The following is a 72,089-nucleotide window of genomic DNA, read 5'->3' on the forward strand; positions in this document are numbered from 1 at the left end:
CCAACAAGAAAAATCTTTTTTTGCCAAAGGTTTAAACTTCTATGTCGTCCTTTAAGCCACCTTAGCTCAGTCATTAGCCTGTAATGCCATTTTTTGATTTAGCCATAATATTTTACAGTAGTATTATTTTAAAACAATTTTTAACCACTGTTTTATGTTCTTTGTGTGCTACAGCAGCTTTTAGAGATGTCAGTCCAATGGCATCAAAATGTTTACAAACCAAACAGATGAACTGAAACCAATCCGTGTGATAATTCTTTTTTGAATGCTTGTTTTAAATAGTTTCAACTGCATTTCCTGTTGTCATAAGCAAGGTATTAGTTAATGTGTAAAGCTGTGCTAAAGTTCAAAGTTTTATTTCATTTAGGCCTTAATAAACCACTTTTTTCTTTTATCCAAGTGTCTTCCTTAAAGTGTAATGAGTTAGTAAATGTCAGAGTAAACAGAATCAGGGAATATCTCAGTCAGCAGCTTTTAAATCATCAACCAATTTGAAAATTTAGAAGGCATCCTATTTGAATGTGTAAATTTCAGCTACTGCACACGTATTGGGGCTGTTCCAAAATCCGTCAAGCAGCCGTTGCTCTGGTTGCAAAGAATGGTAATTAATCTTCTATTATTCCTATACTATCTAAATATCTAAAATATAAATCTAAAAAATATGGTAAAAAATCTTTAATACAATAATTTAAAAAAAAATCTTTCCTATCAAAAATTCCAATGAACAAACCCCTGTCTTACGAAATTTTCAAATTTTTGAGTTTGGGGATGAAATCAGGGTTGTTACTTCTATAAGAAACAGAGGTAAAAAAAAGATAATATTCTTTCCTCTCTGAAATTTCCAAATTCTTAGAGTACTTTTTGTGATTTTTCTGCATTTTACATCATATTTTAGAGTACACACAAATATACTTATTAATGAAATTGCTCCCCAGTCAGTAGACCTATAGACCAAACAAGTCCCAGCTTGATCTGTATCAAATGCAAATATATAAAAGATGTTCTGTGAACAGCTAGTCCAGATATCATTCATTGAGAGGAATGAACTTAATACAGGTTTCTTCTCTGTCTGCTGAATATCTCTTTTTTTTTTTTTTTTACTTCCTTGCTTTATCTACCTAGAATATTTTCTTTAAACTTGACATATACCTCTTCCTCCATGTGTTTAGGAACCTACCTCCACCCTTCCAATTCCCATTCATTCCCAAACACTTACCTTCCTGAGGCACATATCCCTTGTTTCTACATCCATACTTCTCCAGCAAAACTTGCAGGAATTCCAGTCCTTCCCTTCGGTATTGCAGCAACTGCAGGGAAAACTTCATTTGGAATTTGGGGAAAATAAAAAAAGTAAGAAAAGAAATGTCTTAGGATCCTCACTGAAAATAATTTAAACCAAAAAATGTCCAGTACTTTTACAACATATTTTCTGTTCCAGAAATCCCAGCTTTTATTTCAAAGAATATTTTCCATTTAAATCAACATTGCATTTTAAAAAATGAATGGGTTTGTTCCCAAATAATTAAATTAAATGAAGTTCACTATTTGTCACTCCTCACACCCTCATAAATGGCAAATTTAGCAACAAGCAAGCCTCAAAGAACAATCTTTCTGGCTTGTACCCTTTTTCTAGATCACATATTGGCATGACCTACATGTTAAACTTGTCAGTTACCACCCACATCAGACAATCCATCAACTTCTCAACACAGTTTCTCCCTGTGTCTCAAATGAGAAAAAGAACTGAGTATAGATTCCTTACTTTGGGTTTTTCCCAAAAGAATATTATCTCCATCAACTTTTTTATACATTTACCCTACCATTGTTTTGAGACATCAAGTGTCCCAAAACTGTTTTATTCCTGTGAGATACTGTTTACTTTTTTTCTTTTTTTTTTTTTTATTTTATTTTTAATTTAAGTAGTCCAAGTAAACCTATTTTTATTTAGGCTTGATGAAAGACTTTTCCTTACTTTGAATCATACTTTTCAATATAAACTCCTTAGTTTTCTTAGAAGTTTTGGACAGCATCTGACCACGCACATCTTCTCATCAGTTTTGCTTATCTTTCAGCCCTGTCATTTTCTTAATCCCTTGTTCTGCACCAGGTCTAACTTTAATTCATGTTTTTGGTTTTCCCTGACCACAGTACCTATCTCTGTTCCCCACACTTGGCTCCATCCTTGCGTTAATCATTGAGCCTAACCATCCACAACCTAGTTTTGTTTCCTCAAAGCTTTAGTTCCACCTCCAACAAAGTGAGAAAAAGACTGTTATCTCTGTCTTTTCTAAGGGAATGTGCACAGAGTTAGAATTCGGTATGGGTTCAGGTACACAGTGAACTCTTAAACTTTTAATTAAGAACTATAACATTTTCATTTTTTTAATTCCTCATTAATTTTTCCTTTAGGTTCTTACCCCAACTACTTACTGTGATGATAACCAAATCATAAAAACAGTAATACATCTTTCCACATTCTCCTCAAAGCCAGGGAACAGTAACAGGAATGATTCTTTTTGTGATAACATTTGCTGGTACAGGTGGTGTTCACAGTGACACCAGTTTAGCCAACAGATGTTTTGGTTTGCTCAACTTTCAGCAAATGAGGAAAGCAAAGAAAATAAATTATCAAATTTAGGATCCTAACATTTATATTTGGACAGGTTTCTTGTTTGTTATCTTGGTTATTAACTCTAATGAACATTAACGATAATAAACATTGAACTTAAATAAATTTAAATAAAGATTTCCGAGATATCCTGACTTAGAGGATTAGAATTAACACTAGGAATGAACAAAGTCAGTGAGATTACTGTTTATTCAAAATTGATCAAATTATTTGACAGACCAGAAGTTTCTGGTGAGGGATGATTACATGAACAGCTCAGTCATAGGGCTATAGTTTACAATGAGACTTCAAGGTCTACTTTGGAGAAATTACACTGAAAAGCAGTAAGTGCCTATGGAAAGCAGCAAGTCTTGCAATAGCACCTTAGCATTTCTAGGAAGCATTTCTCCTATACTTCAGAATCATTTAGGGTGGAAAAGGCACTTTTCCAACCATTAACTCAGCACAGCCAAGTCCACCACTAAACCATGTCCTTAAGCACCACATCTGCACGTCTTTTAAGTATGTGCAGGGATTATGACTCCACCACTTCCCTGGGCAGCCTGTTCCAACACTTGTGTGATAGGTTGACCTTGGCTGGACACCAGGTGCCTACCAAGCTGCTCTATCACTCCCCTCCTCAACAGGAAACAGAGTGTGTGAAAGTCAGACGGGAAAAAAAAAGTGGGTCAAGGTAAAAGCAGTTTAATAAAACAAAAGCAAAGGTCATGCATGGAAGCAGAGGAAAACAAAAGATTTATTCTCTCTTTCTCATCAACAGCAATGTCCAGGTACTTCCCAGGGAGCAGGGCTTCATTACACATGGTTGCTCCAGAAGACAAATGTTGTAATAATTAACAGCACCATCCACATGCGCACAATTTCTGTTACCTTTTATTGATGAGCAGACATCATATGGTATGGAATATCTCTTTGGACAGCTTGGGTCAGCTGTCCTGGCTATGTTGTCTCCTAAGTTCTTGACCATCCTCAGCCTACTGGTGAGGTGGGAATGCTGGAGAAACAGCATTGATGCTATGGGAATGCTCCTCAGCAGTAATCAAAACCACTGGTGTGTTATCAATGTCTTATTAGCTACCAGTATAAGACAGGTACCTTTCAGGTAGTTGTAGAGAGTGATAAGGTCTCCTTTTCTCCAGGCTAAATGACAACCCCAATACACTAAGCCACAACCAAGACTTCTGTAGTCCTTTCACCATCATCATTGCCCTTCTTTGGAAACCTTCTCAGTCAGCTTCTTTACCTTCCTTCTTCTTTCAAGGTGCTGGCTGTCTCAGCCTCTGATGGCCAGTGTCCTCCTGGGATCTGTGAGATGCTCATAGCATCCTTGGCAAAAGGTCCTGGACAGCCACAGTTGCTGGGACAGGAATTTGAGTGTGCACTGTACATCTCAATGTCACCCAAAACCGTCATGAGGGTCTTTGCCCAAAACTGTTCATGTTAAAGAGAAATATAGCCACTAGCCTGGTTAAACCTGGGGATTGCAAAGAGGTTTTTTTTAACAGAGAAGGAGTCAGCTTGAAAGTGCGAAGAAGTGCAAATATTCGTAGCAGTGTAGAGCAACTTGGAGTGGAAATGGCAGCAGTTAGTGCCAGGATTGCCATTGCCAGAAATTGTCCCAAGCTATCAGAACCACTGCCAAGGTCAGGCAGAGCAGCCTCTCCATCGTATGCCATGAGCAGCCTGTGGAGTGGATGACAATATGATGTGCAATGTCCAGGGAACTGAAACATATATAGAGGTATGATCCCAGCTGCATGGGGGCTAGCACTTGAAGGAAGCAGCATAGATGGACTTAAAGCCTCCCATAGGAGGGATGTGCTGCTTGGAAGGGTGGTACTTGTCACTCACATTTTCCCCTCTGGAGTAGGGGTGCATTAGACTTGGGGCAGTGGATATGGATGCAATTACAGTTTTCTAGGATCAGCAATAGAAAGCTGTTTAGAAATGTGCAGATGTATGCTAACATTTAGTAAGTGACTAGCGCTGTGATTTATCTGTTGAGTTGCTGATATAGATCCTAAATGAATAGATCACTAATTGCCACTTAATTACATGATGATAAAAAATCAAATCACTTTTATTCCTGATTTGGATCAACCTAGGCAAACTCAGTCTGCAAAACATTCCAAAAGAAATAATTCTTTTTTTAATGATCTGCATAGAAGCAAGTTACCAGAACTAAAGAAAGGACTTTTTTGCATCGTCTGGTCACTGATTGCCAAGTACTTGTTAAATGCCTTTCACAGGAACAAAAAACCCAATTCCATCAAACCTCCAAAATCAGTTTTAAAACTACCAAAACCAAGATAGTCCTTGTTGCTCCAAGTTACAGCCATATAGGAAGTTGCAAAATGAGTAAGATGGACAAAGAAAAAAGTAATCCAAAACTCTGGTGAAAGGAACAAAGAATAGAAAGTGTATGTGGGGAAGATTTCCTTTATTTAAGTACTGCTATAGATGTTTTATGTTTTTTTTAAAAAATTTCTTAATTAATAGTTTTCTATAACAACTGTATAATTTCCTATTAATTGGCAGGGGAGGGAGGGCATGAGAAATACTTCACATCCATGAAAAGTCCCTCACATAAATCTTGAAAACTATGTTATTCCCAGACTACCTACAAATGAACAAAATAAATACAATTACACCATTACTAGATGCTACTGAAAACTCATCCAAAGACTGTATTAATTAATTATTAATAATTTTTTCTGAATTACTCAGCTAACTGAGCTGAGGTATTCTTCGGTCAATGTTTGCTGTGAGAATTCTCAAGGAGTTGAGAAAAAGTAAAAAAAAAAAAAAAAAAGAATTAGTATCCTGTATGGTAAACACAGCTCATAAGTACTTTCAATTAGAAAACCCAGGAAATTATTTTTCCACACTGCATTCTTCTGTCACATGGATCCTGTATTACATAACCAACAAACACAATATTTTGCAAAAATTATATGAGGTTATGGACTAGTGGTAAAAAAGTCAGAGCAGGTTGGGGGTTTTGTCTCTGTTTTCTTCTTTTTTTTTTCCCTGCATTTAATCTTGTAATTTGTCAAAAACAATTTAGAGTAAGGAATTAGGCCACTGGTAGTGGCTACTGCTTTCTGTGTCTAGCCAGTGATATCTGCATGCCATTTAAATAGCCTCAATCATTGACAAAGAGATACAGGTGAAGGTGTTTGTATTTTGTTGACAGTGCATATTTGAAAGCTAGTTCACCTTTCAGACAGGAGGGGTAGAATTACTTTCAGTTCAAGAGTGCAAGAAATAGGAAAGGTACATAGATACAGCAAAACATTTTGAAGAAAGTTTTGCCATCACTATCTAAAGATAAGAAACATATATTATGGTTTGTTTGAGGGTATCAATCTTCTCAGAGTTTTATTTTTTCTAAATCACAGGCATATTTTTTTTGCTTCTACAATGATTTGCACCCCAATTTAAGTTATTTAGATGTCAAGGGATCTGTCACAAATACATAGTTGCTACTTAGATGTTTAAATTAGCTAAATTGAGCCTGAAGTTAATTGCACTTGTAAATTGCTTGCCCACTAAAGGCCAGTTTGTCAACCCAGGTACACATAATATTTGCACGTACATCACTTCCAACATTCACAATTCTTCCTAATACCTCCCTACAATACATGCCTCCTTCCCCATTATAGCTTCTATATGAGTACTAGAGGTCATGCTCACCGACGTTAATTATACATCTATCCTTTAGTCCTTTAAAAACTCAATCCCATGTCACCTTGTCCATTATTTTGCCCACACTCACGTTAGACCACCTGCTATATGATTATCCAAATGATCCTGTTCATTCCTTTTTATAGGAAGCTAAAACTGGTCTTAGCTTTCTTGAGATCTCTTGGTGCTCTAATATCTACTGAAAATTAATATACACTGTTTTCAAGATAGACAATATATTTCAAACTAATTATTTTACCAATTTTTAGTGAATAATTTAGTTTTTGATATAAAATTTCCCAAAGCAAAAACATTATAGTTCAAATCTGCCCTTTTATACCACTATATCATAACAACAAACACAACATATTGTGAAATCCAAAGTAGGATGCCATAATTTTTAAATACTCAGCTATTACACTGGGGAGGAAATGTTTAAAATAGTACACGGTAAATTTGTGTGCAAAACAATTTTTATTATTTCTTGTCAAAAGGAAGTCTTGAAAAATAATTTCCAATCTATGTATGAATAAATTTCAGAAAAAGATCATCCTTCTGGGAAAATGGTTTCATCTGATTCAGATATATTTCTATAATTATAAATTTCTAAGAAATCCATGACTAAACTATGAAATTCAGTTACAGGCTGCCACAATTTCTGTTAAGAGAAGGTGGATCTTTTTCCATTAAAATGTCTTTTTTTACATCTGTTCTAGGGTCTTGTGGTGACAGTCACCATATTGTTAAATACACAGTGAGTATCTAAAGCTGTTGATTTTAAAAACTGTGTCAAATCTATTAGAAAGTGTCCCAAGATACTAAGTTTTCACCATAAAAAATTAAATTGATGCAGTTGAAGACAGATGACAGGCTGGTGATCTAAGAGTTTGGGGGATTTTTCTGGTTCCTTAGCTTTCCTCTCTTTAATTGGTTATCCCAAGGCATGGAAAGACAGAATGACCCAATTTCAAAAAATGAGTTGTAATCACTAGGGATTTTTTTTTTATTATTTTGTAAGAGATATTTCAGGATATAGTCTGAAATCCTGATGGAAATAACAGTGAATAACTCATCAGACTTCAGGAGGGTGAATCTGAAACAGTTTCTCAGACAAAGACAAATCAGGTATGTGAAAACTTGCACTGAGCTGACATACCTTCTAGGTAAAATTTCTCTTATCACTGTGAAGTTTCAATTCTGAACTTCATATACTTGATGTAAGAGTTTGGAGGGGGGTGAGACATAAAATGGGGCTGAGGTTCCTGGTATCTTTAAGATTAGGAAAGAGGTTGTAAAGACATCTTGTTCAGATACTGATAACACAAAAATATTATACTATTTCCCACTACAGATTTGATCCTGAAGAAACTCTCAGATGGAAAGCAGTGATACTGCTACTGTCAAAGGAGAAAGTAGAAATCTATAGCAAAGCTCATCTTGATATAGCTAGATAAACAAACTGAAAAGATGAACATAAACCCTTTCTTTTGTATGTATTTCTCTCCAGGATTTCAACTTTAAAAAATGAAATCTTTCACAGTAGAAGAAATCTCAGATGTTACATCACTATTTCTTTTTTAGTCTTAAGAGTTACTATCATATTACCTAATAATGTTTATACTTTTTTTCCCCCAGCATCTAATTCCAAAAGAAAACAAGAAGGAATTTTGTTTTAGTTTAAATGTATCGCTCAGTCATCTTTGTATTTTATGAGAAGCGATACTTTGGTATATTTGGTACTTGAACGTAATATAAGCTTTAGAAGGATTCTGAACACCTCACTCAGTTCCTTGGGAACTAGATTCCTTCCAGATGAAACCGAACTGCAAGATGCAATTCAACCAGTTTTGCTATCCATCTGTATATGTTGCTATTCCCAGGTCTTGGAGCTATGCTTTCAATATTTACTCAGTAATATATTGTATTGAAATGAGAAAGTATATTCACCTGAGCAGGCTGAAATGAATGATACTTCTAAACAACGTAAATTATTTCAGTATTTTATTTGGTTGTGTTATTTAGTAAATTTTTTAGTTATATTGCTAATGTATAATCATTAACCACCTGCTAATAGTTCTACAGATCTCAAAATCTCAAGTAAATAAAGATGGTTCTATGGGAGATTTCCCATAGTTTAGTTGCCAGGCTAGAATATGACTGTGCTGTCTCTGCTTCCTGAACAGACAACTTTTGGGCCTAAACTAGAGTTGGTCTCCCTATGGTTTCTTTATAGCCTCTAGGAGGAAAATTGAGACTTTTTACTGCATCCTGCTCTGAATACCTTTCTGTGGGCTTCTTCCTTTATCGACACACAGAGCCCAGGGAAAGTAGCTCCCTAAGCATGTCAGGTATGCAAAGTGAACCCTCCTCAGATGGCCATCCTGGTGCTGGAAAGTCATCACTCACACAGGTAGTGAAAGGGCAGTGAAGACATGTGAGAACATAGATCACACAATCATGCTGAAAACCAATTCCTGATAATCCTAATTCCTAATATCAACAGGAATATCCAGACTTGAGGTTGGCAAGGGCTCAGCCCAGCTTGTCCCAACCAGGACTGAGATCAGGGATGTCTCCAAGCAGCAAGTCAGAGCAACAGGACTTTTCACATGGACAAATGCTGCCAGAACATATCCTAAACTGAGAAGCTGAAATGCAATGGTTGAACTGAATAGAGAGTATCACACAAGGAAAATACCTGTCATGGGCTACTTACCATCTCTAAATGGAAGAGGCTTTTTCATTACTTTGTAGCTTTTCTTCACTGTAAAAAGTTCTATGTTACACTACACTTGCCCAGTATGACTGAGACCAACGTCATCTGTCTTGAGCCGCCAAAGTCAGAACTCCGGCTGTACATGGTTTCCCTGAACAGACCATGATAAGAGATAGGCCCCTGAAGAAGACTATCTGGCCAGTAAAATATATCTTAGTTGTCTGGAGATTTCTGCCGAGCTTTCTCTATTGATGCGATCAGGCACCAGTGTTAACTGTTCCTGACAAATCCGGTAGGTATGACAAATCCAGTAGTAGACAGACAAATCCAGAAATAGATTTGCTATTATAATAAACATATCAGGGTCATTGTAGAGAACTAGAAATTTGTCTGAGGTACAGAAAGTTTTCTTCTGCTTATCTGCAATATTGCTGAACTGCCAATTGCCTCTCCAGATGAAATGGAATTGAATGACTAAGCCTGTTAAATTGCAATGCTGTCTTTAAGGTCTGTAAGACTTTTCTACACATGGCAGCTCTGTGTTCCCCTAACCATGTTTCTTAGCATCTGTGATCCAAATACAATAAATCACACAAGCACTTAAACCTTTATCTAGTACTATATAAGCAATTGGACAAACAACCCTGTCTTTTTCCAAACATGAAAATCTTTTCAAATTCCTTCCTTCCTGTCTACAAAAAGGACCTGATCCAAATAAACAGAATAGCTGTGGCTTATGTTTGTGAATTGTCTCATCATTTTTGCTTCATACTGTTCTAGTCTATGAATATTGGCACATAATTACATATCATTGCATTGTTGCTACCCTTTTTCTTATGCATCTGTGCATTTTGAAGTGAAAGTTTCATGTTCCATTTATTTTTCTATTTGCTTCTTTCAATATTTTTAGATCGCTGTGAGTTTTTGAAAAGCTGCTCGGAGCTCACTGATTTTTTACTAAACAGCTGATTCAGCAATTAATGTTGCTTCCACACTGTTTAAGCTTTTGTGTTGAAACACTTACAACTGAAATAACAAGAAGTTAAGTCAAACTTGGCAGCTCCATTCAAAGTAATATTGGTTTTCCTTCTTATTTCTTTTCTTCTTTTCTTTTCTTTTCTTTTCTTTTCTTTTCTTTTCTTTTCTTTTCTTTTCTTTTCTTTTCTTTTCTTTTCTTTTCTTTTTTTCTTTTCTCTTTTCTTTTCTTTTCTTTTCTTTTCTTTTCTTTTCTTTTCTTTTCTTTTTTTCTTTTGTTTCTTTTCTCTTTCCTTTTCTTTCTTTTCTCTTTTCTTTTCTTTTCTTTTCTTTTCTTTTCTTTTCTTTTCTTTTCTTTTCTTTTCATTTATTTTCTTTTCTTTTCTCTTTTCATTTATTTTATTTTTTCTTTTCTCTTCTTTTCCTTTAGTTTTTTTTTTCTTTTCTCTTAGTCCCAAAATGACATCTTAACATGTTTGGATTAAAATTATTCAGATATATTATAGAACAAAGGTGTAAGTGGTTGAAACCTGGAGGTCCCAGATAGAATAAATACGTGTCTTATTTATTGTCCATTTATTAGAAAAATTCCAAAGCTTTCTTCTGTATATTCTGCATAATAATTTATAATTACTTGCAACTATATCTCAAAAATGTGAATTGGAGAAAGTTCATCCAGCACCTAAAATAATCCCTGCATAGTTATTCCTTTGTCAATACGAGTTGAAGTTCACTATCTTCTTTTTTCTAAGCTTGGTAGGATATTGCAGCTTTACTAGTCCTGTAAAACGGAGGTGAAGCCTCCTCTGCGCTTCCCTTGCATCCAGATATCAGTTTCTAGTACTTTAGAATACAGTAAGATCTGCTCAAGCCAGAACAAAAGTTTACATGAAGAGATAATATTCCTTAGAGCTGCTTGTGGTACTGAAATACTGTTAGGCTGTAATGGTATAATGTACATATCGATAAAGGGCACAGTGGCATTATGCCAGTCTCTGATAAACTCCCATCTGTTTGAATCCTCCCAAGATGGGATGGGGGAAAAAGAGAAACAGGTTGATGAAATCACAGAATCACAGAATATGCTAAGCTCGAAGGGACCCACAAGGATCATCGAGTTCAACCCTTAGCCCTGCACAGGACCATCCCTAAGAGTCACATCACGCCCGAGAATATTGGTCCAAACACTTGAACTCTGTCAGGCTTGGTGCTGTGACCACTTCCCTGGGGAGCCTGTTTCAGTGCCCAAACACCCTCTAGGTGAAGAGCCTTTTTCTAATATCCAACCTAAACCTCCCTTGACACAACTTCAGGCCATTCCCTCAGGTCCTGTCACTGGTCACCACAGTGAAGAGATAAGTGCCTGCCCCTCCTCTTCCCCTCAAGAGGAAGTAACTGCAATGAGGTCTCCCCTCAGTCTCCTCTTCTCCAGGCTGAACAGACCAAGTGACCTCAGCCACTCCTCATATGGCTTCCACTCAAGGCCCTTCATCATCTTCGTTGCACTCGTTTGGACACTTTCTAATAGTGTAATATCTTTCTTATATTGCAGTGACCAAAACTGCACACAATATTCCAGGTGAGAGTGATACCACAGCTCCAAAACCTTCCTTCCCATGTGCCCGGTTCCAGTAAAAGGGTAGGATTTTACACAACATATATATCATTTGGTTAAGGTAAAAATGTAATCCCAAGTTGTATTAAAGTACTCCAAATACCACTGTAAGTAGGGAAAAAAATAAAACCAGAAACTTGGCAATCATCTGGAAGATGGCAACAAAATATATGTTGCTACACAAGCTCTGAAAAAGGCCTGAAGGCACGCAGAGTCTGCGGTCAAAGTTAGGCTGTTAAAATACCTATAACACTTCAGTGAATGGTGCAGTACAGAGAAGGTGAAAATGGAAAAAATCTTAATGCATACTGGATCAAAGGAAAATACTGTACACAAAAACTAATATTTTCTAATAAAGTTGAAAATTATTAGTGTTAACAGTGTTTTTTATTCTCATGACAATCTCAAACAAATGGTAATTTATGGCATTTGTTCCCACTGCTGGACATATTACGAGAACGGCAAGGTTTTGTTTTCTTTTACTCCTTCTTCACTACTTTGAATGTAGCATTTGAATGACTGTTTCTATTTATATCTGGTAAGTACTGTTTCACACAGAGCTTTTTCCCCCCTTGCTTTGTTATTCACCCACATCAAACTAAAAATACAATAAAGGTGTGCTGTTCTTCTAAAACACATTTTGATGCTGGGCTAACTCCCATTGCCATTTTCTCTTTAACACAAGTAATTATACTCTTCAACTGCCCTTTGACTCTCTGTGGACCAGCAGCAGTCCTGAATGGAAATGAAATTAATTCTGTTCACTGAAGTGGAGTCTCTTAACCATGGCAAGGCAGCTTGTTTCCATAGGTTTATATTGTTAACTGTAAGCAGCTGGATCTAATTTTCCTTTCTATGTTGTTCCTGCTAGCCCTGATATCTTGTCTTCACAAATGACATGTTCAGTGTGAAGAGTGAGTCCAAATCTTCATACAGAACTGACTGTGACCCCACAAGGAAACTGGCAGATTTTGCATGTACAAATTCTAAAATCTTTTGAATCAACATATGTAAATGATAAAACCAGGGCCTGGGGCACAAGTTTTAGCAAAGTACTGAAGCACATGTTTCTTTAAGCATATTACTGTAACTAGCTACTTTCTTTTCAGAGTGTTTTACTGAAGAATGCAATTCATTAAACTACTTGTGAATGCCTGAAGATGGGAATTATTTGCAACAAATAGTACTAGCTAAGTATAGATTAAAAAAACCCAACAAAACAGAAAAACAAACCCAAAACCAAACACCAAAACAAAGCCCAAAAGATGTTTGTAATTTGACAAATAGAAATATTATATTATCCAAGCTAGATCCACTGATGTAATCTGATACCATACAAATATGGTTATATGGGTTTAATGTATGTTAGTTCTCTGCCTTCACAAAAGGACAAGGATGAATTCTCCTGTCTGTTTATCCCTGATCATTATTTCAGGTTTTCTGATTGAAAAGCGGAATTGAACCCCTAAATATATTTAAAACACCATTAATACAAAGGTATTTTGAAATGAATCTGCTATATTTTGCATTCATTCATTCAATATTTGTTGTTGAGGGTTAAAATGGCTCAAAAGGATAAGCCTCAAGTTCCAAACCCTTCTCCAGTGAATATTACTTATTTTAGATACACAAATACAGTTTTTCAATAGAAAATGTAATATACAAGCTGGCCATGATAGTCAGTGTGTAAGGCACTCTTATAAGACATATCTGACCTTAACTTATATACTTGCCAAAGACTGGAGAAAGCACTTAATTTAGTCTTCCTCATGTATGTTCTGTGCCAAATAACATGCCAACTTCTGCATTTGACTGCTTTTTTCTTTTTTTTTTTTTTTTTAATCAGATTCTATTTTTTTCTGGAAGCAAAGTTAGAGGTGATACTATCACTAGATATAATAGTCAGAAATTCCGGAAATAGGATATTTCTGCCTAATCTTTCAGTATTGTCTAAAATCATAAAATATTTTTAGACTCAGAATAAGGCCAGTCATTTTCACATTTTTTCATGCCTAGCTGCACTTTGGGATTTAGAGAGGAACAGAAAACATAAATCCCAGTTTAAAGCATGAGTGATTGCTCTCATAGTATTTCAAATCCAGATAGAAGTAGAAGGTACTGGAGATACCCCTGGGGAAGCCTGTTCTCTGGAGAATTCAGTCAAGATTTGAACTTGTACCAGTTGGATATCTGCAGTTGTTTTAGAATTACCTGAAAGGTATCAAACCTATTCAGGTCCCTTATCTAATACACAACTTCAGTAATAACCTTCTGATTTCTCTAGATATACTCTGTGGGACTCAAAAGAATTAGAACTTACTCTGCTGGAGTTTTTACTGTATATGTTCATAAGTATGATGTACATTAAGGTGGAAGGGCCATCATGCAGATTATGACAGCTTAGTACGTTATATAACTCACTTATGTTTGGAGAGGTGGTCCTCAGATCCAGTTATAATCAGACTTCTGTTTTATTGCAGAATAATTAATGAAACAGAGAGACAAAAAAAAATTACATGTCCAATAAATTAATCATTTTAAAGAAAGCTTTCTTATTGGAAGCCTTCTTTATAAAAAGCCAACTTTCAGTACAGCTCATTTAAGCCAAGGACAGTGAAAAGCAAGTAGCACTCAATCCAGGAATTCAAGCTTCAAAGGGTTATCCTGTACTGGTTCACTGACAGAAAATTATCCAAGCAAAGGTCAGGCACTCATTAAACCTTATCTGTAGCCAAAGTTATATGTTATGGTTTATTGCCTTAAGTACCAATTAATAAAGAATTAAAGAAATGAAAAACCAGTGATTCATACCTTTGCCAGGAGAACACTCACACTTCAGCATAATGTTAAAATATTAACAGTCATTTTAGTCATGTACTATTTTATTAGCCACTTAACTCTGTAGGTTTTATCAAAAGATATATGACATTCATTTTTAACAAAATGCTGAGGAGATTCGGGGAACATTTACTCAAAATCTAATAAAGTAGATTTGCGAGATATTTTCAAATAGAAGCCTTAAACACAGGCATCAATTATTAATGAAGAAAAAATTCTTAATAATAAGGGTCTGGCTATAAAGAAGTGTTGAAATATCACTGTGATATCAAGGGCAATTGTCTTCTGTGAAAGCTGTAACAGAAAACATGATGTGCTGTAGCAGTGTACAAGAGCACCAGTGCCTTTTCCTCACAAGAGGACTTCTAGCAGCCTTATTTTTATCATCACAGGCATATAGTAATTTGCCTTGGTCTAGACATTTATTTTCAGTGTTCAGAGAGTTAAATGCTCCACACTCTTTCCCCTACAACTGCCTTCAAAATACTCTTATTTCTTATTATTTTCAGCAGCAGCATATGCTCCAAACCACCTAAGGCTCTGAACTGATGCCCTTTAGCATGCTAAACTGAAAATATGTTCACACCTGCAGATGCCAACAAGGTTGCATCTGTCACAGAGTGCTTTCCATTGTCCTTGTTATCTGCCACATTAAGAGCTGGAAAACACAAGCCACTAGTGATTCTGAATGAAAAAGAAGTGGCAAAACTAATGTCCAACCAGAGAGAGATACTTGAGAGTGTAGATAATCTCCTAGGTCAAATAACAATAACAATAAGTGCCTGTCCTCAGTGAAAACAGAATAAATCTGTGTAGAAAAATAAATTCTGATAACTGAGTCTTTAAGCCTGAATATGTGTAACCTTGACTTCTTAATCTGGTAACAGGGTGCTTATGCCACTTAAAATTTTTCTACTCTGTCTACAAAAAAGTGAGTTTTCCATTCACTGTAGTGGTAGCTGAGCTCATCATGGAAAAGCTTATCTCCATGATTTCAACTGTTTTGAATGCCTAAAATATAGTCAACCACTGCTGCTTCTCTATTCTCCTCCTCTGTGGAGACACACAACACTTTGCAAAATATTCTGCACATTTCCTTGGGCATTCAGGTATTTTTTGCTTCATCTGCTTTATCTCCCTAGCCATGATCTAAGGAGATTTGAATCACAAACTCTTTGAAATTTCTTACATTTTTTCCTTGCTTGTTCTATACAGGAATTCTTCTACAGGACAAAATTACACTAAATCCTGACAAATCAAATGGTGCAGATCCAAAGAACTCAACATGTGAGTTTTCAACCATCTTTAACTCAGGTTCTTGAATTTTATTTAGATTGAACTCATTGTTCTGCATAGTGTCGTTGCACTGGAGAAAGCATATTTTTAAATAACAAAAATAATAACGCATTACATAATTCAAACTCAGAACACTGTCTTGCTCATAAGATCTCTGAAGATGTTTCAAATTATTATGATTCTTCTTTACCTGAGACACACAAATCGTTTTCTCACTCAGTGTGACTTTTTTTATGAGTATTCTGTAGATAGAATAGATTTGTAGGAAATCTGGAATCACCTATCCAGGTAAGTAATGATGAACTTTGGCTGACCTGATATAGGGTTTACAATAATATATAAGCACTCTATTACAGTTGTTTGCTTCGTGTTGCCTGAGAGGCAGAGGTGTGACACAACTTTTTGCCACTAAGTTTAATTACAAAATAGAAAACATACCATCTTCTCACATGCAGCACCACAGTGTTTAAAAGCCAAGTGACCTGTTTTACATGACCAAATACCGGCGCACTGGAGCACAATCTGCATTGTGCCGGAGTGCCACTTGTGTTGCAGAAAGGAGAATGAGGGGGAGCATTGATGGATTTATACACTAACCTTGTGTTTATCTGGTAAAAAGATTCACAGGGCTGAGGACCAGATGTGACAGTTCTACAAGCTCATATGACCTGTAAAAAAGACCACTGGAATCCCTACATCAATCCTGTACTAAGCCCTAAGATCTCTTGCTGAACTAGAAAGCTTTATTTCAAGGGCTATGCAAATTTGATTTGGAGCTTGGTGACAAGGACCTCTGCATAGCTGACAAATAACTGCCCCTCAGTGTTAGAAAAGCCCACCCTATTTCCTGTTGTCCAGCTTCAGTTGCTGAGTCTTGCTTGCTGCTAGAGGTCATTGACAGCAGCTTTATAAATAATATGTCTGTAACCTCAACTGCTCTGCACTCAGCACCATCAGAATCTTATTTGGGGGGTAATAACTGGAATAAACCTTCTATTTTCAATAATTCTTGCATGCTGGAGTTCATCTCTTAACACAGAGATGAAGTGGTTCCATGTCTGCTTTCCTGAGAAGAAAAAGGCATAGAGATATGATGTACTTTTTCAGGAACTGGGTACAGTCAGTTCCTTAAGAAAGCCTTCAGCTTTTTTTATCAAACTAGAAACATTTACTGGTCTCTTGTGGTTTGTATTTTTATAGATTTCAAACAATGGAAAACAAATGTGCCTCTAAAGAGAGAAACTAATTGTTATAAATTAACCTTTGAAGTATGTTTAAATATTTCTCTTTTAATTTGTGCAATAAGGGAACAATGTAAAAGATATAGCAGGGTGCCTGCCACTTCTGTCCTCTGTAGGAGGAAAATACATAGTAGCATATGCCAAGCCTTATTCTCTTCCAAATGCTAATATGAACGGATGTCGAATCAAATCTCTCATAGAAATAGAAATGCAGCTGCAGGTATTAGGTTTGTCAAAACTCTTCTGCTACTGATCTTGCTGGTTTTATGATTAATTTATTTCCACAAAATAATTAAATTTTCAACCCAAAGTATAATACGGAAATATGCATATATGTGTATACATGCATGTCTGTGTGCAGACATCCTTTAATCCCTTTATTACAGCGTTTCAATATTTTGCCAAAAGTATCCCTGTGAAAATAAAAATCAAAAAATATAGAAAAAAGAAATGCATATTATTTTTAATATTTTTAAATAAGTCTCTGGTTTTTTTCTGTATATACATGCATTCTCAAGGAATGAGGAAAAAAAAAGTATAACTTGGTGTCTGCAACAGATCTTTCTTTGCATTTCTGATTGTATGCCATTTGGTTTTCTATAGTGTAATTTTCAGGAAAGTGCTTACCAGATTGGTTTAGGTTTTGGTTTTTTATTCTCTTTCCCTTCTGGCTTCTAGTTACTGAAGTCCTAGGCTTTATTTCATGTTTGTTTATAGAAACCTACCCAATAACTACTTTTTCCCTCAGACTATTCTGTTGATGTAAAAAGGAATGCATTTTATCTGTTTTGCAAAACACAAACCTGTGAAGCTGAAACCATTGAATACACATCCATTTACCTTCTGGACTTCTCTGATTAAATCCCAAAGGAGGAGTTAGAAAGTGCTGTATGGTTTCAGAGTTCCTCTCTGAAGACAAAGGCATTCCTGACCAACAATTCAAACCTGCATATTTAGCACCAGGCATGTGCAGCAGCAACAACTGGATTTTTGTTCTTATTCCTCATTTGTATATAATTCCCTGCACATTCAGAGGATTACACACTGTTTATGCATCATGCAATCTCTCTGAGTCCTGTTTCTTTACAGTACTTACTCCTGCTGCTAAAAGGAAAATAGTCTCTAACAATCCTCTTTTCGTGCCAAAGCTGCTGCTACTGAATGAACACATCCTGCCTGCAGTACTCTGATTGATCCCTGCGATCCCTGTATCCAACAGGAGTTCAAAAGAATTCTGCTGCTCAAAGGACTAAAATTGGTATTCCTTTAAGATTCACTGGCAAACTAAAGCTCCTTCATGTAACAGCAGATACTGTTCTGCCTTTCAACTCCACAGCACACCAAAGTGACATCGAACAAGTTCAAACTTTGGATGGCCTTGACATCACACTACACCTTAAGACTAGCATTTCCTAGCTCAGAATCCTCAGAATCTCATGAGCAACAGCTAATGTCACTGAACTTAGCCACAGCTTGCAGCTCTGCTCTGAAGCAGGACCCGTACACTTGGGACACATTCAAAATAATAAATTCTAAATAATCTGGCACACAGTACCTCTTTGCACAGTTACTGTTAAGGCCACCTTTGCAGCTTGTCAACCCCCATTGCCTTTAAAAGCTCAGTTTTGCTACTACAAAGTACAATTCATACAGCCACATAACCTCTTGCAGTGCTTGGCAGGCTAAAAAGATAGGCTTTAATAGATTGCTTTGAAGAGTGGAGAATGGAAAGGTTTTCCTGTAACAAAGACCTTTGTAGGTGATATATGAAGCCTGGGATTACAACTAACCTTAAGAAAAATAGGCGTTTAGACTACTGAGACATCATTTTTATAGCTTACTTTATAAAAGAATCCTATGCTCCATCCACACACACAAATGTTTCACCTTCTCTTTTAATTGTGTCTCTTCTGGGGAGATAAAAGTCTACAAAATGTATTATTTTTCCATGATGGTCCAATGTACTTCAAGACTGCAAATATTGAATACCGGTGAGTTTAAACATATCTGTTACTAAGATCTTTTGACCCTGTATTGGCCATGTTGCTTGTTTTAGGAAACAATCTTATACAGGGTATCATAGCTGAAACCTACTGTTATTCTTCTCTTTTATTTCAAAGAGAGTGATACAACACTAACTGAACAACTGACATATAATATATGCATGCGTGTCCATATATAACATATTGAACTGTAACCAGCACAAACACAGACCTCACCAGTAGATTGGTTATTCAGTGAATTTTGAACCTTCAGAAGCCCAAGCAGATTTCAAAGATTATTAGTGGCATAAAGTTTTCTCCACAGAGAACATTTCATTGTCAAGCAGAAGGCACACCTTGGGATGTTCAGGCAAGGCCAGTTTAGAGCAGAAATGGAAAACTGCTAAGGAAAGTGTCATCTTCTTATTCACAGAAAAATAAACCACGATGCCTATCTTTCCATGATTACACTCTAGGTAATACCACAAAGCTCATTACTTTCTTCCATCATTTACTGTGTAGTCACAGATGCTCCCATATTCCATACAGCTTGAATGTGATAATATTATATCACGTTCTTATTACGCATAGGGAAGCTGATAAACATAACGTCCCTTGAGGTATATATTTACATAGTTTCTAATTAAACAGTATATGTTACTCAATGGATTTTTTACAAGTCTGTTATTTTTAAAAAACTTTCAGATTCATAACTTATGTCTTCAAATTCTTCCACAACACTATTGAATAATTTTGTTAGATTGATTGATTGATTGATCCCTAGTGATTTTTACCAAAAAATTAATTTCTGTCTCTTTTGGGGAAATGTTTTCATCCAGTCACTAATTCTCAGCAAGACATACTGGGCCAAGGTCCTTAATGTCTTCAGATTTATAATAGTAGGGAAAAAAAACCAAAGTCTAATTTCTGTATGACCTGCCACTGTCATATCGAGTATTTATATTCATTTAGGGAAAGAGTCAAAATTTGCCTTCAATCAGGTTGAGGATACCCCTATTTACGAGACTGTTAAAATAACTAATCGGTAATGATTCATAATAATAGTCTCCTCATTTATTAGAAGACAAAGTAATGGAAAAGGGGGTCAGAAGTATTATATTCCCTTTTCCAAGGGAAACATTGAGGCACATAGAAGATAAAAGAACTATTTAAGGCATAATGTATTAAGGCACCAGTGGCACAGCTGGGAGTAAATTGGAAGTTTCAGAATTTATCTACTAGCCATGCAAGTCCTGTGTACTGGGGAACTCATGCATTAAGGAACTGTAGGCTGGAGTCTTGAATCCGCCTGTGGTAGTCTAGTCTAGGCCTTCCTTGGTGACCAGTCTGTAACCAAGGAAGTGCCCAGATTTACCCGGTATTCCCTACGATTTTTACGTAAGCCGGGATATAAGAAGAAAGGAGGAAAGGCCTTCGGCCCTCTTTCCTTCCGGTGGCTTTGGAGGTGTGGGTTTCCCCGCTGTTGAGTCTGCCAGGCTGTAGAAAGAAGTCTTCTTCCTTTCTCAGAGCTATTAATTAGCAGAAGTCTCTCCATTATTCATTGGTCCTATTAAAATAAAAATTATAAAAACAGATTGGTGGGTCTGGTACACCTGCCCTGGTTCAAAACTTTTCATTAGTGATTATGTAAAAAACTAGACATGGCCAGAGACAAAAGGCAGAATAAGTCACTATTTCTGCCTAAGACGCTTCCACAGCGTTCAGTCTCATTACCGATGAGTCAAATACCCTAACTTCAGGTCTTTGGTAAAAAAAAAGAATTGGGTTCACTGAATCCATTGTGCAACTGCTGCCTGTGCCAAGCCTTTGCTTCTAATGTTTTGATTTTTATTTTATAATTAAACTTTTAAAATCAAATCTCTAGTCAAAAGCTTATTTGTACATCCCTATAACATTTTTTTTTCACATTTTCAATCTTCTTCATGAAAATTACTTTAGACAAACACAGGGAGTTTGTGTAGGATATCTAGCTTCCCTGATGATTTCTAAGCTTAGACTTTATAAATAACAATAATAGTTTACTATCTGCAATTTGTTGCCCCAATCACGCTGGAAATATCTGTTACGGGTATAGTAGAACTCTGCAAAAGGAGTAGTCCCTCACTGCATGTGAAGCATAAGGAGTCAAGTAATACACAAAATGGTACATTGTGGCAACATAAACCTGATGCTGAAGAAAATTTATTTTTCCACTTTATCAAATAGGTTATAGAGTATTTTATAGCACATCATAAAACTGTATTCCAGCAAAAGACAGTTACCCCACCCTTCAAGACTGGTATAAAAGACTTCAGTTCCATCTTCATAAATTACTTCTCTATCATGAAAGCCCTGTACGTCAACTCAGTAAAAGTATCTTTGGTCTTCCAAACTTGAGGAGGAAAAAATTGTTGAAAAATAAAAGATCACCTTTTTAAAAAATATCTTCTGCTTCTGATTTCAAAAGAAGCTGCAGAGCAGAAATGATCACGGGTAGATGCACTTCAGGCTCCTCATTTCATAACCGCAGGTAAGAAAAAGCCTGGAGATGCTGAATAGGTCAGAAAAAACACGCGTGTCTCTCAAGCCTAACTTGCACTTACAGGTCTTGAAGGATCGCCACCCTGCAACGCGCTGCGCTCCTGCTTTCCTTCCCAGTTCACATCTTGGAAAGAGACTGACAAATTCTGTTTGGGAATGGGCCAATTTCGGGATAGCTGAACCCGTTCCTCTGCCCTTTCTGCTTTAGATGGGAACTGCAGCAGCAAAGCTGTGCCCGACGGCGGCCCTCGGGAGATGCCTGGGCACATTCGGTTCGCATTTCCCCAAACAGCCCAGCAGGCTGCCGGCAGCCAGGCTACGGGGATGGGGGAAGTCGGGCACCTCGTCCCTGAGGCGGGGCCCGCGTCACCGCTGCCCTCCTCACCTCCCCTCTGCCCCCAAACCCACCGGCCCAGGGCGCAGCGCCAGGATGCCGCCCGGCTTCCCGGCCCGCCGCCCTCCGTCTCCCAGCGGCGCCGGCGGGATTGCTCCGAAATGCTGCCATCGCGCGGGGGAAGGGGGCAGAGCGAAGGAAGCGCGGCCAGGCCACCCCAGCTCCCCCGGCGCTCTGAGGCCCGCGGGCAAGGCCCCGCCGCCCTCCCCCGCCGCCCGGTCGTGACACGGGACACGGGGGGGGCGCTACAGCCGGGCGTGCGCTTCCAGCAGATCTCGTTTAAAGATTAATAGACCCCAGCACGCGAGGTTGTCGCAGCCTAATATTGATCATGTTATCCGTTAGTGAGTTCCCAAATGCTCCACCGTGATCTCCCTTCCGGGGAGCCGACAGCAGTGCTGGGCCACCAGCCCCCTGGTCTGACACCAGCTGCACCTTCAGGGTCAGTGCTGAAGCTGAGCAGGAGAAGAGGATCTTGATTTTAGATAGGCTCATTTCTAAATGGAACCTGAAGGCCCTTCGGCCTTTCATACATAAATTTAATGCATGAAACACAGGAATAGGGATATGTAGCTGGGCTGACTGGGAGCATTGGGTAAGGCATTGAACTGGGTCTGTCATTATAAACGAACTATAGGGAGTGGTCTTTCTGTGGATATGGAAAGTATGTTCATCCTTGTGAGCAGAGAATAAGAAACGGCTCCCATCAGAATGTCCAGGTTCATGCTCATGTCACCTATACCAAATTATGGTACCTCAGCTCATGGTACCTCCTCACTTCAAGCAAGATGAGAAATGTACTTGAAAAAGGGAGCTGAAATCCTTTCTTTCCATTTTTGCTTCTCCCATACCAAAAGGCTTACATTTCAAGCTTTGTAGGGGCTAGACCGATTTTGCCACTTGCTATGAAGTTATTTCCTTTAGTCATTACTTCCTTTCCCTGTCTGCTAAACAGATCTAATGAAATGTACCTCATTTGTCAAAAGCTCTTAGTGTTACTTCAGTAATTGTAAAAAATATGGGTAGGACACGATTTGAGTCATAACACCTAACTGAGAAAGCAATATGACCTCCCCAGAATCAAAGCAAGCTCTAATTGAATGAAAGATGAAGGTTGTGTCATGACTATGCCAAACAGCTAACACAATTAGTCATTCCTTTTTTAATGCTTTGAAAATGAAAAGCACTTCTATTGCTCAGCATTGTTACAATAAGTGTTTTTCAAACACACGGAAAATAAGATTGGGAAAAGGATCTCCAAAATATTCAATCTTACATTTTCATTCATAAACAATATAGAATAATGCTGAAAGCAACTAAAATCATCTTTAATTTATATACTTTTCCTTGTCCAAGTGGAGTTCTGTACTTTGTGATGAAATACTATTACAGCAAATATAGTTCCAAGAAAAATGTGAACCACTGCTAAATATTTTCAGATCAAATTTCCAGGTAACAGATCACTTTGGAATAGTTCAGTGGGTCACATTAGCAAACATGTAGCACAGGTACCTGTCTAACATTCCTATTCCTTAAATGATTTGCCGGTAAGCCTCTAATAGCGTCTGCTTTATCCTCTTTCATTTTCTCAAATCAAATACATTCATCAAAAAGCTGGAAGAGAACAGCCAAGTGTGAAGCACAAGTCTTGCATAGGGTTAGTTGAACCACTTCAGTAAGCAAAACAAAATCTCCCTTTACCCATTCCCACAAAATATTCAGCCAATTTTCTAACAGAAGCCATTTGAGGCTCTGATAAACCTAATTCTGCAGGTCAGATCCTGTGATTGTTTAAACAGACTGGTCTCTTCAATGCAATTTCAACTACACACCCCAGAATTGAGTCTAAGCCCTGTAGTTACATTCACCTAATCAGGAAACAAAACCAAGGATACTTCAGCATGAAAAATGAATGAAAACAGCCTCAGATTTTCAGTATCAACAACACCCATACAAACAGCTAGAAAATGGTGATTTTACTCTTTTTTTTGTTTATTTCACAAGGGGGAAAAAATCATATGTTGAATAAGGAGAGGGGGGAAAAAAAGCCAATTAAAAAAAAAAAAAGGAAAAATAAGAAAGGGGGACTCCTGATGGATAATTTGTGAAAACAAATATGTTGAATTCAATGGAAACATACTGAAACACTCTCTATCCTCTCTCAGGTCTGACCAGCTAGAAATGAAGTCCATTGTGACCCACCTTTTCTAGCACTGGAGCGTAATTTTACTCTCCTGAATGATCAGTGTGTGGGTTGTTTTACATTATATCCTTTTGCATGGCATAACCAGCAGTGAATGACGTTGGTAGACACTGCAAGTCCCAACAGCCACCAAGGAAGGTTAACTCAGGGAAATACTGTAAAGGACTTGAGAATTGTTTTTTAATGGCTCCTGATCTGAGGGGAAAAAAACACCAATCCCCCATAAAGACTTTTTTGCCCCAAATAATAGCCTCTTTGCCTTTAAGGGAACAAGAGCATTTATGTTTTGGGTTCTTGTATCAGATTATGCTCTAATAAAAGAGGAACAGTTTTTAAGTCCTTTCTTTGAACTAGTGTCTTGTAAGACTGAGCTACTCACTTCTAGATTTGGGGGTGGGCAAGAAGGGGAATAGGAGACAGAGAAAAAAATCAGAATTGCTACTCTGTCCATGGAGGAAACAAAGTGTGACTTCCTCCTCCTTGTTTTTTAACAGAGAGGAATTTTTTGGCGAATAGTTCTTTATTCACCAAGCTGTTGGGCTGGCATCTCTGGCATTACTGTCACTCCAGTCAGTCTAGCAGAACATTGATTTCTGTACAGGGAGCTGACTAGGAAAAAAAAAGCCAATATTCTGTTAGACAAAGAAGAGCAGCAGTGGAGGAGCTGCAGCAAGCTTAGCACCCAATGGATTTGATCATGTGTGTGTATTAAGGGAGGGGCAGCTATTCTGTGGCTTTCCTTTGAAAGCATAAAGAAACTCACATCTAGAGAAAAGGAAGAACGTGGAATAAGCACCAAAATGTTAATAAAGGAGATATTAGAGGGAAACAAAGAGCAAATAGTGGAGGAAGGAAGGAAATGGAAAAGATGAGGAAGAGACTTTGCGATGTGTCAGTAGAAAAGAAATAACACATTTTAAAAAACATTAAAACTAAGGTAGAGTTGGTTGGCAAATGTGTCTGTAAGTAAGGACTTTTAAAATTCAGGATATATATCTTCCCACTTGGAAAGAAGTGCTCAAGGCAATTTTTTTATTTTTTTTTTGCATTTCTCAGTATTAGCAAATCAAACAACATCATGAAAATATATGTATTTCTAACACTTATATCAGAGACACACAGGTGGGGTTTAATTTAAAAGAGTTCACTGTAAATAACTTCCAGTTTCAGGATTTTCTCACATTACTAACTTCTATCCCTGATTTACACATACATTTGATTTCTATAATACAGAAAAAGAGGACTGAAAACAATTTTTCTCAAGAGTTACAGGACTTCTCTTTAGCAGATTTAGGTTACCCACACCCATCAGTTCATACTTTTGCATTTGCTCATCGGAGTTAAATGGGTCCTGCAGCAGAACTTACTCTCAATAAGTCAGCACAAGAATTTGTCCCTGCTTGGAAGGAAGCTGCTCCATCTCATGCAGGTTGGCTGTAAGGAGAGCTCTCCACCAGCTGTAAGTTTTTAGGACAAAGTGAATTCATTTGCATGTGCTTAAAGCTTTGCGGGCTGTACAGCAATGTCAGTGCTCCTTGCACTTATCAAATTTACGTTCAAAATAAGGAAATTTTTTTGAAAGGGCATCACAGTGTGAATTCTTTCCAAGTATTGTTGCTATTAAGAAACATAAAGTAGAAATATGGTATGTGACAATTGGCAAAGCACAAAACAAGAAAATAAATATTTCTCTAAATAATACATATGTGATCATGGCAACAGGAAGAACAAACTAGGTATACAGATACGTATATAGATATACTTCTTACTTTAAGTAGTTATGTTAACAATGGATCTAGAAGATATATTTAATGTAGAACTACAAGTAAAAGAATGCATGGTTAGGAGTGTATTCCAAGTCCAAATAACAACATATTGGCCGTTCAGCTCTGCAGGATTTCTCTGGTGCAACACCTGCCATATACTCTGAAATGTCTAAAGGGAGCTGTTATAATCCAACTTGAATCCATCAGATTGCCTAAATATCTGACAGAGACAATGATATAAACTGCAGCTTCTTATCCATGTTGTTAATGGAGATTGTAGGAAAGGCTCCTTGTATTTGTTGTTTTCTGCAAAAATGCTCATGCTTGCTGTAGTGGATTTGTGCAAACTCTCTTCCTCAGTCACTTTGCCAGCCAAGAGGATAAGGGCAACCACATTGATCTCACCTACTCCCATGCACCCACATAGTGTCTGACACTGGCCAATAGCAGGTGCCCAGGAAAGTTGTTTAGAACAGTTTTGACACTTAATCAGAAAGGAGAGATATGTGACTCAGGTTCATCTTGAACCAAAATGTCAGTTTGCATGCATAACTAAATAAAATCAAATACTTCATGCAACAAACAAAACCTTCCAAGTCTGCAGGATACTACTTATGATGAGTACTAGTTGGAATATCTTCTGGGAAATTGGGCTCTCCTGGAAGGGCGATCTGAGTTGAGATCAGTAGTCAAACCCCAAGCAGAACTGTCACGGTTTCCTTGCTGGTTAAGAGGAAACCATTAATTGTATAAATGCAGGGTTGTGGATACTGTGAGAGGTGTGACACCTAAACGCACGCCAAAAAAAAAAGAAGAAAAGGCAAAGAAAAAAAAGGGCTGTGAAAACAGAGAAAAATGAAGGTTCCTTAGTGATATTTTCATACTGATATTTTTAGATTTGAGAGTTCATCTGTTTCCAGTCTTGTCAAGACTCATACAGTAAGTTGTGGGAATTTGGAATTTGTTTTTATCACACCACTCAATCATAAAACTTTGTCTAATCTATTGGAGGCACAGTACCAAAATCTTCCTTCATATAGCTGGCTAGCCTCGTAGATGTGGCCTGTTAACCAGGCTTGCTAGTGAATAAAGTCAGGAAAAATACATACTTAGTTAAATTGAAAATCCAACTAGTTTTTAAAAAGAAAATGCAGAGGTTTTTTTCCTTTTGCTAGTCCTAACCACACTGTTTTATACTAGTTAAAAATGCACTTTCATTTTCTATTTATTTTTGTTCCTCTATTTTTAGAGATTCCAAAATCTCAAGCACTTTTTCACTCACAAGGTCAATTGATGTCATCTGGAACATCAGCTGCTCAACAAACAGACCATATACTTCACAGTCTAACTGAAGATGTAGGTGTCTACTATTGGAAATATCAAACATAAGAATCTTCTTCAGTGCCCTTGCTGCCAAATCCTGCATCATATGCAAATTCTCAGCAATTTACAGCTTCAATACTCAAAAACTGGAGCAATTTAGATGTAGAACTGTATGCGTTATAGAGAAATAAATCAAGTCTGATAAATGCCAAGAGATCTCTGCTTCCATTGAAACAGCCAGGGATCACAGGAAAAAGAATAGAAACAAAAGAAATGATCCATGCATAGGTAGCATGTCACAGATTGTCCTATAGCACATTCAGCTTTGACTCATCCATGATTCATAGAGAATAAAAAAAAAAAATAGTAAACATGGGTTGTATTGAGCAACCTCAGAAATTCCAGAATTCCAGTCCATTTCCTGAAGAGATGTCTCTCACAGTATCTTCAGTTAACCTCTGAATTATAAATGTTAGCAGGCCCCAATGAACCAGAACACAGGAGTGAAACATCTTGTTACACTAGATCTGAAATCCTTATGGGATGGATGCTGAAAGTTGCTGCAGGGAAAAGAATTTTGGACATCACCAAATTTCTCTGAAAAAGGAAACAACGGAGATGGTGGAGAATGTTAAGAAAGGACATGAAATGAGACTCTGAAGAGAAATAGCTCTCTGGATGACCCAGATTTGAGCTTTAATGAACTTCACAGATTATTTAAGGTAGAGGAGAATAAAATGCTTGTTAAAATACAAAAGAATTGATTTTATAGCTATTTCTATTTATCCATTAAACCACCATCTTTCTTTAAAAATTCTGAGACCGCAAACATTCAAATGATTGACTTCATTCTAGAAACATACCAACAATAACGTTTAGTGCATGATTGCACCATCTAATTGTACTGATTATAGATCCAGTAAGAGGGTTTTTTATGTTAATTTGGGAGATTTTGGGGTTTTTTTAATATTCTTTTATATATAATTCCATCTGTAACTTCTGCAAAGATTGGTCGAAGCTGAAGTAGCTTTAGTTCTGTAATGCTTTTGCACTAACTGATGTATTGCACCATCTACTTAATGTCTGGGTATGTGGCCAACAGCTTGAAGTGTAGTTACTATAATAGGAACCAATATTCCCCTCAGATCAGCTGGCAGGTGATCTCAGCCTTGTTTCAGACTTTCCAGATATAATTATAGCAAGTTTGCTAAGAATGAATACATGTCAGTTTAGTTTAATTCAGACATTTTAAGTCCTTAAATCTTGGAATGCATTTTGCTCAGCATGCTTTCTCTACCCCATTGTCCTGTTTAAACTGTTAAAGCCCTTGGCCACTCTTATAGCATAAATCAACATGCCAGAAGGCTATTCAAATCAATTAAACCTGTTGTTGAAATTCTGTGTAACCTTTAGAGTGGTGAAGTCCTTTGTTTATGGATTTTTATAAGGAAAAACACATAAATATTAAAACTTTGTGTCACACCATGTTCCTAGGAGAAGAGAAAAACAATTCACATGCTCTTAAATATAATTTTATTTAGGGGAGACAAAAGAAATTGTCTTGACCTGATAATTACACTGCTTCTATTCAAATGAATCCCAGTGTTTACTGTGTTAATCTTTCTGTCTTCCTATAAGTAATCCTTCAGCTCTGCTCTTCTGAAAATTTTGTTGTGGTTCTTATCCTTTTTCTTGTTGAAACTATTGGTGTAACTTCCCCTGATTCTTTCTTGGTATCCATAGATATCCAGTAACATGATATCTGAGGGTATAACCAAAGATAGTGTTAACAGCCTTAGAAAACTCAAGGTCTTAAAAACTTGCTGTTTGACCACTGTACTTCTTTGAGGGGCACTATGGGAATAAGCTATAAATTTGGCTTCTAGCAGATGCTCCTAGTGAGAAATAAGTACTAACTACTGCTATCTTTACAATTTAAAAGGCATTTTATTGGGCTTCCTGTCAAAGATATTTTTCGTATGTCTTGGATGTATGGCTTTGAATTAGTTACAAGAATATCTGTGTGGAATCCAAATCAGCTGTGATTTGAGAATACAAAATTAACTTAAGAATATGAGTTTTGAGACAAATAGCTAGGCTAGGTAAGTGGAGCAGGTAAATATAGTACAGATGAAATAAAAATACCTGGTTACAAAGCTTTTCAGGACAAAATTTTAGCTGACTTTAACATTGATACAGCTTTCTGTGGAAGAAGGAAACGTTTTGTAAACTCAAAGTGAATATTTATCAGTGAAAAAAACCCATGCCTTTTTTTCTTAAAACCTCTCTTGCTTTAGAAAACTTGAACTTCATTGTGGTGTCACCTGACACCATAAAATGGGACCTGGGAGCTGACAGGATTATGCCATTGATAGCTCCTTAGTGTACAGTCACTTTTCATTTTCAAAATATGGCACAAAAAGAAGATTGGCACACATTTTAATTTTCAAGAAAAGAATTAATAAATACCACTTGCTTTAAAATTTTCTTTTGTGACAAAGGGAAAGTAATATTTAGAAGCACAGTCTAGCTTCATTTTATTCTTTAGAAGAAGTAAATCTCACTGGAAACTTGAACTGTTTAAGAAAATATGACAGTTCCAACCTGCTGATACTAATCCAGTATTCTGAATACTAGCAATCAGTTGATTGAGAAAGAACTGTACATAAAATCTGAATTATTATTTATGCTTACAATAAGATCCCTTTCTTTTTCTGCCCACCTCTTTGTTTGTCTCCACAGAAAAGCTCTAATCAACTCTGCAAGCAGTTTTTCAACACCAGCATATGCACTTCCCACCCTCATTCTTTGAAGCTTCTACTGGAAACTTCCCTGTCCCTCCCTCATTTCACACTTCTGCAGAAAAAAAACAAAAAGAGATGATTGGGTGGACTGACTTTTTTTATTGGGAAGAGAATAATTTCCAAGACAAAGAGCTGTGGGGCATTTCAAGACATTTCACTGCAGTGCTGTCAGCACTTCAAAACTAAGAAAGGAAGATGAGTTGACATTGGACAGCTTTAGGCTACTATAGTGTCCTCAAGAGGGATAAGCTAGAGAAGGTATTGTTGTAGTCTGTTGTCTGAGCACTAGAAGAATGGCTGGATTGGAACAGGACGTGTCACAGCTGGGCTTGATTCTAGAAAGGACTAGACCGAGTGTCTCAGACTACAAATACCATAAGTTAGCGACATGTTTGAGCAGGAGTCATATCAGCAAAGAGTTGTTTCACACATTGCAGGGCACAGAGTGCTCTAAAATAGACTTGCCACTATTAACCACAAGAGTTACTCCATTGGAAACTGCAGTATTGAGTTCTTGCTGAGCAATGTGTATGTACAGATTGCAATACTTTCTGTTTTGCTGAGGTTATTGAAAGCCTTGTGTCAGCCCTAAGCCCATTACCCTGTGATACATGCCCACTGTATAACTAGTTAGTAACATGGACTAAACCTATGTAGGAGGAAAATGCAAATCACTGTGCTCTTCAAATCACATGTACAGTTTATGGCATATTAATGTCTCTTCAAAGGCACATATAACCCATGGAAACTGGTCCCTGTGGCTGTTCCTAACTGACCCATGGAAAGAATTAAAATGCTTGCAGTGTGTGAACAGTAGTCAGACTGCATGGCAACATGAGATCCAGCATGCATTTGTTTCACTGTATTATTCCCAGCTGTGGATGGAGAACTAAACTTGTCAACACAGGTTCTAAATTCAGTTTTTTAGAGAGAAAATATCCTCCATGTGCAGACCAACAGACCAGCCAAAACAGGTCATTAGCCATCAACTCATACCTTTGCAGAGACTGTACTTGAGTTTTCTTGAAAAACATGAGTTTTCTTGAAAAGTAGTCAAAGTGGCTAAGTCAGTGATGCAGGCACACATGCAGTTATAAAAATAAGACTCTGGGCTGGTTGAAAAGAAGCCAAAGATAGAAAGGAAATTATTATTGCTTAAAAAATTAGAGATATTTATTTCTCCCTATCATGGAGCACATTTACTTCATGCTATCAGTGTCTAATCTTTCATAGAACACATTATTTTGATTTCCAGTACTACAATGCTAAGGCAGTTTCATTTTCCCTTTAACCTTTAATAAACTGTTGCATCCTGGAACTGCACATATCCTGAACCCCTACATATTGGTGGAGAGAGGAAAAAGCTGTAGCAGTAAATCTGCAGTATATGAGAAAACTGTTGTTTAAACATGTTTCAAAATGGCTTTTTGTAGTCTCTTTGCAAACACATGCTTCTTCTTCCCAATACCTCCCACAGCAACTGTTATCTCCCATGCAGGAGTGTCCTGGGAAGATGTTCTGAGGTCTTCTCATTGGATCTTGTTAACCCCTTCCTGTTGGTTGTTAACCCCTTCCTGCGATTGGGTGTTCCTGTAAACCCCTTGGGACTTGTAATTGGTTACTCTGTGAACCCTCCTAACCCTATAAATGTAACCCCCCCAACAATAAATGCTCTCTTGCCTCCTCTCCACCCGGTGTGCTGTCTCTGTGCCTGCCATGGAGCCACGTGGGTGGGGGAAGGGGAGAGCACCTCTCTCCTCCAGGCTCAGGACTTGAAGAAACCCCTGGCGCTGGAATTTTCCCCCTCCCTATCCACTTAAGCCGTCGGAAATGGTTCCTCAGGTGGAAATGGAACTAGAACTGGTGCGCCCCTCACCATGGGGGGAAAGAGATCCAGAAAAAGCTGCATCAGTTATGTCTGCTGCCAGACCTCAAATTGCCTTGCTCTTTTTTGGAATGTTCCTACAATGCCAAACAGTCAAGTAGTGGTACCACAGGCACAAGCTTAGAGTTGCCTTTCATGCATCCTACCCTGCTTGGGAGCAGTGTGGTGAATCCTCTTCTGGGGATGCCCTGGTAAGCGTTCTAACAGAAGGGAAAAGCAGTTTATTCATAGAAGAAAAATATTTTCTAAAACACAACATATATAGGTGTTTTTAAGAAATAAAATGTACAAAAATTGTGTTCTAATTTCTACCTAGTTAAAGAATAGTAATTCTTCTGAGTATTTAAATTAACCTATTGGATGAAAATTTTACAGTTCTATTCTAAAGTCCTGTCATGTTTATGCTAACAATTCTCATTTCTTTGCATACTGTACAAGTTTCGAGCTGGCTTCCCGCCAAGTCCCCCGAAACTCGACAACAAGGACCCGCCTCCCAGAGAGGGAAAAGAGGGAAAAAAAAACTAAGCAGCCAAAGCTATAGCAAATATATATATATATATATATATATATATTTTACATATGAGACAGATACACAAAAGGAGAATACCACACACCTGGGGGGCGGGTGGGGGTGGGGAAGGGAGAAAGACAAAAAGGGGCAAGGACCGAGCAAGTCAAACAGCCAGCCGAAAGCAAACTAGCAGAAATGTCACCACTTCCCTTCGAACAGGCAGAATGACCTGGCGCAGTCCTAGGCTCTCCCTCACGCGTGGCGGATAACAGCAGTCACTGCAGGCCTCGGCTCCAGATAAGCCCAACCGAAACAGGGACCCACCGTTCTCGAACCTCGCCGGAGAGGAAGAGGGCGCGATCCCTCCCACTGGCTTTATTTATACCTCCAGTTACGTAAAGGAATAGCATGGAATACTTCCGTGATCACTTTTCTAGTTCCTTCCTGGTTACAAGTTGGTCTCCAGGAAGGCCTAGGGTGAAACCACCACACATACACACTAGTGTGATCAAATAGTCTGGGGACTTTGAAGTTTTCACTTCAGGTTATTTTCTCAGTGAGTTAACCTGTTGTTTCCTGTTTAATTCCTGATGCAAAACTAGTCACAATAATAAAATTGCATGTCTCATAAATATGGTTTCGACACTTCACTAAATAAGAGAATATTCCATTATAGAAAGTTGAAATTAAGACTCTTGAGTTCGTTTATTTAATGCAAATACATATTGCTTCATTTAGTACTGCAACTCTAGTAAGTCCTTAAGCTCTAAAGGGTTATTTTAATGTCTAAAAAATGAAGACTGATGCATAAGATTTAAGTCCTTTGAAGAAACACTAATAACTAATTAATCTGTTTTTTCTAAATAATCACAGAAACTATATTCATGACAAAGTTAGAGATTGTAAACATGAGGTATAGACAGTGAAAAAAAGTTTCATATAGTTACACTTCATTCTGCTACAGTTCAAGTCCCTGTCCTTCTCTCTTTTCTGCTCTTAGGCACCACCAGAGAGCAAGATCATGCTCCAGATGCTCCGCTTTGCTCTCAGGGAAAATACTGTGAACCTCCACTGGACCCATGCTGTCCCACAATATCACTACTGAGAGGCATTGAAGCCAACTGCAGAATCACTTCACTGTGGAGGCAGGTATAGCCAGCACAGAGGCAGACTGCTTGTCCTAAAGTTAGGGGTGATGTAGTCATCTTGAGAAGAATCAGACAGCCAGGGCAAGGGAGTGGTGGAAGGAAGTTTTGTTTTCAGCATCACCGTGTCTTTCTGACTCTTCACAAGCAAGTAATATTTTAAAGCTGTTATCTTCTAAAGGCTAGGGAAGGTTTGAGGATTACTTCACGAAGAATAAGGTAAATGGAACAAATTGCTGTATCACTTTTCATATTTTGACAACACATTCTTCACCGAAAGCTATTTTTTCAGACTTTATAGATATCTTCTGGTTTGTAATGTAATATTTAACACTAAAATTTGATCAATTAAAAAAAATAATTTTCTTAAATCTGTTTTGGTTTTTTTTCCTTTTTTCTTCTCAATACTTGAAAATTTGGGGCTGTGTAGCATGACTGATATGTTTCACTAAGTCGTATTTTAAATCTGATTTCCACATTTGTTTTATCTATTCTGTACAGTATATCAGCTTCCTATGTCAAGACAAAAAATTCTATCCCAAATAAATTTTCATCTTCACAAGTTTTTTGAACCATATTTACAGTTAAACTACACTTTACATTTTGATGAAGTTCTGGATTATTTAATAGCCATGAGTTCCCTCACAGCCCTTTTCTTCACTGTCTGCCAGCCCATACTCTGAGTTTTATGTTCCTAAAGAGTGGATTTAAACATGTCACATCTCTATTATACACATTCTTTTAACTCTAAATCACTCTGGCCTCAATTTGAGGCAAACAGTCTGTCTGAAAGGAGATTAAGAAAAGATATTACTAGAGATAAAAATTGCTGTCTTGTGTGCTCCAGCAAAAGAGAAGAAAACTCCTGCAATTGCCAGCCAGGGAAAAGACTGAGACTTCCAGCTTAATTTCAGAATTACCTAGCACAAAATATGCATTTGAGTGACTACTGGCACTGACTACTCAATCATCAATAAAACTGTAACATGTGGCTCTATATAGGATATTCATATACAGTACACTGCTGCTTACAATGTCTATTCTATTCATATTCTCTTGTTAAGTACTCCCATGCTTTACAAAATCAGAAGTCTCAACTTTGCAATTGATACTGTTCTTCAATAACTTTTCACTTCATTTGCAAACCATTTACTTTTTTTTTCTTTATACATGTACATGTATTGCTCACAGTGATAAACTCCACATTAGAGGGTACGAAGAAAGAAACCCTTTCCAGCTGAGTTTGTAAGTTTTTTATAATGCCATTTTCACTCTACAGCTTTCACTGAGATGGGGGCTCCATTCTCTTGGGCAATCTACAAATTCAAAGTTCCCAGAATTTCTCCAGGATATAGGCTGAATAATTCAGTATTATCCCCTTCAATTCTTTTTACTTCTTAGATTTTTTTTTAGTTTAATGGGAGTTTATAGGAGCTCTGTATTTCTGCAAACTGTTTTAACTTGCAGAATATAGAATCTATTTATAATTAAGAACAGAAAATGCAAATTTGACTCTGTTGTTTATTAAAACTGTTAATGTCAAGCTCAACATTTTTAGGCAATATTTAAACTCCAGATATGTTCACAGAAGCATACATGTTACCTACATAGCAATAGCAGTGAGATTGTAATATCTGACAAGATAATGGACTATCGGGTTTAATATGGGTGATTTATTCTCATTCTTGTTTGAATAGATCCTGTAAGGGCTATATCATGGAGAACTTTATATTTTTTTCAGTGTGATCATTTCAATATATAAAGGCCTAGCTAAATATTTTAAAAGCAATGTGCTCCTTTTGTATTAATTTCAATACACCACTAAGGTATTGAAAGGCAGGACTTTGAATTTCCATTTCCCCAAATATTGTTGATTTCTGTAATACTTTTAATGTCATTTAAGATAATAGCAAGTTAATGAGCTGTTAGGCTTGTACAGCAATCTTACAATGCAGAGAATGTATCTCTCACAAAAGCATATGGAAAATGATTCACTAAAGCATGACATAACCTTTGAGCAGTTATGATTTCCTGCATATTTATGATGTTTTTCATTTTTATAAATATTTAGAGAAATTTAAAATAACTTGGTGGACAAATAGCTTCTCTGAAACAATTATGTCCTGCTTTCTAAGGATCTATTTAAACTTGTTCCGTGGTACCAGTTGACATGATTTTTTTTTAAATATTGTTTCTTTCATGCAGTGATCTGAATTTTTGGCATGCCCTGAAACTGAGGCTAATTCTTACTCAACTGATTGTGTAAGAAATAAATATATATGATTTTATACTCTATATGTGCATGTATATTTCATGTATATGGATAGACATATATTTATATGACTATATATCAGACAGACACATGTTTTAAATTGAGAAATAACTTCTCTGTCATCATACTTCATTGCTACAACCTATGCAGGATATCCTTCTTCGTAAGAAATTAGCCCATTTTTTTAATATGACCAGTTTTAGTCCAGTTTCTCAAGACATGTAGCAACAGCAAATCAGAACTTGGGTTCTACTCTTTTCAGAGATCTTTTTTCTTTTTTTGACCTATTATTGCCTCTGATATCATTGACATTGTATATATCAGTTGATGAGTTGGAGTTTTTAATGTGGTAATCTGAGACATAACTTTCTAATATTGTTACTCTTGCTGTTCTCTGGCCAACTTTATTTTTTGTTTGTTCAGTCCAGCTTACCCATTGTTTTGAAGGCATCACTAGATTTTATTGCCACTACAAATAGTCTTGCCTATGATTTCTAACTGTGAAATCAATGGTACATAAAAACATACTTACTTTAGCTTGTTTTTCTAATATTTTCCCTGGAAATGTATGTTAACTGGAGATAAAATAATTTTGAGGCAATCTGTGGCCCTATATGCATATGAAATAGCTGATAAAGCTAAGCCTTCAGATATACTTCATTTTTCTTTCCAGACACATGATTTCATTCTCTCTAAATCTAAAGTAACTTTCCAGATTGTCTGTATAACTTCATTTCCAGCTGGATTGTTGGGCGACAGCAGGCAGCTGAGGTAGTAGAATTCACCAATGGATTTAAATGTAAGATTGTTGATGCATACCAACTCAAAATGTTTTCCACAGGGGAAAGGTAAAACATGTTTTCTTCATGCTTATCTTCTGGCTGAAGCATAATCAAAAGCATCTGCCTCTGATGCATTTGGATCCAACATGCTTTTGGGTTGTCCAAGACAAGGCAGGGAGCACTTGCTGTGTGGCCTGAGCTTTGGAACAAAGTCTAGGCAAGTTGAGAATTCAGTCATTTACATCACACTGAATGAGAATGAGTTTATGCATGTTGCACAGCACCTCAGTCTCAAACTACCAAGATTTACATATATTGTGATATGAGGATGAAGGAAGACTTCCTGAGGTGCAGTTTGATAGAGAACTTCTGTTTTCTTTAAACTGACAGGATGTTAAATGCTGCAGAGCTGCTTCTGTGTGGGCAGCAAGGGTGGCATCATCAGCATAAAGCAGCTCCTAGACAAGATGATTTAAGGACTTAGTGTGGGCCTTCAGTCGTCTTAGGTTGAATAGGCTTCCATCAGTACGATAACGAATGTAGATTCCATCTTGATCATTGAGGTCTGCCATGGCCCTTTGGAGCATCATGCTGAAAAAGACTGTGAATAGGGTTGGTGCAAGAACACAGCCTTGTTTCACACCATTCTTTATTAGAAAGGGCTCAGAAAGTACATTGCCATATCTGACTTGGCCGTGCTGATCCTCATGAAGTGAGATGATCATTTTAAGGAACTTGGGGGGGACATCCTAAACGTTCCAAAATCTGCCATAAACCTTTTGTGCTCACAGTATCGAAAGCCTTGGTGAGATCAACAAAGGTTACATAAAGACCTTTGTTCTGTTCCCTACACTTCTCTTGCAGTTGTCTGAGAACAAATACCATGTCTGTGGTACTCCTGTTGGCTCTGAAACCACATTGGCTTTCAGGTAGAATTCCTTCTGCTATAGCGGGTATTAGTCTGTTCAAGACTATTCTTGCCAGGATTTTGCCAGCAACGGAGAGCAGAGTAATACCACGGTAATTTGAGCAGTCTGATTTAATTCCTTTCTTCTTATACAAAATGATGATGACTGCATCACGAAGGTCTGATGGTAGTTTGCCTTGTTCCCAACAGCGTAGCACAAACTCGTGAAATTTAGCATGGAGTGCTTGGCCCCCATGTTTCCAGACTTTGGGTGGAATTCCATCAACCCCAACTGCCTTGCTAGTTTTCACCTACTGTATGGCCTTGACGGTTTCTCCCAAAGTGGGGGCAATATCCAATTCATTCTTCACCGGTTGTTGTGTGATGGACTGAATTGCTGAGTCTTGAACTACACGGTTGGTACTGAAAAGAGTCTGAAAGTGTTCAGGCCATCAATTCAGAATGGAGGTTTTGTCTGTTAGAAGCGTTTGCCCATCAGCGCTGAGTAGAGGGCTTTGGACCTGGTATGTAGACCCATATGCTGTTTTCAAGGCCTCAGTCATAATTTTTAACCAGTAAAATGCCAATTTCCAAAATAATGGCTGATAGTGTTTGTCATCTGAGCCATGATATGTGTTGCTTTTTTAAAATTGAGTGCTTCTTCCATTAAATGTGAAGCATGTCCTTTTGAACTGAGACATAGTATTCCAAATGTTTATCGAAAACTTTTGAGAAAAGAGTCTTTAATAGTCATGCAGAGGAAACAATTCATCTTCTACATGTATCTGAGACTTGAAACTACCCACAGAATAATTTTGCCCCTGGAAAGCATATTTAGAGTAAATACAAAACCAAATATTTTGTAGTTAGAGATACCTCAAAGCTACGACAGATGAAATGAAAATAAATTTTTCTTATTTCCCAGAAGATGTACTGGAACGTGATATCAGGAACCTGGATTGTTCTGGTGTCAATGGGACCATATAATCCTTTTAACAACTTTGGAAGAAGCATCTGAAAAGGATTACATGTTTATAGAGAAACTCTCTTTTATTTAAATGTTGACATAGCCATTCTTGTACTGTATCATTTGTCACTTGATAGTTCATTGCAGAAGGAAGATGGAACATGAATGTATATGTTAAAAGAGAGTATGTTGAAGTGTGCTGGTAACTAGAGAGCTTTTTTTATGTTACAGTGAAATTTAAGAGAGTGGTCTCTTATATCAATAAAAGTTACTTTCCAAGAGTCATTTCCCATAGGTGTTGGCACACCTATTCCCATTTGTACTGAGCAGTGTCAATGATCAGTTCAAAGGACAAGAATTAAAATATGTTCTTTGGGTTTTTTTCCACTGTGCTGCTTGATAGAAAAAAATTTCACACCCTTCTGAGTTGCCATTCAGCAGCACGTAAAGAATGTTACAGCTTGTATAAGTGTCACTTAGAGATAATTACAACCTCAGTGACCTGTCTTGCCACTAAAACACTTAGCAGACTGTATTCTATCTTTACAACATGGAAACTAGGGGCACAATCCTGATCCCAGTGACACTGCTATAAATCAGGAGACGCTGCACTGAAGCCAACCAAGTTACAACCTCATAAATATGATCCAAGGTAGCAAAGGAAATCAGACCCTTTGTTATACATTGGCTCTGACTTAGCAAAACTTTGTTTTGTGTCCTACTTTTCAGAGTTTTCAAATACATTGATAACTAGAGATGTCAGCCAAGAGATGTAGTGGGATTCTATTGTTCTTCATGCCAGACAGTGACGGAAAACTGATAGGAGATAATCCTATGGGAATTACTTGTAATTTTCAAGCATAAGAAATTTAAACAAATACCTCTACTTTTTTCATATGAAGTTGTCCTGGGCTTGAGCTTTCAGCTGTGCCACAATGCAGACATCCTGTTGTTCTGTGGCCTCACCTCAGGAGCCAAGACTTTCTATAAAAGTAACAACCCAAATTTCCACTTACTTTGGGTCCTATAGTTCAGTGAAAGATTTCAGTACCAATTCAGACATCTACAATATATCCCAGTTTCATTGTTTATACTCTGAGAGTATGTCACAGATTTCTAATTATGTCTTCCAGTTCTGCTACCAATGCCTCATGGTTTCACATTTTCTATGCAGCAGGCAGTCCTTTCCCCAAATCAGTGAGAAACCATATTTACTGCCATTCTTAATTCCAGGCAGTTCATTTGCTATTTCCCTGCTTGAAACCCAGAGGATAGTTTTTTTCACTATAAATTAAACCAGGTGAATTCCCCAGCAGGTATGGTATACTTCCTGTGAGCATTAATTGCCTGCTGTTATTAGCATGCCCGTTATGTTAACCACTGCATTTCTTTCCATTTGCATTTCAGACAGGAATAACTTCCTTAACTGAAAGTATAATGCACAGAATGTTATTTTAGATGAGCTGTTTGGGCTTTCTTTACTGTTAAACATGTATATTTGTGTAAACTGCCATTGCATTAATAAAAAATAAATAAAATGAATTTATGGACATTACCAGATGCATGCAGTCTTTTACATGTATTTGCATCGCCCCTAACCAGTGTTTGCTATTATATTGTGCAAACTAGTAGGTAGACAACTTAATTTACATAACTGTGTTGCTTGCAGATATCTCTGGCAAATGGCTCTGAACATTTTCACACTTCCATTGGTTTTACTTTTCTGCGAGTCCAAACTCTGCATAATTAAAAGGTCCACAACTAAAAGACACCGTACAGGGCTGCCAAAGTTTCATTGTGTAATGTTGTCTAGTTTTAGAATTAGTAATAGAACAGTGTACACTAATAGCTAAGGGCTACAAACTGGAGATCCTCAATTCTTTAATCTTTCATATGGCTCTCAATCTCCCCTTTAGCTTCAGTTATGTCATTTTATCATCTGATTGCCTAGTTTCCTACCATCCTGGAGCCTTTCTGTGCTTGGCTTTCTATTCCTGTGACCTCATTTTCACACATTGTAACTGACTTCCCCCTGACTTTGATCTGAGTTACAGGCCATTAGTACCACAGAAAATCAGGAACCAGGCATTTAGGAATGGGCATGGTGAGCAACATGTCCAAAGTCAGTGGATGGTCAGGTACTAGCCTTTCTGAGCTCCTGCAACAGTTTCTTCGGTTAAAAGAAGGATATAATCTACTTCATATGAATATTAAACGGGTCAGTTAATGTCGTAGGCACCTGGAAAACTCTACGGACTCACTTATGGCTATCACGGTTACTATTCCCACCCAGTAACAACAAAGCAATTCTAAGCTAATTTATAAAACCTTCCCTTGCAAAGTGCTGCAGACATCCAGTTCAAGTACCCTTTAGATTCACCAGCATAGCTTGCTGCTCAGCGTTTTCAGCATCAAAGTCACAGCTTAATACTTTAGCCCTCTTATAGAATTATTTATATTAATGAGATAGAGTAAATGGCCTAGGTAATGGCCACTTCTTGAAGTTGAATTGGCAACGTAGATAAGTTGTGTATGTGACAGGAACATAAAAGAAAATAAAGCCAGGCATGCCTGCTGTTAAAACAGTCTGACTGTGGTTTTCTAAAGTGAGGCATCCAGAATTCATATTAAATCTGCATTTTAAGCCCAGAGTTTCTGGTTCTCTTCCTAATTTTGAGAATGAATCATTCTGTGGCTACACACTCTGCTTTCTGCATCTCTCTTTTCAGCTCCATAACTGGTCACAGGAGTTAGTCCTTAAAATGTAACTCACTACATTTGCAAAACACTTGTGGTATATTTCAGTGAAAGACACTGAGAAAGACATAAAATTACTATGTAGTATCATACATACTTTCTACATGATGCCAACTGAGACTTAAAATTTTGTCTAAGGCTTTAGTCAGAGCATCAAATTTGGCTACGGAAAGATTTTGTGAGAAGGATCACAGGCATTAGATGAGAAATTCAGAAAAGCCACTAAAAAGAAAAAGACTCTAAAATTTTCTTTTTAATGCTTCAGTTTTGTCTCTGTGGATTTTTCTTAATTCCTTTCCTTCCAAAATCTCTCTCCTGCTTTTTCACTGAAAGTGACACCTACTAAATAATATCAATATACAGTATAAATTCCAGCTTAGCTTAATATGTGAGAAGAGGTGTCTTTGCCATTGGGTAGGTCTGAACAAAGCATCCCTACCACGGTGAAAAGTGTTTATCACATTCAACCACATTTTATAACCTCTCAGGTAGTGACATATAACCCTGTTCTAATCTTATTTGTGTACTTTTTATTGAAATTACAGAACAAAATTCAGCTGCCTGAACAAGCATGTTGAAGAAAACAACTAAATACCATCCAGTCAATAAGGAAGAAAAAAGTTCAGTCGTCTCAAAGAAAGCAGGATCCGTTTTGTTCCAAAATTAAAGGATTCTGATAATTTACAAGTAAACTTCAATGACATGCATTTTGACACTTGAACTAGAACATGCAAATTGTTCTAAAATAGTAGGCAGCTGGCAGGTGAAATCATGGGAGAAGTGGTAACTGTTGTACTGGTTTAAAAGTTAACCAGCAGGGGAAATGAACTCAACTCAAAAGAGAGATTGCAAGTCAGAATAACAATTTAATAAAATAATACAATAAGCACAACTACACAGACAAGCAATTGGTCTCAACCCACAAAAACCAAATGTACAACCTGGCACCCCAGGGCACAAACAAAACAGTGCTCCCTGGGCCCCACCCCCGAGTCCAAAAGCAAAAGGAGAGGGGAAAAAGAAACCTGCTGGTGGGAGAGCTGCTGCAGTCCGGCCAAAGTGGTGATTGCAGTTCAGTTGAGGGTGGTGGTCTCAGTCTGGCTGAGAGCAGTGAGCTGCAGTCCTCCTCTGGATCCCACGAGAGGTGGCAAGGTTCTGAAACTCCAGGTTTATATATTCTCCAGCTCAGGCAGCAATGCTTAGCCCCTCCCCCAGAGCGGGGAATTCCATAAAAGGATGTTCAGTCCTTCCCTCAGAGTGGGGAATTCCATAAAAGGGTGTGAGGGTGCTCAGTCAGGGAATTCCACAAAAGGGTATGAGGACAGGAGCATGGGGGGGGGGGGGGGGGTGCACCTCACAGGCCTCTATTGACAGCAGTTTCTGGGAAATGGCATGGAGGGCTATAGAATACACAGTCCTGGGCTACACCCATCCAATGATGAATCGGTCCCAGCTGTTCTAACTAGGACACTGTACAGTTTTCCTTCAGCAGAAGGGTGCACTGGACATTAAAAAGGCTCTGATTAAATAAAAACATCTACGGGAGCTTATCATAGGCACTTTGAGCAGGGAGTTATTGGGTCAAGATGGACTGACTCCACCCAGGGTGGAATTCCAAGAGCTGGTACTTAATATTTCTTAGATGCTTTTGTTTATTATTTTATGAAGTTGTAAATAATCTCTTCTGAGAGTGCTCAGATAAATCTAGAACATTTTAATATGGAACAATTAATTTGGATAAAGAAAAAATTCCAATATTAATTTTAAACTTAAACTGAATCTGTATTTTCAGAGTCATCACTGCTTAAGGGATTTTAATGTATACTTTCCGTATAACTTATTCTTTCAGCTGCTTGTTTTGGATAACATGCAAAACACTAAAGTAAAGAATATTTCTTTGCCATTTCCAGACCTCTTAACACCAAAAAGGCTGATATTTATGTAGGAATTTGTAGAAATCTAAGTATGATGAACAAGCTGTTACAATAATGATTGCTAACACTTAAAAACCAAGACAGAAACAAACAAAAGAGTTAAGAACCCTCAGTAATAAAAAGAAAGTGTTCATTAGAGAAGCCATTATAAATGGCATGTCCAGGCTTGTTGCAGTTCACAGCTGCACCCTTAAAAAGCTAAGTTATTGTTAAATCTTTCCCTTCTTTCCTGAGGTCTCCATAAACAAGCAACCCTTCATAGGATGCAAATTAACAGGTTATAGCTAGTGTCACAGAAACCTATATGGCTAAGTACTGCTTCATAGCAAATGGCTTCGGTTCTAGGTGCTGAAATGAGGGCACCAAGAATTAAATTAAGGTTTTACACAGAATGCGATAGCAAAGAAGACGATTAAGGAAAAAAACAGACCAGCCTTGTAAACTGTGCAAACACTTGAGATTCAAAATGGTTGCCAGAAGTTCTGCAGAACTTTTAATAAGAAATTTAGCCATCTTGTTAAACCAAAGGTATTAGAAGTATGGTTTCTAACTCAGTTTCAAAAGACATATGCAGTTAACTAGTTTGGGACCATGTGATTTTGGCTCTATCCTTGATACATCTTTATCTGATCGACTTTTTCCCTTTTTTGTTTTGCTATTGGATACCACCAAAAAAATCATACTGTGTTGTTTCAGAACCCCATAGAACTGGGAATTATGATCATCTGTGATTATTCTTAAGGAATTTCTTTCAAGGGCTTCTCTGGTAAGTGCTAATGTGCTAACTTGAGCACAAAACATTGTGAAATTTTGAGAGAAGATAAGTTTATAAAACAGCCACTTTTCAGCTTTAAAATCCCAAATTACTAGTCTCAGATTATCCCTTAAGACAGCTGTTTTAAACACAGGGATTTTAAAAATAATAGTAATTATTATTACATATGCAATCTGTAGAGAGGCATAGAGAATTAAAACAAATAGCTGTATTGGTTGACAATGGAATTGTGAGCTTTAACTGGTGAAGAAGACATTTTTCTTAACACTTTGGTGATTAAAAAAAAAGATATGTATGGAAGAATTTCCTTTTACTGTAATAGATTCGAGACGTTAGGAGAAAAGGAACTCTACATCATGGAGATCCTTCTTTCTGAAGCTTATTTCTGCCTCTTTCAGTTAGACTACTAATTGTCTCAATTGTGTGTAGTTGAGAAACATTTATTACTTGTGAACTTAGCAGTGATAGACAGTGTTGAACGAAGTACAACTTTAAAAAAATGCATTTTCTCTTCTGACCCCCAAAAAATTAAGTAGGACTAACATTTAAGATTATTAACAACAATAGAGAATCATGATGTATTCATCTTATAAGAAGCAAAATGTTGTTTAACCTGAATGAAGAAATTCTGTAGACAAATTTTCCTGAAATACTGACAATATTTTAGAGTTTGCATCTGGCAAAATATTTTCAAATACTGCTAAATACTTTGAAACTTATTAGTTATTTAAAAGAATTTGTCATGTAGTTGGCCAAACTTCGCTTACAACATTAAGCTACCGTGGATGGTAAAAACCTATTGAATCTGATTCTTATGTGAACACTGGAACATTAGGCAGTGTAGTATGAAATTAAGCTGAGTCTGATTGAAAACCTCCATGAAGACATCAATACTTTAAACTTTTCCTTTGTTTTACCAAGTCTCATCATGTGGGATGTTCTCTATCATTTAACACCACAGGGGCAAGTGGCAAACTCAAACTGGCACACTGAAGTCTAAAGGAGGCAAGTTAGACAGATGTTGGTTCAACCATGCAAATTCTCTGCGTTTAAGAAGACTGACTTTAGCAAAGCCTATCAATAATCAAGGGCACAGCAGCAATGAAGGAAGAGGGAAATTAGAAGGGTAAAAATGGATTTTGAAGGAAAGAAATAAAGAATTTTAAAACCCAGAAGCCATGAAAATACATTTGGAAGAAGACGCCTGTAATAGAACCAACAGATCTTCTAAATCCCCACAAAGCGGTGAGGGAAGATAAGAGTACTGCTGAGAAGTTAAATGAATTTTTACATTAGTTTTTACTCATGAATTTTTGGAAGATTACTATGACACCTGCTGTTTTCTGATATGTAACAATGTGATACTACTAAAGCCCTACATGCTACAAAAAGTTTCCTGTAACTTCATGCATAACAAACAAAATGTATGAAACCTCAAAACTACACCCCCCAATTTTTTCCTTATTGCATAGAAACAGACAAGGAAAAAAACAATGCCTCATATATTTAAAAATAGAACTGGTGATCATGAAGTTTATTGTCTATTTCAAGAAGGTTTTCTGGATCATTTCAAATATAACAAAAAAGAAGTGAACACTTTCACAATATAAAAGTTCCCAGACTGTCATATTTTAAGAGGGTAAAAAGGCTTCATAAGCTAATCACAGGCTAAAATGGCTAATAAAACAAAAAAAAATTAAACCAACATAATTTCTTAAGAATTTTCAAAAATTCTGATTCCTCAGTTCCTCGGGAAAGGACACTATATGGTTTCCTACATGTGTGGGACAAGACAGGGTCAAAAAACACCTAACAGAAAAAAAAGGAGTTTAGTATAATACAGCTACTCTCATTATGGAAAAAGGGATAAAATAATTGACTGAACTGTCTCTTTAAAGCTTCACTTATTCTTACTAGTGAACTGAAGGGGAGGGCAATGCAACTGAAATTTGACAAGTGCAGGAAAAAAAAAATCTGTTATTTGGTTATAAGGAGAACCGTGAAAAATTTCAGGGGGAGAAGATGAACCAGATGAATGAGTAGCAGAACAGCAAAAAATGTCAATGCTGATAATGCTGGAGGGAACTGTCTGAAAAATGTGGTGTACAATGCAGCTTTCTAAATTAACCATATCTGTATTAACCAAGGGAACACTAACCTTCCTACAGGTTTCTTAGCAGAGGTCATCGTTAATGTGCTACTGAAATCAGAAAAAGTAATGTGTCACATTGCAATATGTTACAACAACTTGAATTATGACAAAATGGACAATGTAACAGCTTTATTTAATTCAATATCCTTACCAGAATACTATCCATAACAAAAGTATACTTTAAAAGAGGATATGACAAACACAAGAAGTTAAAGAGAAGAAAGAATCAACATAAGACAACAAATGGGTTTAGATATGTATGTCATAAATAGTAATGTTAAATTGCAAACCCTTGTTTTTTCTAATATAATAAAAAAATAAGAGGCAGTTTGGAAGAGAAAAAATCTGAGTTGAAAAAGTAAAACAGTTGTTTATATACTATGAACAAAATCATAAAATGCTTTACTAATGACAATAATTCTCACAAAGTAATTAAAAATATAGGAAATTTGTTAACAGGAGACTATTTAATGTTGTTAGCAATTTTTAAAGGGATATTTATTTTTTTCTTCATGTTTCAAATTGGGCTGTAATTCTTAGAGATCAAGAAGAACAGGATTCTTCAGATTACTCTGCCTCAGAGGTATTTTAAATTTCTGTCAAGTACCTTGAGCCAGCCACATTAGAAGACATATATGAACTTTCATGATCATTCTTCACCTATGTTCTACTGTTTCATTACAGCATATAAATAAAAACTGATGGACAGGAAATTGAGAAAGAGGAAGAAGAAAATACAGCAGAAATATATTTATATTGAATGGTAGTATCTGTCATTTTACTGAAGGAAAGGTTGTTCCTCGTTTACAGAGCACATGAAAGTTAGTGTCTTTTATCATGAAGAAAAGAGGACTTGAAGTGTGACAAATTAGATATGAGAACAGAGCTGAAACTTACCAGGTTCGTAAGGAAAAAATCATTTTTATCCAGTTGATACTTAATTGTATCAACTGTTTATGTACCATAAACACTGTTTATGGTACATTTTTGTTTATGGTACTATTTTTCATTGCATTCAAACACTCACATATTCAAAAATAAGCATTAATATGTTGTCCTAATCCAAACCTACCTAACCCTCGTTGTTGTGATATAAGCAAAATAGTCTTTGCATCCAAGAGCATGTGACCATATCGACCAAGAGGAACATTCATAAGAACTTTTAAAGTATAAATTCTTTCTTCTACATCCCAAGCATTTTTGTTTTAGTTAATTATAAAAAACAAATCTGAGATCCAAGGATTTTTGAAAATTAAGTCTGTAAGGCACTTCTGGGTTCTGAACTGTATCAATTTTACAATTAGTTTTGCACTCATATCTTCTTTAAGATCAACTCACCCATACCTGCACAGATTGCTAAGAATCCACAGACTCAAAATCCCTCTGCAGAGCTGAGAGTTGTAAGGCTTAAATATGTAGTGGTATTTTCTTCAAAAATACTGAGCTGAATGAATTTAAATTATTTTTTTTTTCCTGTTTCAGTAGTATATTGATCTAAATTTTGATAATAAATCATGTCCGTCACTTTGAGGTAAATAGTGAGGACCTATTTAGAGTTTATACACCTATAGTTTGTACAATGTAGATGTACAAACAAAATATGAGTGATGAAATAGGAAACAGAAGCCTAGTCAGGAGCTTATTGCAGACATTTTTATCTTGGATCAAAAAGCACCATTGTTCTGTCTGAAGTTTTCTAAATATTTCTATGCAACGTTCTGTTATCTAAATATTGAAGCAATATGCTGCTCTTATCACTTAATGATTCCTCAAATGTGGAGGACAAAAGGTTTTTTTTAATCAGGATCTGCAAATCACATACAGTGTGTGAAGAGGATCTGTGGCCTCACGCCGTAAGTACTGTATGCAGAAGAAATTAAAAGTATATTCTGAAGGTTTATCTCTAATTATCATTTCCAAGTGTTCAATATAAACGTTCTACTTAGTGTTCTGAAGATTACCAAGTCTTCTCCACTGTCACAGAAATGCATATGCTCACACCCATCAGCCCTCTGTTTTGTTGTTAAGAGGGAGCTATGAACAGTTAAGCATTTGCTGTGATTTAGCTAATGTCCTTTTACCATATAAAATGCAATCCAATTCATTGTGTATGTGCTTGAAAGGGAAAGAGACACAAATGATTTGTACTAAGCCTTTTTTCTTCATTTCATATTGCTAAAACTGTCTCTGGAGAAATAAAGAGGCTTTTTTCTCTTATTTCTTATAATGGGATTCTAATGAGAACTTTAATTAGTATCATGAATTTTTCGCTTACTTTCTAGATTTTAAAGTAATCATGCAGTATTTCTCAGTCATGATTTTCTATTGTATCTCTATCTATTTATTTAGGTAATTTACGTAGTACTATCTTTTTTTAGATTTTGGTTAACGCATTTTATTGCCATAATAGTTGGAATCAAAATAGGCAAGAATTGTCAGATTATTGTTCGTAGCTAAATTGCCCGTCATCAAGTAGAAGATTTTCTCAGTTACAGTCGCGTGTAAAAATTCTGGTAAAGAGGCCTTTTTCTATTAAATGTACACCTGAAATGGCCATCACAAGACAGGCTATTCCCACTTCCTTTAGTTATTCCTTGAGTTTTTCTTCCAAAATAGCTATTTTTGAAAGATTGTTTTTAACTTCTTCCCCGAATTTTTCTGTTGCATGTTGCATTTCTTTCGAGGTTAGAATAAAACCTTTCTACCATAAAACATCTTTCTGATGCAGACCCTGTTCAAGTTAACTTTTTGACACTTATAAAAAAACCCCCACACTTGATGGACCTGGTCCTGTGGAGGTTGCACACTCTTTTGACAGTCTTGAATACCGTTCCATTTGTCCTGGAAGATCTGAGATATGTAAAATCACCATTTAAAAAATCTCTATATTTCTGTTGTTACTTTTTTGGAATACGTGTTTCATAGTCATTAAAAAATAACAAGACGTTACCAGTAAGTCCAAAATGATACAGGGAAGCAGATTTTCCAGTGTTTTATTACAATTTTATAAATTCTATGTACTATTTTCCACAGGGAGGCTAGCAAATAAAAAATAAACTGTAATTGGTAATTAGAGACATTTATCTGAAACTTGTTCAGCTTATTAAGCATTCAATTCTGTGTATAAAGTGAGAAATCATTAGCACTTTTATTATCCTGAATGCAAAAAACCCAAACAAAACACTTCTGTAAAGGAGCCTGCACAACTGTCTTTAAAAGATTTTGTACTCATATGTTTTCCTGAAATGTTTATGTAGCCTGACTAAACCTGTAGTTTAAGTGCCATAATAAGAATTCCAACAAGTGACAGAAATTGTACAGGTGGTTTAAAAAATCAAGTTGTTCTTCACTCTTCACTAGAAAACAAGACTTCTGTTTCTATTTTGAAGGCTGGACAGACTATGCTGTAAAATGTTTTCTGGTAAAACTGCGTTATGGAAGAGCAGAGAGGACCATATCAACTGGCATCCTCCAGCGAGGAAGACTTGCCCTTGTCAAATGATGCTGCCAAACTCACTGCTGCCTCAGCCTCCTGAGAGACTGCCTTCCTACACACAACAGGCTGATCTTGATCTGGGCACCACTGTGCTTAGTCAGGGTAGCTGCCTTCACATTAAGGTGGGAGAGTAGGTTGTCAGCCCAACTATGCACACATCATATAGATCTCTTAGCCACAGAACAATAATCAGGATACCAAAATAATTTTTACGGTACTTTTAAACCTTCAAATCAAAGTCAAAATATGTTGAAAGTGTTAAGCTCTAATTTAAATTATTAGCCTATGACATTTCAAGTTTCATTACTTGCTTTGAGAGTGTAAGAAAGATGGTATAAAGACAGAAGTCTCTTGCTAAAAGGTGTTTATCATTTGAACTGCAGAAAGGAGAGAGCTTGTTGTTAAATGTGTGCACTTCTCATCATTACTTTGCAAATCCCAAAGGCACACATCAAATCAGCTGCTCAGATAGAAATAGCTCCCATGTCTCCTGATGCAGTCTGGTATCCTATCCTAAAAATCCAAAATCCCTGTGTTAATAAAGTGTCTAGAGAAGTGTATTCTTTCATACCAGAAGTTTTAACCTAGTCCAAGTTACTAGCACCCTCAAGATACCTTAATCAGGCTCTGAATGGGTCAGTTCTATTCAAGTGTAACTTTTGTTTCTCAGCAGAGTACACAAAAGAAAAAAGTTGGATGAGCTGCCATTTCTAAAATACTACTAAACTGAACTTCCTCATTTACTGTGATCTTCACTTAGAAGTCCTATCATAGTTAACTCTTTCACATATATCAGCAGAATGGAAAAGAATTTCAGGAATTCACAGCTGTTTCCAGGAGGTAAACATGGGCAAAATATGGTTGTCTTAGTGAAGCTGTGGTTTTTTGCTGCCTACCTTCCTCACCCTGTAGGGCCCTTCTTACCTCAGGTTGTCACAGAGGCATCTTCAGTTAGCATACACATTTCTCTTTTAAAGAGGAAAAATAAACAAAGCCAAAAGCTTTTCCTTCAGGTATTTCACTCCGTTGTTTAGAAGAAACAGCTCACCAGTGATTTCCTACTGTGATTGCTCTCATGGCATTGCAAGTTAGCACCAGAGGCTGCACTTTGGGGCTTCAGCAGATTGTGACAGATGCAGGTTTAGTAGTCACAAAAGGATGTATTTGCCTCTGTAATTCTGGATGGGAGTTTTTTCTCAACTTATGTGCAGTATATCATACTTTCTGCTAACAAATTGCCTACAACAGTGTAAAATGTCATTCACAGATCTCAGAAGTCATTGTTTGGACTCACTGATTTTAGAGAATTTTATATGAATTAGGCCTGTAGAGAAGTTGATCCTTCTGTCACAGAAATCATTTGCAAGACTAATGTATGACCAGGGTCAAGCCAACAGACACATTATTTTGCTGCTCTACAGCCCAATACCTTTACTGACAAAAACTGATTAATATATTTGTTTCTTCTTTATACTAGATTACAATGTCATATCTAATCTGTGATCCATCTGCTCTCTAAATCTCAGCATGCATGCCTGCTTCTAAAATATCTTCTCTATTGACTATCTATACATTTGAATTATCCTCCTGTGGATGTATTATACTGAATTTGTCCAAGCTAAATTTTAATTTCCTTTTTGTTCCCTACTCTAAATCCTTCTTGGCATTTTTCTTCCCTCAGTGCTGCTCACAACTTTCATAATGATCAGGAGGACTATATTTTGGTATTGCTTTATAGAATATTCAACTAAAATCACAACCAATTATCATACAAGAAAGTATTTTAATTTACTAGCCTTTAGGAACATTTTTCAGACTTTTGTGTGTTTTATGATATTCCATAATTCACTGACTTTTAACATTTCCCTGCTGAAGGACTCTGGTGCACTCAACAGGAAGCTTTAATTGGAGAAGAAGAATCTGCAGAGCTAAAAAAGATGGTTCTATTAAGAGTCAGACTTTACAATGAGGAGGTTGAAATGTTGCAGGAAAAAAGTGGCTCGTGGTTCATTACCAGAAAAAAATGTCTGAATCCCAAAAGGTAAGTATTTTCCTGAAAAAAATGAATGTTGACAGAGAAGAAAACTCATAATTTATTATTAACAGCTAATAGTAGCTTTCCTTTGAAAGAGGTAGTGTGAATACAGACAAAACATATTTACTTTCCATAATGTTACTAAACTAAGAAGTTTTCAGACTGTAGATAATATTATTATCATTTAAAAAAGCTAAATTGTTAGTTTGAAAATGTTTAATTCTATGCATTGTCATACATGTGTGTAACTTCAAAAGCATCAAACAAGATCACTGACTTCCCTGGCACTAGTGGTGTAATGAGGTTAAGAAACAATATAATGTTTTCCACAATTGCCAGCCTTAGGTGTCCTGTTTGGACACCTCAGATTTCTGCTTGGATGCCTGAAGCCTGAATCCGATTCCACTTGTCTAATTTAAACATAACTCGTCATGTGGTCTATTCATCATAAAAACAGGCAAAATGTTAGCATTCTATGATGTACTGGACTAATGGTACTATCTTGTCCATCCTAGAAGCCACAGGTCTTCCAGAGATTTTTTTTTAATATCTCCCATGTGCTGTTTTTAATTAGATCATCTTAGCCAGGAGTCTTCATTTCCCTCCATTATACCACAGTTTCCATTTAGTTCAGTTGTGAAGGATAAAATGCAATTCTTATTACCAAGAACAGTTACTGCAGCAGAACAGAAAGAATGTGAGTCTTCATTACTTGTGTGTTGTCTGACCTTCCCTTTCATTCTAGCTCATTTGGTTTATCATTTGCTTTTTCTTCTGCATCACAGAGGAACATCTTTCAGGCTGGAGCTGTCATTTACTATGTGCTTCTTGGAACTTCAACAAAAATCAGCACGTGCTGATAGGGCTGCAATTTCAAAGTACCTGCATGAAGGTGCTGGAATCAAGAGGTGAGGAAAAACTTTTTAACCATGGCAAGGTCTTGAGCATCCAGAGAGATATCTCAGAAACTAAGGAAAACACAAACAGAAACAGGGGAAACTGCACCAAAAAATTAGAAGCAGACAAAATGAAAAAGGTTAAAAGATCACAATTAATGGTTCTTATGTAAAGGCTGCCATTAAAAGGCTGAGCATCAGAGAATTCTGTTCCTTCCATTAGGGGGTACGAGGAGGAATCAACTGTAGTCTCAGGAATTACTAAGTTGCCTACCTGTATTTTAATATTGTCCTTTCTATGGTCTGTCTACTTTCTGAATATTTTAGTGAAAAATACAGTGCCAATACCTATTAAAGGAAAGCAACAAAACCAACCAAAAAAAGCTACTCCACACAAAAAAACAACCACCCCACTGCCCCAGCCCCTCCTCCCCCCCTCCCCAAAGCCAAAACCAATGTGTCCTTCAGGAAATGGATTATGCAGAGTTTACAAGGCAAGAACTAGATTTGTAATCACCCAGGTGAGATCAGCAGGCCATTAAAGGAATTATCATCTAGTATTTTCTGAAGAAAGTCTTCCCTTTCTCTGCATGACACCATAATTGGAATTTTTACAGAGTTTGGATCACCCTACTCTACCTCACGCCATAATTTTCGTATGCACAAGCCTGCAGACAATCAGGGTAAGGGAAACCTATTTTCTTCACAGTAGTGACAGCCAGTTCAAATGGATCCTTGTGCTGCCAGTAGCGTGTATTGGGAAGAGTACCTTTACTAATAAAAACAAAACCTAATGTAAGACTATTATTATTTATTAATAAATAATATTTTGTTCTGGATAGTCTATCAATACCTCTATAGCCATGCTTTTTTCTCTTTTCTCTATGGACTAGAAAGCTTTTTCATACCAGAGTTTTTGGGGCCTTTTAACTCCTATCAGGCACCATTTCCAATTTACCTACGGTGGATATTTTGTCATACTTCATTCCTACTCTGAAGTAAAAGAGAAATTTAACTAGACAGATGGACTGGTTAAATTAAGAAACATTCATTATTAACATTTTTTCTCAGGGCTGAGTAAATTGCATTATTATTGGAACAGACATTCCAGGTAGATTTATGCAATGCTTACATAAGCAGGCAGGTTTGGGGTTTTTTTTAACTGGTGGAAGATCTATTCTTCCATTTTATCTTAATCTGATTTGCCATTCTTGCTGTTTTAATTTTTATCAGTAATAAAAGCATTTATTTCATGTTCTAGACTCATTATTCCAGGTTTTCAAATGTGGGATTTCTCTTTTAAAATATATAAAAATGGGGTAGAGCAAAAATTAAGGTTTTAACCTATGTTTACATGTAAAATGTTTGTTATGTTTTCTATATGTTTCTGTGGGTTATGCTTCAAACTCAGATACACTGGATTTCATATGCCCCCCAAGCTACTTCTAAGTCATTTCTGAGTTACTGTTTAACAACCTTATATTGAATTTGTGTTTCTGATAGTTGTTAGTGTAGATATTCTTTTCCAAAACAGCATCTGAGTGATACAATATCACAGTTGTTACTTTATGAATGTGAAAACACAGCTTTGGGCATGGATTCAAGGTATTCAATTGTGCAATTAGGCACTGGATGGTGTGTGACACATTCCAAATACGAACAGTTGGCCATATGATTCCCGAGTATCTACAAGCAAACAAGTAAATTAATCTTGATTCATTGGTAGATGTGTTTGCCAACCTCTAGAGCAAAGCCCATAAATGTTTTCAAAAGGAAAGAAAGGATTAGGAGATGGTGAGGAACATCTAGAAGTGAGAATGGAGTAAACAAACATTGTATTGAAATATGTAACTGAATCAAAATACAATGATTAGTGCAGAAAGCAATATCCTCTCCAACAGTTCCTTCTGGCAAGTTTGCAAAGTCGGGTATAGTCTTAAAGTTAACTGGACCACTGAGGAATAGTTCTAGGAGAAAGTATGATTCCAGTGTTCTTACTAACCCCTGTTGTTTGGATGCTCATTTTTTTCATTTGTTTTCTCTTGTCCACAGGAAGGACAAACTTATTTTCCATTTTGTATGTGTAGGTGTAGAAGACCTTTGGAAGAAGTAGCGAGGAGGGAGGGATTAGCACCTGCTCAAGGAAATTTTTGCTGCCAGGGAAAAGCTTTAAAGTAGGAAGGAATTCATTCTTGCACAGGACGCTGTGTACGTTCTCTTTATCTGTCTGACGAGAGGTAACTCCCTTGCTACGAGTGATAAAATTCTCACAGACATGCTGAAGGGGTGCCATTCTGAAGGGAAGCCATGTAGGCCACAAAGCAGAGGGGCAGAATTCAGCCTGAGGTTTTATTGCACGTGTGAAAGGCGGTGTTATAAAAGCACCAAAGGGGGGTTCTGGTTTTACCTTTTTGGTCAGCTATATTGCAGTATTCTCAACTGTTAAAATAAATTTTCTTTAAAACTTAGGCCACAACCTGGTTTCTGGGGTCATCTATGTGCATATCAAGCCTTACACTGTGGAATGCTTTTCTTTTTTCCCCATTGTACTCCAGATTAATTTTTGTCAAACCATGTCATCTTTTGGTCTCCAACTATGCCATTTGCACTGAAATTCACAAAACTGTCTCAATTGCTTGAAAAACACCTCTAAATAGGGGAGTGCAATCCAGTTCTTGTTTTCTATAGCAAAGACCAGAGTAAGAAAAATGATATTGTGAAAATAAACAAAAAACATTCTTTTGACTTTGAATAGAGTTGGCGCAGATGTAAGAAGACCCAAACAAGAAATATGTAACAAATCCAAAACACAGTAAGTATTTTAATCAGGGCCATATTTACTGCCCTTTTGCTTTGCTTCTTTTTCCCAAAATCTGCTGGAAATGTGGTATTCCTGCAAATCACAGCTGGTATATGTACACAGTACTTGAGTTCTGTTGAAATAGAAGTGAATGAACTGGGAAGTGGAATCTTTGTAAGTTATCTAGATTCATGACAGCAACTAGAGGAATTGGATTTTTTGACTGCAAAGGCATTGACTGTAGTTACTCAGTTAAACCTCTGATAACCAAGCAGACCTGGAAAAAAGTAAAATAGTTAAAAGAACTTTTGACATATTGATGTTGAAAGCGGTGTAGAGTCATTTATAGAAAGGCACGTAGATGATTAAATGAACAAAGGAACTATCTTGCATGGAGCCCTGCATTTCAGCACTGAGCAGAAAACTGACACATCAAATTTGTTCAACAAAAGGAAAGGCTTTATCAGCTTTTAAATGAATTATATAAAGATGATTGTTAATGCTTGGAAAAACTACAGTGGTTAAAGGAAAAATAGCCACAGCATAAAGAGCCTAAAAATGACCAAATCCAGACTGATAAAGCATTCAGAGAAAATGAAAAGCAGTAGAAGGCTGTTCAAATAGTAAGACAGCTCTCTTTCTTCTGCTTGTGGATGCATATAAGGTGTACTAAGATTTGTATGTGTTATTTGTGAGGTTTTGTGTTTCCAAGTGAAATATTGCTGCAAATACTTAGACTCTTGCTGTACAGGGAGTGTCCTACAGAAAATGGACTTAGTCTCACCATTAGTTGCACACAGAAAAGCACGATAGTTACTTGGAGAAAGGGAATGTAACTTCTATTTCTGTGTTTCCTTCAACATATGGGGTCTGAGACTTGAAGATCATCTTCAATAATGGCCTAAAGCTTAGAGCACTCACCTGTTAAGCAGGAGATACAGTTTTTCTTCTACTGGGACAATATCTGTATCGCACGTAAAGATGTCTATTCCTGAAATTACATTCTTCTCTTCAGCCACTATAAAATTTAAAATGCGGAACATGTTCTTTAAGATAAGGATCAGAATACCTATCCCTCACATTTGGAAGCCCTAAGCACAGAAATGCATCCTTCCACCAGGGTTGTTCCACTCCAGCCAGTACAGAATATGGCTTGTGAACTAGGGCATTTCCTGGGAAGTGACAGGTCTGCATCTGTATTCCCCCAGAATAAAACGCTTATATGAAAACAAGTCTATTTCTTTGATGATGGTTTCTTTTATGTAGAATTATCACCAATATCTTCCTTTTTTAAAAATAAAAATTGTAATTTCCTACACCTCAAATTGCAGAACAATCCTTGTCCCTGGTTGCCTGTTTGTAGTGAGGTGACCTTGACTGGCACCAGGTTCCCAACAAGCCCCTCTTATCTGTCTCTCTTCTCAGCAGAACAGTGGGACAAAATATGATGAAAAGCTCATGGATTGAGATAAGGACAGAGAAATTACTTACCAATTACTATCTTGGGCAAAATAGGCTTTATTTTGGGAAAAATAGATTAACTTATTGACAATTAATTGCAATAGAGTAGAATAGTGAGAAATAAAATCAACTTCCCCTTATCTCTCCCTTCTTCCCAGCTTCAACTTCACTTTGGATTTCTCTACCTCCTCCCCCTGAGTAACTGTGTTTGTTTCCCCTTCTTCTATTAGGCATTCTCTTCCCTTTCTTTTCTCTTTTTTAACTCTAGCCCTGCTCTCCCTCCTATTGTATTCTGCCACTATTTCTGTTTATGATAGAGCCTCTTTTTTTCTTCACATTCAAGTCTTTTTCAACCCGCCCACCACCATTTTGCTCTGAAAAATGTCCTAAACTTGAGGCACAGCAGCAAGCATTTGGAGATCTTCCCTTCTCCACAGGCTCATAGATCACTGCTTCATGCTTCTGAGCAATACAGTATTTATTAAATACATTTTTTGTGTCATATAGATAGAAAAAGAGAGATGAGCTCAACATGAAGGTGATTGGAAAGTACTCAGGGTGATTAAGGCTCAGTAGTGCTTGAATGTTTTCAAGCACCTCTGACCCATAAAGGAGAGTTGCTCCTTCACAAAACTTCACGGAAGACTTTAATACTGGGTGACATCTGTAAAACACAGTACATACTTATCTAGGCTGGTGCTGATTTCCATAGCTAGCTGGATTTAAAAAGGAAATGATAAAATCATGTTAAGATAGACTCTGAAAACAAAGGCATTCCTGTTTTCAGGGATGAGTGGTTCATAATAAAGAGTTATATAGGAACCTACCAAAACAAAATTTGTAGAGCTCAGTGAAGTATGAATAGAAACTTGGAGAGGAAAGCAAGGGCAGAAGTGGATAACAATATTTTCAGAGGGAAAAAAATGGGTGAAGATTTTTCATATCAACTCTTATTCAAATAATGACAAAAGATATTTTTGAGGAAAGGGCAGGGCAAGGAAGGGCAGGACAGGGCAAGGTGGGAAGGTTTGGGAAGGTTTGGGAGGGGAAGGATTTGGGAAGGCTTGGGAAAGTTTTGGAAGGCTTGGGAAGGTTTGGGAGGGGAAGGGTTTGGGAAGGGAAGGTTTGGGAAGGTTTGGGAAAGGTTTCAGAAGGTTTGGGAAAGGAAGGGCAGGGCAGGGCAGGGTTGTTTTACTTTAAATACATATTAGAGGAATTAGAGGAAATAATAGTACTTAAATCCTAGATAGAAAAGACTTCCTGATCCATCTATTTCCCTTTAAAAATATTGATATCATCATGAATGGCATTCAAAAGCAAAGATTACACACAGTTATTAAACAGACACTTGATGGCCATGGTGTGCTTCATTATCACCACATTATTAACAGAACTGTATTTTTGTTTCTAATTATATTTTTACTGAATGAGAATTTTGGAAGTGTTAAAATAGCAGGATTTATTGTATCAAGGACCACAAAGGAAAACTGTGTACTATTTCCAGTATTTGTTTTCATTTGTGTTTCTTTGCTTTGTAGTGTTTTCTAATGTTTCTTGGTTTCAAATAGTTTTCTCATTATAAATACATAGTTTCATCTTCACCAGTCTTTGTCAGAAAGCAATATGAGATACAACACTCTGCACCTGGGGTACTAGAAACCCAGGATATGGTTTTCAGAATGTTTGTTAAGGAAGTTATTTGCTTTAGTTGCATCAAAATATATACAAAGCAAAAAAAAAATCAGATTCTTGATGTCTGCAGAAGATGCACAGCCTGCCTTGTCTGTGGGGTGATGGAATACATTTCAGAATATTTAGGTTGTCAAGGAACTAGACAATACCTGTGAGAGTCCTTGAATCCCATGGCACACATTTGTAATGGAGCTGATTCCAGCCTGGGGTGTTTCAGTTCAAAATCATGATTATGTGTGAACAAATCTGTTTACTAGTATAATGGAAAGAAAAGTATGTTTGGATGACGCTGTCTTGTGTTAGGGGCCTCTCTAAATCTTCTGATTGGCTGATTTATTACCGTCATTTTCTCTGGCACTGAATTTAAATCATCAGAGGTTAACTGATATGGAAAGTAACATGGACCTACCTTCTGTTCTTACAGCAATTGACTATTCTGATCCAAGAATGGCTGATTTACTTGTCAGCACATATACAGTAGAGGCTGCAGCACCTATAATACTCTTACTTTTTCACTGCAAAATTGTAGTATTCCATTTGTCTTCCCCAGGTGGTCACAACTACTGTGGAATGCATAGCATTGATTATTTTTTATTTCAATTGTCTCATCTTAAGCTGACTGACACCACACTCTAAGGGCATGGAAAACAAGCATATGCTGTCTGCTGCTTCAAAAACAAACCACTGGGTTAAAAGCTGCTGTTAATATTCCAGTATTTAAAGCTTAGCTTTTTCCTTTGTGTGTAAGAAAGCAGGTGGAGGGACTGTATGCTTTTTCTGATTAGTATAGTCTGGTCTTGAGTAAGGTTGCCTAATACATATTTAATACAAGTCAGAAACAAAGCTACTGCTAATTACCTTCAGATTCTCTTACTATGGTGACCCAGCAAGATAAAGACAAAAATAATTCACTATTTTCTGCTGTTGCTCTCAAGTCTGTATACAGTCACTTTTAAATGCTTTTAATTAAAGCACTTTGACAGGTTTTTGAAAACTTGGTGTAAAAAATCTAAGAAAGTGAGACTGAAAATTACTGTTGATAAAAAGATAAAAAAGAAGGTTTTACCTCTCCACTCCCTTTTCTGTCAGTCTCTTTTCACTCCCGCTCTCCAGTTCATTAATATTTTGGGGTTTAGCATGTTGGTTACAGGAACTAAGTGTTAATTTGTTCTTTGGCATATTACACTGAGATGAACTTGATTAATTAAAACAGGAAGCACCATCCCTGAAGCACCATGGCTGGTGCATTGGTGTTGATGCCTGGGGTTCAGTGTGTAATGAGACTCCTAGCTGCAGGCAAAGGGAGACCGCACGCTTCCTCACCTCTGGCGCAGAACAGAATTAAGCATTAACTCTGTAGCAGCCCCCTGCTTATCAGCAACCTTGCTATTACTACACCAACCCTGATGTGCATAAGCAATATTTTCATCCACTTCCCAAGAGATTTATCTAGCTGTTGAAGTAGAAAATGAATATTTTACAGTTCACTTGTCTGATCAATTACCTACAAGCTGCTGCAGTATTTTATAGCCAGTGGGAGAGCTGTGTAGGTGATGATAGAGAAATCTGAAGGGAATCTGTTAGCCAACTACAAAAAGGGGACTAAAACTGTGAATGAGCCATCAGTAACAGTCCTTTTGTTCATAAGGGTCTAGCCAGAAATTACAGTGTAACCAATTAAAGTATATAAATGATAATCAGCAGAATGTGAATTCCAGAGGTGAAGAAATTTGATTGCTTGATTGAAGGATAATGAAGTGCAGAGATGATTCAAAGCCAACCCCTTCTCAGTGAAACATCTCCCTCAGTACTTTACTTGCCATTTTTGTCTTTTAGATAATTGGAATAAACTCTTTCCTAGAGACACTTTGGAAATTAAATGAACACAAAGTTAAATTGCGTGCACTTTCTGGACAAGGCATTACTGATCATAATGCAGAAAGTTTCAAAAACCTAAGTTCCCAGTGGTTTATTTTAATAGAAAAACTTTGTGTTGGTAATTCATTTCAAGAACATTGCACATGACGTCTTGAATAAGTTAGTGAAAACTCTCTTATCTGAATGCATATGAATTATGTTTTCTGTCTAAAAAACTGTAAGGAATATTAGTCTGTTATTTACAGAATGAACAGAGACAAGTTCAAATCCTTATTTAAAAATGGTGAAAGCATAAAGAAGCAACCTGGAAGATTCACAAGGTAGTTTGTGTTTGCCTGTTTAAAATTCCTGCAGTTTGTCCCAAGAGTTTTAAACACGTCTTCGTTCTTTAATTTACAGACAACCCTGTGAGAGAGATAAGTTTGTATTTGTAGTAAGAAAATCAACTCTGATTTGTTTAGTGATAACAACAAATATCGTTTAGACTAAAATGACTTTCTGGCCCTCAAATCTAAAGCAAAAATAAATCCAGGTTCAGTTAAAATTCAGATATAGCATTGAATGCCTGGCCTTTTTTTTACTTATTCTACAACATCATCAAGAAGTAAACACTGTAAAAACATGTTGCTGCCTGAGTACTGATTATTTTCCTCATATTATACACTTGATTAACTGCAGCTACTTTTAGGTTACACTGTGGGGTTTTGTTTTAGGAGAATGTTTCTTCCCTATTGCAAGCTTTTGATAAAGCTCTTTTTTATTGAATCTTTATCAGTGTTTATTAAATGTGGAAAAACAGACTGAGGAATGAATTTTATTCTATAATAAGTTTCTTTTTAACTAGCCTTTGAACTGGAAGTATTCAAAAGACAGAAAAATTAATCACTTTTTATACGTATTAAAGAATCTCATGTGTGAAGAGATACATTTAATAATACTGTTTTTCACTATTTTTTGCTCTCAAAAACTTTACTTACATTACTACAGTGAAAGAGATTTTATCCAAAGGGGAGAAGAAATTAATCTTCTAGGTCCCTTATTAAAATGTCTTGTATAATTTTACCAAGTCTCCAAAGCCTCATGCTTCGTAGCTGAATGTTACTGTGTTGGCCGAAACACACAGGATAATCCACAACCACAGATGTTTAAAACCTCTTTCAAAGGCACATTACCTCTAAAAGCACCTGAGACAGGACAGGATATTCTCCATGCATTATTTATGTTTTCTAGTAGTTCTCTCAATATTTTGCTTGGATTACAGGTTTTAGTATAGCTAATACAAATAATGATCCAAGAGTATCAATTATTTGAACAATGGTTAAAATTTTTTTTTTAAATTTTAGTGCAAATTTTTTATCTTTAATTGCATTGGTTATTTATCCAGACAGAGGCTCTCAAGAGTCAACAGGAAAGCAGTTGCCATCTTAAATTTACAGTTTTACTTAACTATGTAACACTGAATTCTGATTCCACAGCTCCCTTTGTGGCTGTCTTTACTGGAAGAGTGTGACATCATATAAATGAACTTCCTATGAGATCAGTCTACCAAAGTCCTCTGTTATCTGCAAAGTGAGCACCAAAACAGAGATAGCTTTTCCAGTCTGTCTGCTTTACAGACCTTTTCAGCTCTGAGTTCTGTAAATTTATTGGGCTTCAGTCATACCTTGAAAATTCTCTTTCCTCTTTAAATATGTTTTCTTGTGCATGCTCTGTGAATAGTGAATTTGGGCAGCTATACTTATGCCTCCTGCCCAAGCTCCACACATTTAAGGAAAAAACTGCCTAAGGTCTTGAAAGAGAGTCATAGAATCATAGAATGGCTTGGATCGGAAGGCACCTTAAATATCATCTAGTTCCAATCCACCGGCCTTGGACAGCGATGCCTTTCACTAGACCAGGTTGCTCAGAACCCCATCCAACCTTGGTTGGAACACTTTCAGGGATGGGGCATCTACAACTTCTCTTGGCAACTCCTTCCAGTGTGTCACCACCCTCACAGTAAAGAACTTCTGCCAAACATCTAATCTAAACCTGCTTTCTCAGTTTGAATCTGTTCTCCCTTGTCTTGTCACCACATACTTTTGTAAAAAGTATTTCCATCTTTCCTTCAGGCTCTCCTCAGGTAATGGAAGGCCTAAATTAGGTCACTCCAAAGCCTTTTCTTTTTCAGGCTGAACAAACTCAATTCTCTTGGCCTTTCCTTGTAGGACCGGTGTTCTATCCTTCTAATAATTTTGATGGCTCTCCTCTGGACTCACTCCATGAGCTAGTCATAGCCACTGGAGAAGATCTCTCATCTGACATGGTAGACAAGGTTTTCGTACTCTCCACAGAGCCCAATAGACTCCAGTTTCTTGCAGTGCAACACCCACAAGAGGCACAGTCCCAAACACCAGTGAGTGCAGTGAGGGGGGAACATGCCCTAAACTCCTCCTCCAGATGAGCCATGACGTGGCCACTAGCTCACAGTTAGCTGGGTTAAGAGGGTTGTGGGCAGGAAGGTGATGGATCCATTCTGCTGCTTGTTGAAGACCTTTGGCAGGTTGATAGCAGGACATCTAAATTTATGGTTCTTCTCACCAGGCCTGTTTCTGCTTTTTCTGCAGTGAAATTTCAATGTGAAATGCGTAGAAGTTCCAGCACAGAGCACAGGGGCAGGCCTGTCCAGAGAACCAATTCCAAACAAACCAGACATCTAATACGGGAAGGCAGATTCTAGTCCCAAGTTTCATCTTCTATAAATCTAATCATACGGCATTAGGAAGCTACTATACTAGCCAAAAACTAGTTAACACTATCCCATTGGGAGTTAACACTGTTCGGTTGGGGCAAAAAAAGAAAAAAAAAACCTATACTCTGCATTTCAGAAAGAAACACATTTTTAGATGTAAATTGTACTTTATATGTAGATAGTAAAGGGTTTCCAAATTGGATTTCTTTGAAGTGTTAACCATCTGGGAGAAAAACAAGATGAAAGGACATACTGTTATGTGAGATTCTCAACATCAGAGAGGAAGTCAGTGGAATAGGACAATAAAATAAATTTAAAAAAAAAAAAAAGGCAGAGACAGAGAGATATTTCTTAGAACCAGTCAATTATATTTCTAACCTGATTGATAAAATATGAGAAAAAATAGCATATTTCAGGACTGGTTGGAGACTTAAAGTTACAACCTTTACATAGATTTGAAGAATCTTTTGCTATATTTGTTTTAATTTTCAGTACAGTAAAGATCTGAAGCCATTTTTTGCTCTTGGAAAAAGTTTTAGTTGAAGGTATAGCACATTAAAGAACTTGACTGTTGTTGTTATGCTACTAATGTGATATTGATACTTTATGTTAATTTTTTAGTCTAGCATCAGTCTAAACTAGATGATTCTGCCATTACTAGTGTTGGATTTCAAAAATTTGATATGAGAAAAAGAAAAACTGTTAAGTTTAAACAAAGCCTTGGGCTGATAGAGACTGATGGAGGGGAAAAACCTCCATCTAGAGTCCAGACAAGGATCCATTGATGTCATGGGTTTGGAATGTCCTGCCCAAGCCTGGAGAAACCATGCTCTGATGTTATCAAACCTGTGCAGAAAACCTTTTGTGTTTTATCTCTCCCTTTGTATTACCTGTTCCCCCCATGAAGTCCCCCAAGATTAAGTAGGGTTTTTCCCATGAGGTAATTCTTAAGACCCCAAGACGTGTTACCTAATCCCCCCTGTAAAATCCCCCATGATAAAGTGGGTTTTTCCTATGATACAATTGTAAGACCTGGGTTTTCTCCTTACCTCATCTTTGTGAAACCCCCAATTTTAATACCATGAATATGTAAAACTCCCTGTTAAATATGTAAACTGTCAACCCTTTAAATATGAAGTTATGAATCCAATAAACTATTCCAGTTTTCCACCTCGCTGGGATCGAGTTAGCATTATTGACTTGTCACAACTAGGGTCCACTTGCCTGATGTTTTATGTGTAATCTGCAAAAGCAGCTGCTTCTGGACTGTGTATTACAAATGGAATCAATAGCAAAAGCCCTGCACCTTGTGGTTTCTTCCATTTTTGAGAGAATATGAAGCTCAGGGTTTCACAGATGTTTTTTCCTGGTAAAAAAAGCGCCTACACACAAGATGAAGAAAAAATCTGTTTACTTCCTTTACCAAAAGTAAAAACCTACCACACAGATCTGTCTGTAAATTGTTTAGGAAAAAATGAAGTAGGTAACTGTATAGAGACCTATGAGCACATAAATAGCATAACTGAAGTGAATAAACAAAGCATATTCACTATTGCAATAAAGCAACAAGGAGCACACAGTGGAACTAGCAGCAGTTTGAAAATAAACACAATTTTCACATGATACAATGAAATTGTGGAACTTCTTGCTACAGGCTGGTTTAGAGGTCAAAGGTTTAAAGCTGAATTAGACAAATTCATGCAGGTTAGGTGATATCAACAGCTATTAAACGCAATTACTTGGATGGAAATAAAGGCCCAGGAAAGCCTTAAACTACATACAGGTTGAATAATGTTCTGTGGAATGGATCCTGCTTCTTTAGCGTCCCCTGTTGTTCACCACTAAAGATGAGGTTCTGGGAGAGAGAGTATTAATGAAACTTGTTCTGGTAGTTCCTAAAAAAAAAAAAATATGTGTAATAATAAAAATCTATTTGTTCTTTAGGGTACTGCCAGAACTGCTGCTCTGAGCACACTTTTTTTTTTTTCAACATCTTTCTGCACCTGTAGTAGAAGAACCAGTTTTCAAAATTAATCCTATGTGTATTCTTCTTCAGATTAAAAAATGCTTATATAATATTCGCTTGACCTATAGAACAGAAAATATAAATAGTCTGCAGGTGTGATGCAGTAAAAATTTATTTCCAGTTTTTTCCAGGCAGTTTTTTCTATTTCACTACAGATAGCCTTTGGACCAAAAATATTACATGGTGGTGTTTTGCAGAGACTCTCCAGCTATGGCTAGCACACTATTATAGGAACTTGGGTCCCAATTTTATGCTTTCTGGACTCCCAAACTCCTACCTTTCTCCACCTGCAACATTCTCAGGACTTCCAGAATTTTTATTTCTACAGTAGAAAGCTTAGTATGATGATATTAATAATACTTGCTATGCATCTGGCATTAAAACAGTGACAGATCAGGTAAAATTACTTTATCTAGGGAAATAGTTGTTGCAGCAGTTGCCATTGTTTTGTGCATTCGCCGTACATCATCCATCTTGGTAGGTTCATACTAAGAAAATGAGAATCCCTTTACCTGTCCTCATACCCAAAGAATCACAAGAAGATCAGTGCCAAGGTTAGTACTGCATCCTGTCCATAAGAATGCCAAAATCTTTAAAAACACACACACACAAATCTCATTTATTCTAACTTCTGAAAATTCAGTATTTTGCTTATACGGTAACAGAAGAAAATTAGAAATAAAACTAACAATATAAAAAAATATAACATATAGTATATCTTATAAAGTCAAAGTTTGCATTAATATTGCTTTGTATATTCTGACTAATTCAACAGAATTGAGATTGCATGCTCATACCTGTTCTGGATTAGCTGTGCACGGATTTCTATTTTGCAGCATCCACAGTCAACATTAAAAATAATCAAAGTCATAGCATCATGTAGGTTGGAAAAGACCTTTGAAATCATCAAGCCTGATCATAAACCCAGGACTGCCAGGTCCATCACTAAAACACATCCTTAAGTGCTACATTTACATGTCTTTTAAATACCTCCAGGGATGGTGACTCCACCACTTCCCCAGGCAGCCTGTTCCTGTGCCTGACCACCTTTCCAGTGGAAGAAAATTTTCCTAATATCTAACGGAAATCGTCCCTAGTAAACCTTGAGGCCATTTCATCTTGTCCTGTCCTTTGTTACCTGGGAGAATAGACTGCAGCCTCCTTTCAGATAGTTATAGGGAGTAATAAGATTTCTTGTGAACCTCCTTTTCTCCAGGCTAAACAACCCCAGTTCCCTCACCCACTTCCCATAAAACTTCACCAGAACTTCACATTCAGTTTCATCATCATAAAACCTTATTTTCGAGCCTTATTTTCAAGCAAAATGCTACCTGTTTTGATGACATCCATCTCAGCAAAAAGTTAACATTCCTCGTTCACCCAAATTATCCTGGTATAGTTGCAATTTTGACAAGTTTTCAACCACTATTTCTGCACTGTTGCTAAAGAAGAAGTCAAAGGCTGATATGGTTCAGCCATCTGGGAGATACAACAAAGCTTTTTTTGACCTTTCTTTTCACTCTGAATTCATACACTCAATAGTCTCTCCCACTTTTGCTAAATCTTAGTGTCAAAAGTTTAGCAAACTAAACTAGGACACCTGAGTGTCCTAGATGTATGCATCTAGGATGTTTCATAGATGTTTCATCTATGTCCTAGATGAAACAATCATGTTTCAAGTATCAGTTTCAGTATCAGCAAATCTTCAGTTTAAGCTTGGAAAAAATTTTGGCTCTCAGACAGGTATGAAATCAGTGAATCTTCTTTCATTTGGCAAGAGTAACATCATATAGAACAAATATTTTTAGGCACTGACATTTTCAACAACCACCTTCCTATAGCTCAACATTACCCAAAATGTCACTTTTATTCAGCAAATTTGGATTTTTTCACCAATTACGAAATATCTGTAAGTAGGCTGCTGTGTTATCCCAATTATTGTAAAGAGTAATTCTCTGAGGCTTTTTTGTTTGTTTGTTTGTTTGTTATTTGGCATGTTCTATAATGTATAAATTTTTTTAGTTCAGTCACTTGAACTATGTAACTACTATACTACTTGCAATTATTTGAAAACAAATGTTATTTGGCTGAGCTTTCCTGAGGTAGTGAAAGCAGAAAAATTTTCAATGAATACCCACAGCAACTTACAAATTTCCAGCAATAATTTTACGCAATGAAATTCTACTCTTGTAAGTCTATCTATAAAATTAATGTAAATGAGACAAAAAAGAGTAATGATAGGGCAGTATCCTGTTTATTTAGAAAACCAAATCATATGCAGTACAAAGCAATCCAAGAGACAAGTTACTAACCTTAGAATAGGCACTGCATATTCTGGCACTGTTTCTAAGTACCTTGACTATTGAACCTGACAGTTGTTTAAAGTTTGTCTTATTGCTTGATTTTTCTCTTTCTTACTCTATTGTCTGTCGATCGTTTCTACTTAAACTGTAAGAAATCCATAACTGTAAGAAATCTATTTCTTTCACAATATGTTTTGCACATTTCCTTACATAGTGAGGCTCTCATCTCTGTAGGCACTCTGTCAGATAGTCTAACATATCTACAAAGACTAAGAGAAGCCCAAAATTTTTTGTCAGTCAAATTTATCTCTAAAATCCCAGTGTTTAACCAAATCAATTTCTTTCACAGCTTCTGAAGCTGATGATAGTCGGCAAATATCTTGACACCTTTGAAGGGCTAAATATAGGCACAGTTCCATGCATACCTTTTCTTCATTACAGAAAATATTATTTTTCTATTGGCTGGCTCTACCCAAATTCAAAAATTGCACAAGATATGAGAATTCATAAACTATCACCTTGCTCATTACATCTGGAATTATTTTTTTTTTTACCTGCTCAAAAGTGTTTTGCATTATGAATGAATGCCCTTTGGACTGAATTCATCTCCCGTTTTCTGTCAGGAATTATTACCTCCATCCTGGCTGTTATCCCAGGAGCAGTGCTCAGTGACATTGCTGTGGGTATCTTCTCTATCAGTCTGAGCTTTGCTCTCAACAGTTATTTCAACAACTTTTATGGCAACCACTGCAATCATTAGTTAAAGGTGTTGAGACACTTCCCACCTACCCCCAATGGATTCTGATGGTTTCCGTTTCTTAGGACAAAGCCTCTCCACTATAAATTCTACAGAGTCCTAATCTTTGAGACACTATTAGCTACTTCTTGTGTAAAGAGGAAAGGATATATCCAATTTCATTTTACAATTTGATATGGATAATAATCCCAGTTGTGATAATGCACCTATGCATGATGTATCAGGGCTTATCCTAGCTTTTTTTAAGTCCAAAGTTTAGATAGTATCTGAGAAAAAAGGTTAGACAAATGGATGCCTTGTTGAGCTCAGGCATTTTGGTTTTGAGTCTGTACCTAGACTGGGACAGAGGGACACCGAAGGGTAAAGCAAACTAACATATTCCTGAAAGGAAAAAAAACTTTAACAGATGTCTACAAAATCACAGTAGTTACAGAAAGGGGAAAGAGAGAACGATTTTTAAATGTTTCAAGAACTAGACAGCATAAAATGTCAGGTGGTAAGTTCAAAACAAAAAGAAGGAAGCTTTTCAAAGAAGAAAAGCTTTTTAAGCTTCATAATTAGGCTTCGAAATCTCCCACTACAGAACAATATGAATGTTGAAGTGAAAAAAAGTGTTCAGAAAGCAACTAAATTAATGCAATAAAAATCTACAAAAGGTCACTAAAAAAAACAAAACCAAGACTTCAGCAAAGTTGTGGAGGCTGGCAGAATTTCATCATAAAGCATGCTTACACTGTTTGTACATCTTTTCTAAAATGTTCTTTCTGACTCCCTCTTGGAATCATAATTCTTTACTACATAGATCTTTGATTTACAGGAGTGCATCCACTTTTAGGTAGAGAATGATAGCTTTTAGAAACCTCACAAAACTGACCTTCTGTCACTCAGCACCTGCAGAGTAAGAATTCCATTTTTGCCATTAGTGCAAAGTATGGTTTGTGAAAGGTCAGGTGGAAAAGTAATGACACAGGACTGGAGTGCTAACACATCCTATAATGCCTCCACTGTGCTCCCTATATTTGCTCTCTGTTATCACAGATTGTCAGATAGATCAGTAAAGTGAAGAGAGAAATACTAGATGATTTCCTCGCTATTTTTTTTTTTTTCAGAGCAATTCTTTTGATTACAGAAAATTAGTGAAGGAATCTCGAACAGTTTGGCTAACTGCACAAAGTGATACATAGGTCAAACATCTATTGACCCACAAATCAAACACCTTCTTAAAAAATAGTGATTGCAAACAATGGAAGCTGGGACATTCTTGGCTTTGTCTGTTCATCAGGACTAAAAAGAGCTAGAAAGTAGAGTGGAAAAATACAGAAATAATAATGAAAGAAATGTGAACCATGTAACTGTGTTTACTGTAGGGTCAAGATTCAAAATTATTAACAATGCTTCCTAATAAGCCAACCTATGATATACAGAGAACGATATAACCACAGAAGATTCTCAGGTTGGTCAAGCATTACTTTACGTTGGTGAACTCATGCTGATTAATCCTGTTCACTTTCTTGTCTTTCATGTGCCTGGAAATGGTTTCCAGGATTAGTTGTTCCACCATCTTCCCAGGGATTGAGGTGAGGCTGACTAGCTCATAGTTCTCTGGATCTTTCTTCATGCCCTTTTTAAGGATAGGAGTGAGAGTTACTTTCTTCCAGTCCTGAGGCATCTGTTCCGGTTGCTAAAGGTTATTGAGAGTGGCCACAAAATAATCTCAGCCATCTCTCTCAGTACTCATGAATTATCTTTGTTCAACCTCTTCCACAAAGGAAATGTAAACCACCTCACCCCACAGGAACTTGTTCCTGTAGCCTGTCCGGTAGCCATCTTCTACATTTCTGAAAATTACAAAAAAATCATTCCACATCCTTAGTTAACCTAACAACATATAGTGATGTTGTAAGTGGAGCTATAAATGTTCTAAAACTGCATAAACTAATTCACTCTGACTTAGGAGCTCATTGAAAAGCTTCAGACTCTTGATCAATATTTGCTGGTAGGTTTGGGGAAAGATGACATTTGCTTAGCAACAGTAGAGACTTTATACTGTATACTTTACCTATTGAAAGTACTTGTAACTGTACAATAGTGTTTGCCCTCACAATAATTTCAATATAATGTTGACCATAGAAAATGAGAAAAGCAAGTAGAGAAGACAGTCATACAGTTATAATTCCAGTACATTACATTCACAGTATGAGAATAAAAACAGACTAATATTTCTGTACCACCCTTATTTAATTTCTTTGTCTGTTCCCCATGTTTTTACAGCTTCATTTGTTTTGAAGTCTGATGATTTATTAATTTCATTTTAAAATTTAAAAGAACACAGATTTTAAAAGTCAGATTTCTGGGCTGTATGATCTTTATAATGTATAGTTTGTTTGTAACTTCCCTTATAATTAATAGGAATTACAGGAGAGAGTGTAAAATATATAAACCCCTTTCTGTCTAAAATGTATGATACGTACAAATGTCATTTTAAATTTTGCACCTAGCTTTGAAATGCTTCTCAAATATCCAGTTATTAAAACCTTCTGTATTTAATTGTGAATGAGAATAAAAATGGAGATTTTATCCCAGTTATTACTCTTTTCTTTAACAAAGCTTGTGGATGAGAAATTTAATAATCTCCATGCTACTCTAGCAGCAATATTATTGAAGGAAAATTGCTTTACCTATAAAACTTCTTTCACAACCGTATTTCTCCTGAAGGGTTGTGAACACTTTGGAGATCTTTCTGCAGTGCATCTAGGCATAAGTCATACACCTGTATTAACTCTCTAGACAGTTTGTTAGGTCTCCCATTTGAAGGACAAAAATGGAAAACAGTTGGTAGATGACATTCTTACTCAACAGAGAGCTAAGGAATATTTTTCTTTTTCCTTTTTTTTTATTCAACAGCACTGAAAGAAGTTAAAAGCCTTCTTTCCTTTCTTACCCGCTGTTTGCTGAATATAAGAACTCTTTCACAGGAGTTGCCTATGTGAATAGGTGTGCCTTTAGCAGATGAGGACACTGCAGATGACGAAACCCCTTCCCCCCCTTTGGACAAAGTGCCAAGTGGAAAGGGTGAGTAAGCAATCTTTTAATGGAAATGTGCATCCCAAGCATAGATCAAGGCCACTTTCCAGGTAAAACTGGACACTTTTTTACCTGGAGGTTTGGTGTTTGAAATCTATCCATTTCTTTCCTGCTGTGTTCTTTAGCTGATCTGTGTGCAGACATGACTCTCATTTTGGAGTGTTTAATTTGCCCATAGCATTACAGTGGGGTGCAGGATGTTCATTCAACTCTCTGAGCTGCAGACCTCAAAGAGAAGTGTTGGAAAGCACACTGCAACTACTGAAGCCTTTCATTAATGTAGTTTCAGGAGGCAAAAAAAAATTTTGTCAGAATTCCATTGCACTTCTAAGAGACTGATATACCTACACTAACTTTGGAGTAAGAAATTGAACTGAGGTCCCCATTATCCAAAAATATCTAGACAAAATATTTTTTTCACATATTGTGGTTTGATGTCAGCCAACCACCATGTCCCACACAGCCCCACTAGCAGGATCAGGGAGAGAATTGGAAGGGTAAAAGCTGGAAAAGCCTTGAGTTGAGATAAAGACCGTTTAATAGTAAAACAAAAGCCATGCTTGCAACCAAAACAAAACAAGGAATTCATTACTCACTTCCCTTGGGCAAGCAGGTGTTCAACCATCCCCAGGAGAGCAGGGCTCCATCATGCATAATGGTTGTTTGGGGAGACAAACGCCATCACTCCAAATGTCCTCCCTTTCTTCCTTTCTCCCCCAAATTTATATACTGAGCATGATGCCCCATGGTTTGGAATATCCTCTTGATCAGTTTGGGTCAGCTGTCCAGATCATGTCTCCTGCCAGCCTCCCATGCACTCCCAACTTCCTTGT

The sequence above is a fragment of the Corapipo altera genome, unplaced genomic scaffold (genome assembly GCF_003945725.1).
Source record: "Corapipo altera isolate COAL_440 unplaced genomic scaffold, ASM394572v1 44, whole genome shotgun sequence".
NCBI lineage: Eukaryota > Metazoa > Chordata > Aves > Passeriformes > Pipridae > Corapipo > Corapipo altera.